The sequence below is a fragment of the Lactuca virosa genome, chromosome 9 (assembly GCF_052849685.1).
Source record: "Lactuca virosa cultivar CGN04683 chromosome 9, Lactuca_virosa_CGN04683_v6, whole genome shotgun sequence".
NCBI classification, from domain to species: domain Eukaryota; kingdom Viridiplantae; phylum Streptophyta; class Magnoliopsida; order Asterales; family Asteraceae; genus Lactuca; species Lactuca virosa.
In genome coordinates this window covers 182,101,668-182,173,756 of record NC_136434.1, presented here as the reverse complement: position 1 = coordinate 182,173,756, position 72,089 = coordinate 182,101,668, and the positions used below count along the sequence as shown (strand labels likewise).

At 40.7% G+C, this 72,089-nt stretch overlaps 1 protein-coding gene across 2 annotated transcripts; it reads right to left on the bottom strand.

Moving 5' to 3' along the window:
• Positions 1-19,648: 19,648 nt before the first annotated feature.
• On the bottom strand, positions 19,649-22,215 carry LOC145136138 (F-box/kelch-repeat protein At3g23880-like). 2 transcript variants are annotated; one of them, XM_079070330.1, is made up of 2 exons: positions 21,783-22,215; positions 19,649-20,944 (listed from the first exon to the last, which is right to left on the bottom strand). In XM_079070330.1, exon 2 carries the CDS (start codon positions 20,902-20,904, stop codon positions 19,870-19,872), a length of 1,035 nt encoding a protein of 344 aa, XP_078926456.1. In that variant the 5' UTR covers positions 20,905-20,944; positions 21,783-22,215; the 3' UTR covers positions 19,649-19,869. The 2 variants fall into 2 exon arrangements, with proteins under 2 accessions (XP_078926456.1, XP_078926455.1); XM_079070329.1 differs by lacking the exon at positions 21,783-22,215 and adding an exon at positions 21,259-21,735 and having other exon boundaries at positions 19,650-20,944.
• Between the last annotated feature and the right edge of the window lie 49,874 nt (positions 22,216-72,089).

Genomic DNA, 72,089 nt, shown 5'->3' with positions numbered 1-72,089 from the left:
GTAGACGTTTTTCTCAGCGGCTATTTGGAGACTAGACATGAATGTCTGAGTGTTAGAAATTAGTTTTTTGACTTTTACGATCTCTTCTTTGCAAGAGACAACAAAATCCTCTACAGCCTTATTGGCTTTCGCCAAACTCTCAGCATGTTCTTTGACTAAAGTGTCAAGCATAGCTTGGACAACAGCTTTGGAGTAGGCATCACTGGAAGAGGCTTTGGAGGAGTTGATCAATGAGTCCAACTTCTCATTAATTTCTTTGAGATGCCTTTGACTTACAGGGGCATCATCACCACTTTCTGCTTGAACGGAGAAAGGACTGTAATGAAAGGTTTCGAAGTTGAAGCCATCACCACCAAAAATTGTCTCCGAATCGCCCTGTCGGATAGGAGAGATAGGAGGGGTAGAGTAACTGGTTGCAAAACCTGAAGCCCCTGCCCCTGCATCAGATGCGTTGACAGTGACAGGAGGTTCATTGGTGGTGGTCGTTGTAGTGGTAGTGAAGTCGGTAAATATCGGGATGGATTGAGCAACACTGCCCTGTGGTTGAGAATCTACGGGAGGTGGGCAATGTGCAATGGTGATTGGGGTAGTGGTGTTTTTAGGTGACCGTGGAGGAGTTTGGAAGGAATCATTATATGTAAGAGTGAATTCAGGTATAGAAAAGGTTACCTCAAGATTCGTAGAAGTGGGCTGCGAAACTTTAGGTTGGGAAGTGGCCGCAGTGTCATCGAAGTGTTTCTGCTCATCGTCTTGAGTCCGAACGACAGAGTGGGTGTCAGTCTGCGAACCCTCACTGTCACTGGAAGTGGGAGTCTTCGGCCTGCGGGCTGGTTTCTTAACCCTTCGCCTCTTTGGAGCAGATGTGCCAGCTTGGCCTTTTCGTTTCTTTGGAGTTTGAGCCTGATCAGACGGACCCTATTGAGATCCTTGTTTCTTTCATCTTTTCTGTCCCCCTTTCTGACCTCCTTTCTTTGGTTTGTCAGCTTCATCGACAATTGATTGCATCTCAGGAGTTAAATGACGAAAGCCTGAAACTGGAAGTTTCCTGTAGGCCTCAAGAATCTTGCTTGCAGCTGGCACATCTCGAAACATGGCTTCAGGAATTGAGCCAACAAATGAGAACTTGGAGTTGCCAGCAAGAATGATGTTTGTTGTGTGAAAAGTTGAAATGACAGACATCAAAGAGTCTTGCATCACCGGAATTTGGAGCTTGTGGATCGCCCTCTGAACAATAATAGTCCAGAAGCGTGCACAAGAAATTTTGCTGTGGCGAGTGATAGAATGAGTACTTTGAATCACTTGAGCCCAAAGAACAGCGCCAAAGTCGATGTTGAGCCCGATGTAAATCCCATAGATGATGGTTAAGAAAACCTTACTGGCATTGTCCGACCCCGTTACCCGTTCAGAAAAGGCTTTGAACAACAGGGTAAACAACTCATTCCATTAAGGCGGCAAATTAGGTTTCCTGAACTTTGAAATGGCAGTTAGGGTTTCCTTATACCCCATCTGATAAAACATTTCCAGAAGGGCTGAGTTAGGAACAGATTCAGGATTAATCATGTCGTCGTTGTGAGTGAGCCCTAACAGAGAGAAAAAACGAGATTGGTAATGGAGGTTTGTCTGTTGTGAACTTCAAAAGTGATTCTCTGTTCCTCCTTGATATAGCTGGCAGAAGAGTAAGCTTTTGACAGAAGAGACATCGGAAAACTCTCTGATTTAGTCAAGGCATTCACCAATGGAGAATACTTCAAGAATTCAACAATGGGAAGAAGATAACTATCATACTTGAGAGGATCAAGGTCGATCATCAAGTTTTGATTTGGCTTGATGGCGAGAAGCGATGACTGTGTTGTTTGTTCTTGAACAGAGGGGGTTTCTGAAGAGCCTGCCATGATCACCTTAGGATGTTTGAAATCTTTTGACAATGTTAAGGAATAATTAATCGTCGAAAATCTTTTATACCATTAACCATGAGAGAAAAAAATGGGTGACGGTTGTGATTTGATTGCTGAAATGTCGCCTAAAAAGGCGTAATATGACAACTGTTTCGCCATAAAAAGGTGTCAAGCGGCGTGAAATCAAGTATCAATTCAAATTCCACGCGCCTATTTGAAATCTTATCCATTAGGATTGCCGCGCCATTTTAGTCTTTTCAATTACCGCCTTTCTCAAAAAAAGCTGAGTAGCCCTTTTGCACATGTAGTATCATCACATGTTCTAAACTGAATACAATCATAAGGAACACGAACTAGACTTTTGGAAAATCATAAGGATCTTCGTGCGAAAGTGTGCCAAGATAAAGAAATAAATCAACAATATTCTAAGGGATTCTAGTGATGTCTAATATGACATGAAACCGTTGGATCCCAGGCATAGATCTCATCCTTCGAAGTCAAGAGAGACTAGGAAGTGTCTGTGTGGTTTCGTGTTGAAATACGACCAGCTGTTTATTAAGAAACAGAGAGAGGCATCTTTTATGAAGCTTTAAGGGTGGTTTTGTCTCCAAAGAAACTACGAAACTTGATATAAGTATGAAAGTTTGAGTGAAGTACTTGTTTGACCGGTGTAGTCATTTGAACAAGTAGGGTTCGGATATATGTTAAGTAATTGGAATAAGATATGAAATCTCAGAGAAAAATAAAAAATAAAAACTGGATCTATTGGGTAGAAACGTCTTGGGTCTTAGAACGATTTATCAAGATCACACAAAAAATAAAAAGAGATTTCTTGGTACCAAGCACAAAAGTGGAGTTTCGTAAATTCCTTGGTGAATATTCTAGAACATTTAATTGTTCACCGTTAATTCGTAAAAGTATGTTGTATTTTGGGTTTCACTCAGTTCGTGGTTGCAACAAAACTAAGATCATAAACACAGATGTTGTGTAACCATAAACCTCAATGGTGAATTCTGAGAGTCTCAAGGGTTACGTTCATGAATGCGAAAGAGATGGAGAATAGGTTACACAAAACCCTCCATCTATCAATCCAAAAACCCTCTGAGTCGAGCACACCCTCGACCGAATACTCGAACTAAACTCAATTCATGACTAGAACTCCAACTTGGTTCCCAAATTCTGCTATCAAGCACCAAGAAGACATGTTTCTTATGCTGAGGAGTTTTACCGAACTCCCAACCAACACAACCCTCAAACCAAGCAGCCAATGGGGCCTCCATTCTCCCTGTCGGGTTGTGTAACTTACCCCGTTTCAAAACCTCTCCCGCTTCTGCATCTCAGGGTAACTCTCCCCCACTTAGATTCGACTAAGCGTTCACAATACATGAAAATTGGAGGATTCCCGATCCTTCTTACTTCCAAACGATCGATATGATGACAACCAACTCTTTCTAACTGGCGCTCCATTACTAGCCCATCCCAATTGATCACACACTTCTAAGAACCAGATGAACACTTGCTGAATCCTAGTGAAACCGACAATCACTAATGCTTGAATGATCCCACGCTCAAATCCTGCAGACCAAAAGACAGATACTCCATCTAATACCTCAGCAACGAGCTACTTCCTTTGGCGCCTTCATCCGCCAATCAATAACAGTTACTAAAACCACTGATTCCTGACAATGCTGAATAACCATCCTGTGGAACCCTGTCCACAAACCTCCCACATAATACCCCTTTTCTAAAGGTGCTCCAAACAAGTCTCCCGCTCTCGGGCTCTAGAAATCATTCCATTCAGGGTTCGCACCTGGACTCACTCACCCGCTCAAACGTCCATAGCTAAACTGTAGTAACTAAAACAATCTCTACCCTAAACCGGGCTATAACTACTCCCGAAACATAGTCTATAATCCCAAAAGTATGATAGGCCGCACAATCAATCCTTACCGCCTGATACAGGAGATCCAAGGCAAACCGGACCTCAGAAAATACTTATGCCACATCGACCCACCGGCGCTCACCGGCGTTGAAATAATATCGTCGATCCCTGCAACCAACTGACCCCGAGCTGGAATACAGCCTGGTCCTGGGGTCACAAGCCTGCTCACTCCTTCGAGCTCGAAAAAAAACTGAAAGGGCACAACCCTTGCCATAGATGATAAAATTCTAATCAACCACTCTACTTCCCATCCTCTAATGAATCCCTGAACTCTAATCACCTACAATCATTTGATAATAAATTTCTCCTGACACCTCCAATAGCCCAACAACTCATGAAATTCCGCAACACATAGATCAGACAGAACATGCAACTAACCCGAAATTACTGCTTATCCATACTCAACAATATTCCAGCACAAAATAAATACCGATCACGGACAATACCGACCTATCCTGGCCACTTGCTCCCGATCCTGATCCAGATCCCGCCTCAAATCGATTCGCCATCACCATATTGAACATATACCAGGAAGATATCAGATAATCCGCATACACGACGGGGAACCTACTCCCAACCAAACCCTAGGGGTTGTGACTTCCTTGATATGCATATGGGTCCTGTGCTTTCAGTAGTACGGGCCCATACTACCTTCCACACATACCCATATTTGTCTCAAGTATCACCACAACACCCTACAATATACATATACATAGCGAGCGCTAAATCCTCACTCCTAGAGGAATACTAAATATCTCATAACTGGCCTCCCGGCCTCTTACTACCCACCCATCCACCAATTGCCATACGACCCCCCATTGGTGCCAGTTAACTATTGCATGAATACAATCACATACCGCACGGCTTAAACAATCTTAGACTAAAAGATTTAATCCCACAACGGTTGGACTCAGACAAGAGCTGCGCAGCAGGACCAAATCCCTTACCCTAAGACCATTTAACCCATGTAGCATGTGACTTAGAGTATTCAACCAATAGTTAGTTCACACGCGAAAGTGTCACAAACAATCAATGAGGTACTCTACATAAGATAAGGCATCAACGATCAACAATTCTATCATACGATTCCTGAGGATCCCTATCTTATTACTAGCATGTTGTTCTAACATATCACATAATATCAAAAACTTGTATGGTATTTTGGGGTCTATTTACTGGCTCCGGCTAATCGTACACTTGCATCCTCCTTTATTATTTTGAAAACCATTTGAAAATTATTTTGAAAACATTTTCCTCAGTTTGATACTGGATTCACACGGGTGTTCCTCCAATTCACTCAAACCAAGGCTCTGATACCAACTTGTAACATCCATAAAATTCGAGCCAATTTAAAACTTTTTAAATCATTTAACAACCATTTAGTTATTACAATTTGTTTTCAAAATAGTTTAAACATCAGAGTTCCCAGGAATCATAATCATAAATCGAGGAAGTGTACGGTCACGCCTTCGCCTTCCCGCGGCCATCCGCTGAACCTGAAACAATAAACTGAAACTGTAAGCTCGAAGGCTTAGTGAGTTACCCCCAAAATACCCATACATACAACAATACACATACAATAACAAACAACATACTATGGGTCCAATCATCCATCGGGATAGAATACCCCAGGCCCTCAACCATCGGGTTGGAATACCCACATACTACAAGTCCAATCATCCTCAGGATGGAATACTCTCGGCCCACAACCATCGGGTTGGAATGCCCACACACAATACATATATAACAAATACTATGGGTCCAATCATCCATCGGGATGGAATACCCCAGGCCCTCAACCATCGGGTTGGAATGCCAACATACTATGGGTCCAATCAACCATCGGGTTGGAATACCCCAGGCCCTCAACCATCGGGTTGGAATGCCCACTTACTACAAGTCCAATCATCCTCGGGATGGTATACTCTCGGCCTACAACCATGGGGTTGGAATGCCCACACAACCAATCAAACATGTGAACCTATATCAGATAATCATATAACAGTCTATAAAGACAACATACTAGGGTCCTATCATCCTCGGGATGGAATACCCTCAACTATCAATCAACCATGTGCACATATAACAGGTAATCTCCTACCAGCATACAGACAGTCAGACCACACTATAGGTCACTAAGCATAACCACATCCAATCTACCAGGATACTGATCTAACAGATCATACTAGCATATAACCATCCTATCTATCAGGACACTGAGCTAACATATCACAACAGTAATAATCCCAAATAACAAATCAAAGGGCCGGCCTTGGTGCCTTAGACCCTTGAGTACAGTGAGGATAACTCACCTCGCAAGTAGTGCCGAAGTACCGGAAACCTCTGATCGTTGTCTCACCGGAAATCCCGAACTATCACATAATAAATACCAAGTCATCACACCACATAACAATCTTGACTAAGGGGCCCACACAATTCATCATGTCCATTCTCTTATTGGGCCAAGGCCCAATGCCAAGTCCATAACTATAACGACGAGAATTTCCAAAACAATTTTTCATTTTTAAAAACATAATTTCATTCATAAGAAATAATAAAATCCAATATAACCCATGTCATCCAAATGAAACAATCCCAAGATCCCAAATACATAAAAACTCCATCAGTGTGTACAGATCATGCCGGCGCCTTCCCGTGATCCTCGCTGGTACCTGAAACACATATCACATAACACGGTAAGCATAAATGCTTAGTGAGTTCCCCAAATACCACATACAACACATACGCCACTCAAGGCCATAGCTCTATGGGACCTTCCGGTACATGTGTTTCAGGGGACTTCCGTCCCAACCCTGGTAGACCTTCCGGTTCTACCCGTAATGACCTTCCGGTCCTCATCATCTTGACCTTCCGGTCCATACACTGTTGACCATCCGGTCCATATCATAATGACCTTCCGGTCCATACCATACTACTCATAACAGAACATAGCACATACATATCACATATATCACATATTCTGCATATCATATAAGACCTTCCGGTCACACATAATTACCACTCTAGGTAAAGCATAATGAGAAGACTCACCTCGCATGAAGTCGGATAAACTCTCGTGCTCGAATATCCCGACCTAGCCTCCTCCTATCAACATGATAACATCTCTAATCAAAATCCTCCCCTGTTCTCATCTCTAATAATGGGTAGAAGACCATTCTACCCCTCCCTGACCTCTCTTGAATCAGCTTGGCCAAAACCCCAAGGTCAACTAAAGTCAACTCTAGTCAACGGTCAAACTTTGACCATACTCGTCGAGTGCACATGGGTGACTCGGCGAGTCCAAGCGTGTCTTCTGAATCCTTCTAAGGTCTCACTCGACTCGTCGAGTAACCCTGACTCAACTCGTCGAGTTCCCTTATGGACTCGGCGAGTTCCTTCCATGGCAACACTCAAATGACCTTCTGAGGTCAGATCTGTTTCTCTAACCTATAGATCTGACCCTACCATACTCAATAATCATGTAAAGGTCCGACCTTTACACTCAAACAACGTCCATAATGCTTCTTTTGGTGAAATAGCCTCTAAAATGGCAACCTAGGTTCATATCTCTAATGTAATAGCATAAAGCAGGATAGATAGGACTCTCTGGACCTCTTAAGGTCCAGATCTAAGAAAAACTCCACCTTGGGACCTCATATACTTCGAATCCAAGCTAAGGAAGGCATAAGAAAACCCTAGATTCAAGTAGATCACCAAATACACGAGATTGAACACAGATTTATACCTCTAGCAGCCTCTTCTGATCAATTGGTGGTAGATCTGAGCTCCTCAATCTTCCTTGCTTGCCCTCCTTCATTACAAGAGTTTGAACTGAGTTTATCGCCGTAGATTACAAGAGTTTCATCCGAGGAAAGATTGAGGCGGATAGCTTTTTTGTAACAAAGGATATCAGCATGATTGGGGCTCAACCAATCCATGCCAATGATGACATCAAAGCTTTTTATAGAGACTGGCATAAGATCGATGGGAAATGAATGGTCGTTCAGAGTAAGGGTACAACCCACGAATATGTCATTAGTGCTTTCTTTCTCACCGTTAGCCATTTCGACGGTAAACGTTCCGGTTAAAGGTCGGGATTTATGTTTAAGAAAATGCTTGAATGCATGACTAACAAAACTTCTTTCAGCTCCAGAATAAAAAAGAATGCATGCATAAGAGTTATCGAGGAGGAACGTAACCGAAATAAATTGTGGGATCAGTGACTGCCTCCTCTTGCCCTATCGTTAGCACTCTCCCTGTGCCACCTGCTGTTGTTGCCTTGGGGCAGTTTCTCTTATAGTGCCCGATTTCTCCACAACCATAACAGGCTTGACCGACGCCTGCCCCAGATGCCTGATTGGCTGGTTGTACTGGTGTTTTGCAAACTCGAGCCAGGTGGCCCTTCTTACCACAGTTGTTGCAGAGCATCTCACGACATGGACCAGGGATGCGGTGATGATAACTGCACTTATTGCACCAAGGGAGGGTACCAGTATACCTACTGGTAGGTGCTTGAGTTGCAGGAGCAGCGACAGGGGTAGTAGCAGCGTGAACTACTACCCTGTGTTGCTTCTTTGAGGGCTCATGCGAAGATTGACCCTTTTTCTGCTTCCATAATTTTCTTTTCTCACCACTCCCTTTAGTCGGTTCGGGAGTAGCTGCCACTTCATCGAGATCGATTCCATGATCGATTAGAGTCTGCGCCAGGCACTTGACACTATCGAATGTAGCTGGCCGAGCAGCCAAGACATTTCCTTTGGTCGGCTGGGTCATCCCCCAAATGTATCTTTCAACCTTGTTAGCTTCGGAACAAGAGCAGATTTCGAAGATGGACTCAATCTTTTCGATCCATCGAGTCAGGGCGATAACACCTCCAGTGCCGTCGAAGGATGTGGGTTTTGCGTTCATGAAGTCCTTATAAGAGCACTCCTTCTGGTGTCCTTGACCACCTTCCTGATTTTGGGGATGAGTACCACTTCCTTGCCCACTAGATCCGCCAGAATTTATTTGTGACATTGCGGCAGCCACAGCAGCAGTAACGGCTGCCTGGAACACATCGGGATCAAACTGAGGGGGCGGTGGTGGTGGTGGAGTGTCATCGTTTCTTCTGATGGGTCTTTTTCGGGGAGGCATCTTGTTCTAGAAACAATCAGGAAGAAGAGGATGGTAAGTCCTCGAGATATATGAAACAAAATATATCTCATCCTGATAATAAAGTGTTCTACCAAGCCATAAGCAAAGGAAAGTTACTAGTACAAGTAAGTTATCGCTAAGAAACGAATAGGTAGCAACACTAGGAATGAATTTCTACAATGTATTCGGCTCTGGCTAAAATACTCCTACAGTATTTTAAGTTGCATGTTTTGTTCTTTTGATACTTTGTTGTATAGATACTAGGTAAGTTTTAGGCCTGTTGCAACAACACAGTCACTCCCAGGCACATGTTGGTCATGTCTCGAATGAATATAGTTGATCAGGCTATATTGACCCTAGACATGATTACATAACTGCCCAGGTTTAACCGCGATGCCCAACATCTAAATACTTTTATTTTGTTCTACTTATGACACGGATTCTGGTACTCGGGTATACTTGTATACTTTGTTATAAAAATACTTATATTTTTGAAAGTATACTTTTAGTTTAGAGCACTTAGGCCCCTTAATGTTTATAGTTGTATACCATGTAAGGTTCGGTATACTTAGTTCACTATAAACAATAGCTCTGATACCAATCTGTCACACCCCGAAACCGATGGCGGAAACGTTCCGGGGCGGAGGACGTCATGCGTAGTATCACAACAGTTGTATCATAGTAAGCGAAGTAAACATAACCATTACATTATAATACAAATATTTACATTGTTCAAAAGCATGATTTGTACATAACAGTATATAGCAAAAGTAAAAGACGTGACTTCAGAATGTTCCGTCTTCTCCAAAAGTTGGCAAGAGTACCTGTCTATTGATGCCCTGAGAATACAAGCAGTTTTAAAAATATATCAGCATAAAGCTGGTGAGTTCATAAGCGTTTAATACTGGTGAAAGAAATGTTTCTTTGATTCTTTGAAAAGTTGTTACCCAAGAAAATCCTATATTTTCTTATGAAAGAGATTTGATTATCCATTAGTTATATGTTAAACAACCTGTTTATGAAAGGTTAGGTTATCCCAGGAAAATCCTATATTTTGTTGATAGTTGATCTTCGATTCTGATACGAGGTGTACAAGTATCTACCATACTTGTATCGATAGATGTAGTTTCCTTGAAAAACCCTGGTTACTCGCTGTGAGATGTATTAGCCTTATTACATAAATAAAACTAATAAAATAGGTAGTGAACTAGATCCTAAGGGCGTTACTGATGCCCTCTAGTAATCAAATCAGTTATTACTTTGAGGTTAGTTCACTGGTTTCATTATTACATAAGTAAATTTTCGTTACCTAAGTTGTGAGTGCCATAACCGTACTTAGACTGGATAAGGCACGAAACGGGGGCCAGTATCTTTTATGACTTTGTCACCCCTGAACCTAACGGTTCCGCTGTAGCTAGCAGCGAGGGTGCGGGATAGTCAGTCCCATATAGATCTATACACAATAGTCACGTTCTCCCTCCAAGAGATTCTGGTTATAAGTCGTAGTCCTCCACTCACGAATCCGATGGAGTGTTACCAAGGATATGTCTCAAACTTAGCCTAACAAATTTACAAGTAATAGTATGAAAATCCTGCTTATGATTTACATGAATCCTTTATAAGATAATCCATATTATAACATGATTCACAAGTTTCTTGCTTTAGATTTGAAAACTGTTTCTACGAGTTGATTTCTTAATTGATTGGTAAAACGGTTTTCTGAGTTAAAAGCATACTGAACATAAAATCATTCTATGCAAAATGAGATAATTTGAGCACAAGTTTCCTTGTACTTTTGCTTGTATTCCCCCCCTGAAAACATGAAAAACTCGGAAAAAGCGTAGGGGGTATGAACTCACCGTTTGACGTAGGATCTGGGTGTATGATCGGTTACGAATGCTGAGTGTCAACCGATGTTTCGTACGCAAGTGGATCCTATTAACATGTGATAACACATATGTGTGTTAGAATTAGGGTGTTTCATGGCTAAACATGACGGGAAACCACCCTAAAGACTTGGAAATGCTTGTCGGGACCCTATACGATCAAATAAGGGAGGTGTACGACCATTTGAGCGAGTGTGCGGCCAAGGTGTGCGGCCAGGCTGTGTGTGCGGTTGCACACAGGAGTGTGCGGCCGTACAGAGGGTGTGTGAGGCCGTACACAGGAGTGTGCGGCCTTACACTCCTCATTTGTGCCCTAAATGTCGATTTTTAGGTGCTCTTGTGCTAATACCAAGTCCTACTAGTGAATGAAGGCCAAACTCTTCACTTTGGAGAGTTTTAAGGTGTGTGCGGCCACCTTATGAAGGTGTGCGGCCGTACACCTTCAAAGGATGAAGAACACGAAGAACACTATGAGTTTTAGGCTTAGATTCAGGTGTCTTACCACTATAACAAGTTGAATGATGGAGTGGTTCACGTTTTTGTGGCCTTTTGAGTGTCCTTGGATGAAGTTTTTAGAGAGAGAAAGTAGTAAGAGAAAGTAGAGTGCAGCCAAAGGAAGGAAATGAGTGAAGGGGATCTCCTTATATATATAAGGGGGAGTGTGCGGCTGGAGGGTGGGTGTGCGGCCGCACACCCATGTGTGCGGCCGTACACACCTCTCAGGAGAGTGTATGGCCCGGTTTTGTCTCTTTACATCTTGCTGACTCATTTCTAATCTCATTCCCGACTGTACTCAAGCTTAGAACACTTAAACTAACCCTTAAACGGTGTTAAAAGATGATAAAATCGAGTTTAATATTGATATACAGATCAATTGCACATGATAAAAGTTTCGGGTTGTCACACATAAACAGCCCAAAACCCGAAGCCCAAACGCCAAAGGCCCAACAGAGGACGTACGCGGGGCGTAATCGTCCTGATGTTGACCACCATCGGGGTGGTTGACCCAGTACGCTGGGCGTACTGGATTTACGCTAGGCGTACGCGGGGTTTCACCAAAACCCTAATAAGTGCTTAATGGCTTAAGCACTTAAGCCTAAACTCCAGATCCATCGACTAAATGTGCCATAGGACTATAAAGTCTCGAACTTTATCACTTTGGACGTCCAGAAAGCTCTTAATACAAGGTCTTAATCCATTAAGAACCTTCTACTACATGCATGGGACATCTTAAGCCATTGGGACCTCATTTTTATCACCTAAGACCTCTTCAAGGTCCAGAAAGGACAGCTTATCTCGTCCAAAATGCATCATGCACCATATTGGGGTTTTTGGGACAAGAAATGGTTCCATAATGCTAGAAAGGCTAGATCTATGACCTACAAGCATAAAGTTTGAAGCTTTTTACCTTTTGGAGCTTCTAGGGCACAACACAACTTCAGATCTACAAGCCAATCTCCTTCTTCAATTATTTTTTGCAATGGCTTCACCTTTAAGAGCTCAAAATACCCACCAAATCACTCTCACACACAAGAACTAGGGTTTGGGGACATTTCTAGAAGATGGAGGCTGAGAAGGAGGAGAGAAAATGAGCCATAAGGATGTTTATATAGCCCCCAACCTGAGATATTAGAGTTTCCTTCTGTTATGAGTACGCCCAACGTACACAAGTGTACGCCCAGCGTACTAGGGCGCGCCCTAGTACGCTCAGCGTACCCTTATGTATGCGCAACATACTCCTCCTGGTCCCAAAATTACAATTTAGCCCTTAGACTTCATGGCTTCATTCCTTCTATCCCCAAGGACCATAAATGACAATATTGGGATGTTACAAGCATAACCATATTTACTGAACCATTAGTAAATCATGACGAATAGACTTATCGTCCTTTGTGGTGGATCTAAATAGTCCACATCAATGTGTAATAGATCCTTTAGTCCTTCACTTGACTCACATAAACTTGTGATTAATGAATTAGTCATAATCTTCCAAAGATCAAGATTTTCATACATCACACAATTCGAATTGTATGACTCCAAGTTTCTATCCAACTGAAACTTGGGTGATGAGAATTCCTTTTTTTCATTTGGTTAATCATGACATTTCCACAAACGATATAATTAAGAATCAATCCACATTTAACATTGATAATAAAAGAAATGTAACCACCAATTTTCATAAATGTCATTGTAAGGAAACATAAAGTAAATCAGATAAAAACAAAAATTTACTATATTGATAATGAGCGGAAAATGTTTGTCCTTACAATGCAAATATATGAAAACTATGTTTCTACATATTTCCTAAGCAATCTATTAAACTATCATAACTCCTAAGCAACAGCTTCCAAAATCTGATCATCTAACCATGCAACCGAAATCCATCTCTCACGATCAGATTCAACTTATTGTTCTTAAGCTTCCTTCTTTCTATTAGATCCTGCAAAACATCAAAATGTGACTATCACATCATGTAATAAGCATCTACAAATAGGAAATTAATAAAATAGAGTTAGATAGTGGATGTACCTGAAGTAGAGTCATACAACTTGACTTCACTATCTCTGTGATCTTTCAGGTAGCCAGGGCAGCTTCACATCCAATGTCCCTTCAATTGGCAATAGAAACATATGGACTCTTCAGGAATGACACATGGAGCTATCTCAGAACTAGCCATTCTCTTTACCATATGGTCAAACGGTTTGACCTTGGCCGATCCCTTTCCATTGGGAAGAGAAACCTTTTCTGGACTATCAATGATGTCATTGTCAATGTCCATGGAAGCTTGGGAGGCAGATCTTTCAACCATATTTTCTAGACTAGTGCTCTTAAGCATTTCTGCTTCAGCAGCAATCAGCATATATGTCAGATCTATTAGGGTCACATTGTGGTCCCTCTCATAGAAGTCTTTAATGAACTGACTATATGTGTCAGGAAGAGAAAGTAGAAGGCCACCATGGTTTGGCATAGTGAGTCACCATCAACCCAGTTCCATGGTTCGACATAACAAAGCCACCATGGTTCATCACCATGGTTCGACATCATTTAGTGTCACCATCGGTTGATTCCACGGTTCGACCTAAAAAGCCACCATGGCTCATTAACATGGTTTGGCATAACGAGTCACCATCAGCTTAGTGCTGCAGTTCGACATAATAAAATTACCATGGTACTCACACCATGGTCTGGCACGACAAATCCATCATGTTTTTCCCATCATGATTCGGCTAAATATAGGTCGTCATGGTTATTACACAATGGTTCGACCAAACACAAGCCACCATAGTTTTCACACCATGGTTTTGTATGCTATTTTTTTCTATAATTAAACATATTATAAGTTCGAAGCAAGACCAGACGTTGACTCATTCCTACTTCAGACTAGGGGGACTTAATGGGCAGTTCCATTCTCAAGGAGATGCGATCAATGATTAGATTTTCAACACAACTGGTTATATTCGAAACATTTGATAGTTTCGAACTTTATGATCACACAAAGTCATAAACAGAGTATATCATAACTCTATCTTGCTCATGTGCACCTGAAGACATTTGATTGTGTATGCGTACTAGCATAAGTCGAAAGTAGGACTAGACATCGAGTCACTCCTACTTCAGACTTGGGGGACTTGATGATATATATCCTTAATCAGACCCTTTTCCGGATTCAGGTGAATACGGTTCGGCCTTTCAGGTTCGGCCTCGGCCAATCAGGTTCAAACTCAACCTTTTAGGTTAGGCCTTAGACAAAGAGATTTGACCTCGTCTAAAGAGGTTCGGCCTCGGCTAATCAGGTTCAGCCTCGACTAGTCAGATTGCTCCATCCCAAGACAAGAGGTACAACTTTGTGCTCCTTCCTAATAAACAACTCTCAAACGTATGCTCCATCTCAAGAAAAGAAAAACCTTAACTCATACCTTCTTCTCCAATGTAAAGAGACTCTCGACTATATATACATCTCATAAACATACACCTCGAGGTAAGTTAGTTCTCTCTCTATCTCTCTCTCTCATAAAAATCAAACTTGAATTAATGACCATCGACTAATTTAACCATCAGAGGGTTCTCCCGGTACCCGTTCCCGGAGAACTCCTGGTTGTGTTGTATTTTAGATACGCGGTTTCAAATCTCCTTAGCATCGTCGAATTCGAGACTTAGAATGTCTCAGATTCAATATATATATATATATATATATATATATATATATATATATATATATATATATATATATATATATATACTTAGAAGTAAATTATTAGATAAAGGTTACATTGAGTTCCTTAATGGCATGACTAGAAAAGATGTAACATCCTATTTCGAGAAGTTTCTTATTTCAGGATTGTGGACAGTAAATGGATCAAGTAAAGGCCTTGGGCTTCAAAGGAATGGGGTTTAGACCTTATTGGATGATTATAATGTTGGATAAGTGATTAAAGCCTTGGTTTGTGCCTTGGAGTCAAAGGGTAAAAATGGGAAAAGTGATGTTTCAGACTTCTTTCACGAATTATGGTTTTTAGTTCGACATGTTTTAAGACAAAATTAACTAGATAAAAGTTTGGGGATCGTCAATACCTTTCCGTGGATATAAATATCGCTGAAAACGGACTTGAAACGAAGAAGTTATGATTGTTTGAAGTTGGAGTGAAATTGGGTGAAAACCCGTTCTCACGAGGTGAGAAGTAATTCTCACGACTTGAGAGTGCTCACGAGGTGAGAATATATTCTCACGACATAAGAACTGTGCAACCCAAAGCCCATTCATTTTTTAGGGTTTTCAAGGTATTTAAAGGCAAGGATTCATGTTTTAGGGTATTTTCTTAGCCTCCATCAAATCTAGAACCTCTTGGGAGAAACCCTAGCCTCCATTTTCAAGATTTGAGCCTCCCTTCTCCTCTCTCATCCATTTTTAGAGTTTTTGGTGGTTTTGGAGCAATGTTTTCATGAAAGATTGGTCTTGGAAGCTTGGCAATTGAAGATCTCAACTTTCATTTACCTTCTTGACCCTTGTAAGTTATAAAGTTCCAAGCTTTATTGCACATTCATCTTGGATCTAAGTGTATTTGGTGTTTTGGTCCATTTTAATGAGTTTTTAATGAGATTTGGGGATAAAGTTTGCAACTTTATTACTCTCCATGGTCCCAAGAGCATTGTATGTTTCAGATCTAGACTCCAACACCCTTTTGATTAGTTTAGAATGTTTTCTTAGACCTCTTGGACTAGGAAAGTTTTGATCATTTCCCTTCCCTTTTAGCCATGCAAGTTATCTTGGTCATTTAGGTTATTTTGGGCTAATAAAGTTTAGATATTGAAATTTTAAGACAATATTATGAATAAAGTTGGAAACTTTATCCAGCTAAACATCATGTTGATTCAAATCTAAAGGTTGGAGTCTTGGACTTAATGGATTTAGTTGAGAAAGATGCATTCTTGGTCCCTTTGAGACTTAAAGAATAGATCTTGGTTGTTTGGACCATCCTAATGGATAAAGTTGGAAAGTTTATCCATTATGAAGCTATTTAGGATCTAGGTATGAGATTATGGGCCTTGTTCCGAAGAGATTAAGCACTTAATGAAGATTTTGGCCTTCAAACAAGAAGTCACGACGTGACATAGGATGTGTCATGACGTGACAGTGCCCAGAGTTGTGATTGTTTTGTCGTTTTATTCTCACGAAGTGACCAAGACTTTGACGCTGACTTTTTGATCAGTTTGACTTTTGGTCAAACTTGGGTAGAATTGAGTATTTGTCTAAGGATTGGTCTCGGTTTGGTTATAGGAAGTTTGGATTGGCTGTTCTGATGCTGAGGTAGCTGTTGGGGTTCTATCGAGTGGTTCATGTGAGTTTTCCTCACTGTACTTGTGGATCGAAGGCTCCGGCCGGCCCACTAGGTTATATATCTTGGTATATAGGATGATGTCATGCTAGTTATATGATAGATTAGTAGATCTATATGATTACCTGTGTTTTGTTGGATATGTGTTTATGTTTATCTGTTGTATATGTTGACATATTGTGGAGGGGTTGAGGCGGTCCTGCTTTATGCTGAAAGCCAAGATACATAGGACGGTCTGGATAGGTTGTAGGCGCTACGAGGCAGTCCAGTCATGCCGAAGGCTCGAAGAGCGGTTCAGATAGGTTGTAGGCCCTGTGAGGCGGTCCAGTCAGGCTGAAAGCTCATATTTGTATGTTGTTTATTATATTGTGTGATGGTACTTTGAGGGGACTCACTTACGGTTTCAGTTTATTGTTTCAGGTACTTCAAAGGATCGTGGGAAAGCGAATGTGTGATTGTACACATCTTCCTGTTTTTATGGCATTGGATCTTGGGATACTCTGATTTTGAATAATACTTCTAAAACATTGGTTTTGTAAACACTTTACGGATGAAATTAGTTGTTTTTTTTTGAAAAGTTAATTTATTTTGATATTTAGGATGTTACAAAAGATAAACTTTTATTAAGTCTTCAAACTTCAATGGTTTAATTGCATATTCATTTCACCCACATTTTGATATTAATAAGAATTTCAACCAATAAGATAAAATCAATTATGTTTGTATAATAAGTACACAAATAAATATGATAATAAAAACAAAAAGAATGATTATATTAATAGATAAAATAAGAAAAATAAGAAAAAATAATAAATAAATAAAAACAAAAAAAGTTATATATTAATAAAATTAATAGAAATGATTAGTTGGAAATTATAAGATAATGATTGTATAATAACAACACTTTTAAGCGAAAATCAACTACCAAAATTATTTTTGCAGATTATCATGTCATACTACGAAAATCCAGGTTTTACCCTTAAAAGTTGGTCAAAAGAATGACCGCACAAGCTCTTTCGCTTTAGATGATGACACCCTCCAAGGTCCCAAGAGCATTGTATGTTTCAGATCTGGACTCCAACACACTTTTGATCAATTTAGAATGTTTTCTTAGACCTTTTGGACTAGAAAAGTTTTGATCTTTTGGCTTCCCTTTCAGCCATGCAAGTTATCTTGGTCATTTAGGTTATTTTGGGGAAATAAAGTTTAGATCTTGAAAGTTTGAGACAATATTATGGATAAAGTTGGGAACTTTATCCATCTAAACATCATGTTGATTCAGATCTAAAGGTTGGAGTCTTGGACTTATTGAATTTAGTTGAGAAATATGCATTCTTGGTCCCTTTGAGATTTAAAGACTGGATCTTGGTTGTTTGGACCATCCTAATGGATAAAGTTGGAAACTTTATCCATTATGCAACAATTTAGGATCTAGGTAAAAAATTATGGCCTTGTTCCGAAGAGATTAAGCACTTAGTGAAGATTTTGGCCTTCAAACTAGAAGTCATGACGTAACATAGGATATGTCATGACGTGACAGTGCCCAGAGTCGCGATTGTTTTGTCGTTTCATTCTCACGACATGACCAAGGAATGGTCACGACGTGACGTTGACTTTGACTATTGACTTTTTGACCGGTATGACTTTTGGTCAAACTTGGGTAGAATTCAATATTTGACTAAGGATTGGTCTCGGTTTAGTTTTAGGAAGTTTGGATTGGCTGTTCTGATGTGGTAGTTGTTGGGCTTCTGTCGAGTGGTTCAAGTGAGTTTTCCTCACTGTACTTGTGGTTCGAAGGCACCAATGTCGGCCCACTAGCTTATGTATCCTGGTATATAGGATGATATTATGCTAGTTATATGATAGATTAATAGATCTGTATGATTACCTGTATTTTGCTGGATATGTGTTTATGTTTATCTGTTGTATATGTCGACAATATATTGTGGAGGGGTTGAGGCAGTCCTGCTTTGTGATGAAGGCCAAGATACATAGGGCGATCCGGATAGGCTGTAGGCCCTGCGAGGCGGTCCAGTCATGCCGAAGGCTCGGAGAGCGGTCCAGATAGGCTGTAGATCCTACGAGGCGGTCCAGTCAGACTGAAGGCTCATATTTGTATGTTGTTGTTTGTTATGTTGTGTGATGGTACTTTGGAGGAACTCATTAAGCTTTGGCTTACGGTTTCAGTTTATTGTTTCAGGTACTTCAAAGGATCGTGGGAAAACGAATGCGTGATTGTACACATCTTCCTGACATTGGATCTTGGGATACTCTGATTTTGAATAATACTTTGAAACTTTGGTTTTGTAAACACTTTATGGATGAAATGGGTTGTTTTTTTGAAACATTAAAATTTATTGTGATGTTTGGGATGTTACAAGTTGGTACCAAAGCTTTGGTTTGAGAGAACTGGATGAACATTCGTGTGAATCCATACTCAAACTAAGGAACTGCAACATTTTTAAAATGATTTTTAAAATTGTTTTCAAAAGTAACCACGAAAGGATGTGATGCTGCCGAAGCAAGAAAGTATACCCCAAGTTACACTGTTATTTGATATGATTTTTATGGTAGAACAGCATGCTAGTTGTAGGGTAGGGATTTTCAGGAATTGCATCATAGAATTGCATGTCTTATTCTTATAGAATTTTCTTGCTTATTTCTTTTGTAGGAACTGCATGACAGTTTTTTGTAGGAACTGCATGACAGAATTGCCTGATTCGTATAGAGTTTTCTTGCTTATTTTTTTTGTAGTTGCTTATTTTTTTTGTAGGACTCTTTTGGTGTGAACCAACTACCAAAATTATTTTTGCAGATTATCATGTCATACTACGAAAATCAAGGTTTTACCCTTGAAAGTTGGTCAAAAGAATGACCACACAAGCTCTTTCGCTTTGGATGATGCGAGGAATCAATCTTACACCCTTTAGTTTTCAACTATGAATTTGGCATTAATATTTTTTTATTAATTATATATTCCGGTGAACTAAAAATCATTGTTGTGTGAACTGTACATGTTATAGTCATATGGATGTAGGTGAAACCTGCGAGTTAGGACTTTAAGATGAAACAATTACTTTTACAAACCTAGAGGAAATCACTAAATAAAAGTTTACAAGACAATACACTCGAAACAACTGTTTGATACAAAAACGACCATGGCCATTCTTTGTGGAGGTTTAAAGCAAATGCACTCTCTCGTTTTCAAAGTTGTGTAGTCTAAGAAAGCTAGGACGATAAGCCAATCCGTCGATGAAGCCGCCAAATATTTCAGTGTCTACAATTGTTTTCCTCCGAGGACAGTAAATGAACATAGCGCCAAGAGAAATTCCCATCAAAATAGTTCCATCTTTAAAACCCTCAATTAGATATATGGTTTGGTCCCACAGCATATTAAGAACAGGGCTGATAATTTTCTCAATCACCAACTCTTTATGCCAAGAGTTATTGATCCCATATTCCTTCATCACCCAAACTATCAATTTAGACTCGTAGGTATCACATTGACATAAACAACCATTTATGACTCCCAAACTTGGGAAATAGTCCCCACTTTCGGAAGGAGGAGACGGGAACAACTCAAATGTCTCCTTATCAAAATCAAAAGCATAAATCTTATTAGGGGAATCCTGGAAAAGAACAGTCCAATGAGCATGGCCATTAAAAAATGACCCATCGAATCGATTGTCCAAGTATGGTACATGGCCTAGACTTCTCCATTGGCCAGTGCCAAGGGTGTAGACCTCAGCTTCTAATAGGCTTGGCCGAGATGTTGAGGTAGGATCATGAGGTATATTCCTTTGGAAAATCCGTATCACTTTGTATTCCTGTGTAAGTGAGCCAACACCAAAAAAATAAACAATCTCTGCAATACCTTCTCTATGGTTAAGGTCAAGGCTCGTGATAGGGTTATGTAGTAAATGGTGATGATCGAGTTCATCTTCAACTTCCATCAACCTCAAAATGCCTGTGACTGTGTCAATTGCCTTTTCTTCTCTGGAATAATGATGGATTATGAAGCCTGCGGGTGATCTGGCAGAGAGGTGAAGATTGGCAAAGTAAGAGTCTGAAACGAGATCCAACCACTTCTTGCATACACATTTGCAATGGATGATGGTCTTCACAGGAAGTCTGGAGAGAATATCGACAATCACATGTCCCGGTAGGTCTTCCATGGATGGATCCAATAATTTTCTAGATTTTGATGGTGGCATTGCAAGATCCAAACCAATATTCAACCGGATCACAATATAACTGACATAATATAAACAAAATAAAAATTAACTAAAAGACAATTTATAATAAAATTATGAATTAACTACCAACAAACCCTAACAAAAATATTTCCTTAATCCTAAAAAACATATTGTTGCATAACCAACGATAACTAAAACTTAACACAATTACTACTAACGAAAGCTTTACCACTAGCAATTACGAGTTACCAACCCCTTAACGTCTAATAATTAACAACTAGCAGATCTGAGTTATCAAAACCTGACAAAATTCACTAGTAATATATAATAACTATCAACTAAAAAGAGTAGTAATTATTGATAACTTTGTACCTAACGAGAGAGATCAGTAGGCAAGACACGACAGCAACCTACAAAGAGGGACGAAGTCTGCAGTCTGCATTTGTTTTTTAAAGTCTGTAGGCTACAAAAAAAAAAGACTGCATAAAAACAATACCGATGATTTGAACAAAACAAGAATTTTCCGCATACAAAAAAAAGGGCTGCATAAAAACAAGGATTTTCAGTTGTACAAAACCCTAAAAGCAAATCATTTAACAATCTTTGTATTGAATTGGAAGCAAATATTGGCTCTTCTTGATGAACTTGGGATGTGATGATGTAAATATGTAATAATTTTGTATTAAAGGAAGCTCCTCATGCCAATAATAAAAAAAAAGAAGCCAATATCATATCATTGTTGAGCTTTTGGCAATGAATTAGAAAAATAAAATCAACAGCAATAATCACCTAAGGAGCCAAGACAAAACAAGTTTTCAATCAAATATCTAATGTATGTCAGTCAGTCTCCAAACTATGTTTTCTATCCTAATATGTGGGTAAAGCTTCTGAATGACCTGATTGAGAAGCAACAAGGGCTGAGCACTCTTCAATCAGTCATGTGTGTTGAAATCAACATGTTCTGCAAATATGATAACTTCTGACGAGCTTAGAAGACTGTTCTCAAATGGGGCTACTAGATACACACGAATGGCTTCTTTTCGATTCAAAAGTCACACATGGGGAATTTGCAACAGGAAATGCATCTGAGTTTGACTGTACAGTGGCGATTCAGAGATGATCCTTCTAATTGTGCACCATCTGACCAGATTCGATTTCAAGAACCCTAGCCGATTTCAGAGAAAGAAAAGAGAAACCCGATTTCAAGAACCCTTACCTATGGTGCGGCGTCAGCAATGAAAGTAACAACGACGGCGAGAAGAGGGACGGGACGATGAGGATGGAGGTAGTAGAGGTGTGGTGTTTACCACACTTTTTCCCACAAACGTGGTTTCTTTTTCACACGTAGTGCGGATACCTTTGTGACACGTAATGTGGATACCATGACACGTAGTACGGATATTTTTATAAGACAATTCAATTTTAATAAAAAAATATAAATTTCATTACTTTTTAACAAAAAAAATTATTATTTAAAAAGTAAAAACATAACATTAAAAAAAATTCTGAACACTTATAATATAAAAATAACTAGAAATTTTAAACCTGCAAACCTCAAAAAAACACAAGCGATTAAAAAAGCTAATTATTATAACGTTTTTAACGCCGACTTTTATCGCCAAAGCAATTTCAAGCTCCTCCCTGGTCATGCGACTTCTGTCTAGTACACAAAAGCAATTAAAAAAGCTAACTAGTATAACGTTTTTTTAACGCCGACTTTTATCGTCAAAGCAATTTAAAGCTCCTCCCTGGTCATGCGACTTCTGTCTAGTGTTAGTACTTTCATGTCACTATCCTTTTGTTTACTACGCTCTCTTTCGGAAGCAATTTGCAAAAATTTGTCCATTCTTTCATTTATACCCTTCACCTCGTGCTTCGTCTCTTTAAAGTCACCCGAATCTACGGCTTTGCCTTTGTCTTTTCATTATGCTTTGTCCCTTCCTGTCGGTCGGAAAGGTGATGTAAATTGAACGGATTCATCATCGTTGAGGTCGATCCAAACACGAGCATCTAATGTAGTGTAGTCGGATTCAGATGTTCTTGAGCATTTTGAAACACTATTGATATGCTCGTAGGATATTTTGTTATTTTTTCATTTTTGGTTATCTTTCACAACATTCCAAAACTCAATAAAGTCTTCATGTTCTCTTGATGGTACAATTTTAGAGCTTTCTTCAAAATCATTTCACCACTTTCTCAAATTTTCCGTTGACATTTCATGTTGTTATATAAATCATTAAACAGCATGACTTCTTTGTTTGTCTTCCTGTATTTGGAATACACTTGGTCTTTTGAATGACAATCTGCTAGCTTTGTTCCTTTGTGGAACCTTTTTGTAACTCGCCTCAAAAAATGGTCATGTTTTTGATCTTTTCCTATCTTCACATCTTCAGAAACATCGATCCATGCTTATTCTGCTGCTAACACTTCTTCGTATTCCCATGCTTTGGCAGCCACCTTCTCTTTTCTTTTATTTGGTACTTTGGTGGGTTAGGTTTCTCGAATGATTTCGGGTTCGGAATCAGAAATTGGTTCTTGAGTTTCTTGAACAAATTCGGGTTGAGACAAAATATCAAAGAAATTAAAGTGATTGTCGGGAACGGTTTGTGGTTTGGGAGTTGTTGTGGGAATTGGTATGAATAATATGGTATCATACTACCATAGTGATGAACCCAGGGGGGGGGGGGGAATAAATTTGTTGATCATAACAAGGTATTGGGTGTTTCTATTTGGTGTTTTTTGGTTGTTCGGGTTGTTGGAAGAAGACATCTTTAGATTTTTGAGAAAAATATATTGAAAGATAGAAGAATTGAATTTAGGTGTGGTAAATTAAAGGTTGTAATATTTTATTTATGGGTGAAAAAAATGAATATAGAATTTTTGACCGTTCAAACATTGGAAGAGTGGAAAGGAAGATATATATATATATATATATATATATATATATATATATATATATATATATATATATATATATATATATATAGAGAGAGAGAGAGAGAGATAAAGAGAGGGAGGGAGAGAGAGAGAGAGAGAGGGTGCAACCAATTCTTACTGTATACGGCCAAACCACATTAAAGACCGTGGGATGGGGGTTGTGTTCCTACGGTCTACCGTCACAGACCGCAGGGCAAACTGTGCCCCCGAGCCTAAGAAGCGTTTTTTTTTTTTTTTTTTTTTTTTTGTTATGACAACGTTTTCTTATATGATGAAAACGACCTAAAAGGGTAATATAATTTTTATTTTGTATATATTTGGTCCTTATTGTTTTTTTCTTGTACAATAAGTCTTTAAAATTCTTGTTTGGTACACATTCAGTCCTTATGAACAACTACTCTATGTTAGGACCGACTACTCTAGGTTAAGTGTAACGTCCGGGATTTATCAGGTATTGTATTGCTTTTATTCAAGTTATAATGATTAGATATTGGAATTTTTGTGTGGAGCGTACGTTGGGCGTACAGGATGTACGTACGGCGTACATGCACGAGGCTTGGATCGAGGAGCCCCCATGCGTACGTCGGGCGTACCCATGCGTATGCTGGGCGTAGGGTGACCAGATACAAACCCTAAATTTTAGGGTTTGCCCACTATTTAAACAACTTATAACCTTCAAAACCCTTATCCTCTCAGGCTCCTTTGTCCTCTCAGTGCCCAACTCGAACCCTAACCCCATTGAATGTATCTTGAGCTCACTTTGAACATTTTGGTGGTTTTGAAGAAGAAGGAGCTTGAAAAAGGAGCAAGAGCTTGGAGAAGGCTTGTAGATCCAGAAGTTTGGCATCATTCCTGACCCATTAGAGGTATAAAGCTCTAAACTTGATCATTGCATGCTTAGATCTAGTTTTGGGGTGTTTTAGGTCATATTTTGGTCCCATACTTGAGGTCCTTTGAGTTTTAGAAGATTATGTCCAAATGAGCTGTCCTTTTTGGCTCTTGAAGGTGTTTAGAACAATAAAAATCAGATCTTGATGGTTAAGGCACAGCCATGCAAGTGTTAGATGGTCACAAAGTATGTTTAAGGACTTAAATCATGTATTAACCCCCATCCATGCATGCAAAGACATAAAGTTTATAACTTTATGGTTTAGGACGTCTTAAAAGACATGGATCTATGTTTTGGACATTAAGACTTAATGGATTAAGTCACAAAGGAAGTCCTAAGGAACTGACCAGTACGCTGTACGTACTGGGTCAACCTCCCCGAAGCGGTCAAGACCAGCGTACGATGGGCGTACATTTCAGGTACGCCGCGCGTACGCATACAAAATGGTTACATGAGTTTTTGGGCCTTAGGTAATTGGGTCTGGGTTTGTTAGGCCTCATGGCCCACTGTGGAGTAAGGCCTTTGGGCCTAGGACTGGGATTTATGATGTTGGGCCTCTTGGGCCTTACTGGGCCATAAAGTTTAAAGTAATGGACTCGGGCCTTAAACTTATTATGGATTGGGCCTTAAGGGGGGGGGGGAGGCCCATTAGGGCAAGGACTACGGAACCTTGCCTTAGGGCATGAATTAGAAGTTGGGCCATAACGGAGTCGTACTTGGGCCCAATAACTAATTAAGAGACTTGCCATGTTTTAGGGAGAGGAGTCCCGAGCCATCCGAGGAGTACGATTTTGACACACAGTTGAGGTGAGTAACCTTCCTGTAGAAGTGGGTCGAAGGCACCAATGCTGGCCCACTAGTAGCTGATTATAGTTGAGATGATTGTCTTTGTGATAATTGTCTGGTATGTCACTATTTGTTATGCTTTATGTGCTAGCATCCTATGATATTATGTGATAGTGGTAGGAGGGGTGAAATAGTCCCTGTAACCGGTCGAAAGGACCGAAGTGGTAGGCCAGCACCCAGATATGCTAGGCAGTATGTGATTTATGTGTATATGCTAGGATGTTATGTGGTAGTGGTAGGGGTGAAATAGTCCCCGTAACCGGCTGAAAGAGACCGAAGGGGTAGGCCAACACCCAGATATGCGAGGCGGTTACCGGTTGAAAGAGACCGAAGTGGGAGGCTAGCACTCTGATATGCTAGGCGATTACCGGTTGAAAGAGACCGAAGGGGTAGGCCAACACCTGGATATGCTAGGCAGTATGTGTATTGTATGGTCTGTGGTATGATGGGGGAACTCACTAAGCTTCGTGCTTACGGTTTTTAGTTTTGGTTTCAGGTACCTCTTCTTCGAAAGGAAAGGAGCCGACATGATCGCGACGCATCACACTATGATTCTCCGCACATGAGATCTTTGGGAGTTGTACTCTGATGATTGTTTCCTTATGACATGTTTTGATTATCGAGACATTGGTTTTTGCTTATGATATGGGATGACACTATTGATGTTTTCTGACTACTGTTTTTATAATTACGCAATTAAAAATGAAATTTTTGGTCTTAAATTTTGGGATGTTACAATTTGGTATCAGATCCTTGGTTTGAGGGATTCGGGCACACTCTCGGGTGTGTCTGAACTCAAATCGAGGGTTTGAAAGGTTCTTACAAGAAAAAAATAGATTTTCCAAAATTTAAAATTAAGGGTTTTTGAGAAAGAACAAGGGGTGTGATGCGTGCAATCGGCTGAGCTCAAGTAAGCTTTCGCACAAGATACCCATACATGTTATATTATGATATGACGTGTAAATATGTGAACTACATGCTAGATTAGGGTTAAGGATCTAGGAAGGATGTCTTGTATGCCTACTGTATATGTGCTGATTGAACTGCATGTTAGATTAGGGCTAAGGATCTAGGAAGGATACCTTGTATGCCTACTGTATGTGCTTATTGAACTGCATGATAGTACCGATTAGTCAGTAATATGATGGCTTGTTTAGGATATGCCTGGTTTTGGTTACTCAATTCTCGAATACTGCTTGCTTTGTGCTTATAGGAGTTCTAGTTATCTTTAATTAACTAGTGAACGAATACGTTAAGTTACATATTACAAGGACTAAATAATTTCAGAAGGTTAGGTCTAGCCTTATTTCGTAGCTATTGTCTGAGTCCAACCGTTGTAGAAAATGAGTTCAATACCTTCACCACTACTCTCGGTGAATCAGTTACCTCGGCTTCCAATAGGTACCGAATCGTCCTCAACAACATGACAGCTCATGGGATTGTCCGAACTCCGCTAGAATACAATCTCAAGTTCATAAACAGTCTCAGTAAAGGATGGGGAAACATATAATCATGCCTTCAGAGTAATGGATCTCTGAAGAAGCTGATGCTTTACTAGATTTTTGATGAACTACAAGGACATGAATCAAATGTTGCACAAACATTGAGAGAACTCTCAGGAGGTCCTCTAGCTCTTGTTAGCTCTTTCGATCCTCAAGTCTCGAGCCCCTCTGTTTCAAACCCTTTCAAAGTTGTCACTCCACCTATTTTATATGTTCAACCAACTCTACCAGCTTTACCTGTTTCTACTAAATCCAACTATCAATTTGACGGAAACCTCGATTCGGAAGCCCTAAACTCTGAACTTCTCTTTAAAAAAGAGTTTGATTTGTTGTCCATGAAATACAAGTGTCCATGGACTCCCACTCACCAACCATATCATAACCGTTTCCAAGCTCCTCACCAAAATAATCCTCAACCATTTCCTAAACCTTCAGAGAACCCACGTGCTTACAAACCCAACATCTCGTAATCAAGTCATCCCTATGAATCCCACGATAATCCGAAGTCAGACAAACCTAAGGTAGTTTGTCACATGTGTGGTCATGTTAATCACTTTGCCAAAGATTGTATGGTTGAAAGCACACACAAACCAAAGATCAAGGATTCTACATACTATACCCACAGAGCCCAAAAGATGGCTGCAAGTAAAAAAACATTTGTCACCACTGTGTCAAGAGATGTTGCAGGGTATTGGTCATCTGGGGAGGAGGATGTTGTGAACACTAGAAGAAACATGTGTCTTGTGGCAAGACAAATGATTGAATGTGATGAAGGCCACTTTCATCAGGTTCAGAAGGAGATAATGAAGATGCTGAACAAAAATTTGCTTCATGGCAACTGTAACATCCCTAGATCAGGTATACCTTATCGACCCTTGTTCTTTTGGTAATTGTCAAGTTTGGCCCTTTATTAGAGAAAAGGTGGTAAGTGAGTACGCGGGGCATACGCGTGTGTACGCTCAGCGTACTCATATGCGTGTTTTTGACGCAGAAGCCACCTAGTACGATGGGTGTACCAGAGGGTACGCTGGGCGTACTAGGCCCAGAGTGAAAACCCTAATTAAGGGTGTGTCCCTATTTAAAGGACATGATGGCCTCATTTCAGGCCACCATTCCCAGACCTCAACCCTCTCAAACCCTACTTTCTCGTCCCTTGAGCTTGTGTGTCTATTTGTGAGCTATTAAGTGTTCTTGTGGTTTCTTTGGAGTGAAGAAGAAGCTTTGAAAAGGAAGGAGTGGGAGTCCAGGCTTTGGATCTAGCTTATCTGTGGTTGGAGCTTCAGATAGAGGTATAAACATAAAAGCTTTCTCATCCTTTTTGATTTGTGTTTTATGTGGTCCATTTTAGGGTTTTTGGTCCCAAAGCTTGAAACTTTATAAGTTGTTGAAACTCCGGTGATTTGAGTTCGAGGTTATCCGATTTCTTACAAGGTGAGTCTTCTCACTATACTTACCTAGAGTGGTAATCTTTGTGTGACCGGAGGGTCTTATGTGTTTATATTGAGTATTGTGATATTCCGCATTATGTCTTTGTGATTTTTATTGTGTATTATTTTGAGCTTACTAGGTTAGGACCAGAGGGTCCACCCGAGTTGTGGGACCGGAGGGTTCCACTGAGACACATTGACCGGAGGGTCTTATTTGAGTATAGCCATGAGAGGCTAATGAGTTATGTGTGGTATTTTGGGGACCTCACTAAGCTTCGTGATTACCGTGTTATGTGTTATGTGTTATGTGTTTCAGGTACTTCTCAGGATCACGGGAAGGCACCGGCTTGATTGTACACTCACGAGTTGGAGATATGTTTTGGAGGATCCTGGATTGTGTTTTAAACAATTAATGACCATGTGTTTTCGATAACTCGATATTTGGGGATTTTTATGGTTGTGTTAATGAAATTAATGTGATTTGTAAATGAAAAATTTGTTTGGAAATTTACGGTGTTACAAGTTGGTATCAGAGCCTTGGTTTGAGGGATTCGGATATACCTTCGGGTGTGTCTAGACTCAAACTGAGGATTTGAGAAAAAAATGTTACAACGTGACTTTCCAACACAATTTTTTTCATTTTTAAAACATAATTTCATTCATAATAATTATCAAAATCCAATGTAACACATGTCCTCCAAATAAAACAATCCCAAGATCTCAAATACATAAAACTCCATCAATGTGTACAGATCATGCCGGCGCCTTCCCGCGATCCTCGCTGGTACCTGAAACACATATCACATAAAGAGTAAGCATAAATGCTTAGTGAGTTCCCCAAATACCACGTACGCACATACGCCACTCAAGGCTATAGCTCCACAAGACCTTCCGATCCATGTGTCTCAGGGGACTTCCGTCCCATAATCCTGATAGACCTTCCAGTCCCACTTCTCTGACCTTCCGGTCCATACACCGTTGACCTTCCGGTCCATATCATAATACTCATAACATAACATAGCACATACATATAATATAACGACATACATCACAAACTCATCATAGCACATAAGACTTTCCGATCACACATAGTTACCACTCTAGGTAAAGTATAGTGAGAAGACTCACCTCACATGATGTCTAGTAAACCATCTGGCTTGATAACCTCGATCGAGCCCCCGCCTAACACATAAGGCAAACATTTATAATTAATACTTCCTCTTGTCCTCATCTCTAATGAATGGGTAGAAGACCATTCTACCCCTTCCTGACCTCTCTTGATTCAGCATGACCAAAACCCCAAGGTCAACTGAAGTCAACCCTGGTCAATGGTCAAACTTTGACCAGACTCGTCGAGTGCACTCGCATGACTCGGCGAGTCCATGCATGTCCTCTGAATCCTCATAAAGCCTCACTCAACTCGCCGAGTTAACCTTTCACTCGACGGGTTACCACTGGACACAAATCGGGGCAACCCGACTCGACTCGTCGAGTCCCCTTATGGACTCGGCGAGTTCCTTCATGGCAATATTCATATGACCTTCTGAGGTCAGATCTATTTCTCTAACCTATAGATCTGACTTCCCAATGCTCAATAATCACGAAAAGGTCCAATCTTTACACTCATGCAACACACATAAAGCTTCTTTTGGTGAAATAGCTTCTAACATGGCAACCTAGGCTCATAACTCCAAAGGAACAACATAAAGCAAAATGGTTGGGACTCTTTGGACCTCTTAAGGTCCAGATCTAAGACTTTTCCACATTGGGACCTCATATGCATCATATACTATCCAAGAAAGGGTAAAGAAAACACTAGATTCAAGGATTCTACACAAAACAGAAGGAAGGGGCGAAATACTACCTCAGAATGGAGATCCTTGCTTGGATGTCTCAGAATAACAACCTCCTTTGGTCCTTCTAGCTGAATCCCTTCACTTCCTTTGCAAAATCACACCAAAATTACTTGATTTCATCACAAGAACTCTCCCATGGCTCCAATGGCGATTTAGGGTTTCTCACAGGGGATATGAGGCGAATCCAAGGTCATAAGTTCCTTTAAATAGGCTCCAACCCCGGAACTTAGGGTTTTCTCTGCCCAGTACCTACTCGGCGAGTCCATACTTGGACTCGTCGAGTCCGCTCATTAAATCCACGTGATCAATTTGACGTGACTCGGCGAGTCAGACCTACGACTCGTCGAGTCCCTCCTAAATCCTCAAAATTGAAACACGAACTATCATACCCGAAATTCCGGATGTTACAAATCTACCCCACTTAATTTGATTTCGCCGTCGAAATCGCTTCTCAAACCATATATATAGAAACCAAACACCCGAAAAGCACCACTGAAAGGATCTCACACCAAAACGATATCTTCCTCTATGTATACCTGAACCCGACTAGGAACTCCTGAATTCGAAACAAAACCAGCCCCTCTGCCACTAAGATATCCCTTCTGACTTCCAAATATAAACCCAACAATCGGTTACCGATCACCCATGCCATACGTACCCAACAATCTCGAATACACTTCCATAGACGAAAAGAGCACATTATACCAGAGAATCGTCTCTTGCCTTCAGATATAAGAAAGTGATCATGCTCCCTCACAATGTCTTCTAACATCTATAATCATAAACCCCCAACTTACTCCCAAAGATCCCTACTCCACACTGGGTACTAGGTCATCTCTCAACCAGCCATTACTTCCAAAGGTTACTCATAACATATTCCAAGTGTCTCACTAACTTCCTTCTCACATCAACTATCTCGGCCCAGTAACACATAAGTCACGAAGTTCTCTTTACCCCAACGAATACTATACTCCCAACTGAAATCGTCTCATCCTCGACCTCAGCCGAAATAATAATCATTTGCCTCATGCACCTCATGGTATCTCCCGTACTAACGAACTGACCTCACTCGGGTCTAAGATATCGGGTGACAACAATACCCCTCAACCAATAATCCACCTCAGAATCCAAAATCTTCTCTCGCCTACCCAACGTACTACCAAAGCCAAACTCAAACTTGAGAGTCTGGTCCGAACCAACGTTGGAACCACTTGTCCCAATGAAACAATCATCTCATGACTCAACCTGCAATCCGCGCGAATACCACTTTTTTCCAATTCCCTCATGATGCGACAACCACCACTCAACTCAAAAGTTAACGATTCCCGACAAATATGGGGACCCCAGTCTCTTTCCTGGTTCGACCTCCAGGCTCCCAAAAACTCAACTATTAGGGCTACCCTCGCCCAAAACTCTTCTGCTTCGTGCTTTGGTTAAAGAGTACTTCCTCATAACCACCTCTTGCTGACTCAAGAGTATTACAGCTCCCCGTGGCATCGCAACAACCTCCCTCTGACTAGTGAGTACTACGGCTCCCCGTAGCAATCACGACAACCTCTGACTAGTGAGTACTACAGCTCCCCGTAGCATCACAACAACCTCTGACTAGTGAGTACTACGGCTTCCCGTAGCATCACAACAACCTCTGACTAGTGAGTACTACGGCTTCCCGTAGCATCACAACAACCTACGACTAGTGAGTACTACGGCTTCCCGTAGCATCACAACAACCTACGACTAGTGAGTACTACGGCTTCCCGTAGCATCACAACAACCTCTGACTAGTGAGTACTACGGCTTCTCGTAGCATCACAACAACCTCTGACTAGTGAGTACTACGGCTTCCCGTAGCATCACAACAACCTCTTTCCACTGAAATCCTCATTCTTAAATAATCCCTCCTGATGTCAATACCCAAGGGCTCCCACTGGTACCGCAGATACACAATACGCCACTTGCAGTCTCAACCCAAGACTAAAAACTAATCCGAACTTCAGGTCATCATACTCGGATATCTCGGAAAATTACCACAGAACCTCATGATGTACTGCCTCAACCCCTGATCTCCTTCATCATTCACAGATACACCCACGCATTCCCTTAAAATCTCACAACAAATTTTCCTTTCATCTCACGCCACTATGGAGTATCCCAACTCTCAATTGAAACATGAAGGAATCGCCAATGACCCAGAACATGTTGACGACAATCCGAAACTTCCTTCTATATAGCTCAAAACTCATGCAAGAATACTCATAATGACCTCGAAGTTGTTGTTTAATCAGTTCTTGCCCTTCCCGAACCGCATAACAACCCATACAATGAACCATAATTCTCTCCACTGCCGGACAAATCTTACGAGCCAACCATCTCGAGTTCACCATAGTAATCTCGCAGAATTTCCTAACCACCTCAAGGTCTCCGACCAACGGCTACTTGCCGTGGGGACACTCATCCGTTCTCAACATGCACTACATGCATTATCTCGCTCTACGTCTCGCCTCGACCACCATCACCCATGATCTCATGAACCTGAACCACAAATCTCTATATCCAGATCTCTAACCGCTTTTGAACAAATCTCAGATCTCCTCAATAAAGTACCCGGTTCTCCCCCACTCAGGGTTCGGACCATCACCAATTGGCGCACTAACAATCTATCTCACAGACCGTTTCCGCCGGAAACATCACACTTACTCTTGGAAGGTTCTGTGCGATAATCTCCCCGATGGAGATTAAGCAACTCCAATATCCCGGATTTCTGATGAAATCCTCAGAAACTTCTCATCATGACTGCCTTTAATCATTCCGAATCTCATACCAATCCATTTCCAGACATCTCGACTGTCCAGTAAAAATCCTGACTCTTAGTTCAGGAATAATGAATCATCATACTCCTAATCCTCGACTCCCAAACCATCGTTCCATCCCATATGCTACAAACCCTTTACAGCCCTGCTGTAAACTCTGTCTCGCTCTGGCAGCCAAGCAAAATGCTGACCCACATCGGGTACCCTCGCCATATACTGTCAGTACTCCCCCACTAGGGTCTCGTATCGTCACCATCTGACGCTCGCAATCTATAACAGCTCCAAATCGGCTCAACCAATCCATGCCCACAATGACACAAACGTCCCCCATCGCAATCGGGACCAGATCTATCGGGAACTCAGCACCGAAGATCTCAAGTACACATCCTCGAATCACCTCAGTAGCATACACCGCTCGCTCGTCGGCTATAGAAACTCGTAGAGGTCGACTCATCGCTTCTCATCGGATACTGATGTGCTGGCTAAATGCTAATGACACGAAAGATCGACTCGCACCCGAGTCTAATAACACCAAAGCAGGTACGGAATTTACAAGAAAAGTACCAGCCACAACATTAGGTGCTGTGCGGACCTCCTCCGCTGTCATCTGGAAGGCTCTCCCTTGTGCCTTCGGTGCGTCGTCCTTCGTTGGCCGACCCTCAGTAGCTCGTGTAGCAGCAGGGGCAGATCCCTGTAACAGCTGCGGACACTCGGCCCTCCAATGGCCAGTCTGGTTGCAATGAAAGCAAACCATGAATCCCTTGGGGCAATCCTTGGCTATATGCCCCTCCTTGCCACATTTGTAGCAAGCACCTGCTCGACAAACTCCATCATGTCCCTTACCACACTTCCCACAAGTGCGGCCCTTCTGGCCTCCAGATCTTGTATCAGCAGGCTTAGCCCGCTTGGCTGCCGGCTGTACCTGTACCGATCGCCTGTCCCTCCTCTGAGACTCGGCCTCCTCCCTGGCCTGAGTCTCTAGCTCAATCTCCCTCTTCCGGGTATTTGCCTGGAGCTCAGCAAATGTCCGGTAAGTCGAGTTCGCCACGAACTCCCGAATGTCCCTCCTCAGAATGCTCAAATACCGACTCATGCGTGCCTGCTCAGACGACACGTGCTCAGGGCAAAACAACGCCCTCTCGTGGAACATCCGTGTAATCACAGTCACGGACTCCGTCCCCTGCTTGAGGGACAAGAACTCCTGTGTCAACCGTTCCCTCTCCATCGGGGGAACATATTCGTCTCTGAACATGGTGGTGAACCTCTCCCAGGTCACCTCTGAGATCTCTGCAAGAGTGAAGTTTGTCGTCACAAACTTCCACCAATCCTTCGCTCCCAAGCGGAGCTGGTTCAGCGCGAACCGTACCCTCAGATGCTCCAGACACGAACAGGTGTAGAAGCATCCCTTAATATCAGAAATCCATCTCATCGCAGCAATCGGGTCCTGAGTCCCATCAAACTCTGGTGGCTTCGTGTTGCTGAACTCCCGGAACAGCAACGAGTCACCTCCCTGAGGTCTAGCAGTAGCAACTGCCGTAGCTGTAGCGGCTACAGCCTCAGTAACCGCGGCGTATCGCTCATCGAATGTCTCAATCCACGTGGTCTTAATAGACCCAAACATCTCTGGTATCTCTGCTCGGATAGCCGCAGCTACCTCATCATGAATCATCCTGCGAATCTCGTCATTGTTGACTCTGCTGCTCTCTGGTGTGTGACGTGTACCCACCATGATGTCTCACAACATAAACGAAAACAGAGACTCGTTAGAGTATACTCGTACTCGATCACCCAATCCTACTTGTTCCTGGGAATCCTAAGGATTCTTACTTGGACTGTGCATTGATCCGGTGTTTTCAGTAGTACGGGCCCTATACTACCTTCCACACTGCATCAGCATTCATTCCAAGTCCTCCTCCTAGGATCCCAGATCACAAGTACTCTACATCTCGCTAAGCATAGGCTACCCTTCGGTAGACTTCTCATAAGCTCCTCACTGCTACCTACTCACTCTCGAAGCATCTCATAACAGTAGTAATCTCCTAGGCTAAGGCATCACAAATCAGGCCACTCTAGTCCTAATAGGAATACCTAGCCTACTCTAGCACGCATAACATATCATATCATATCTCATAACACATAATGTAAGGGTATTTTGGGAAATCACCGTTCGGGCGCTGGCTGATCGTACACACTGCTTCTTTCCGCTTTCCTCACATTCCTTTACTTTTTAGAAAAAAAATTGTTTCCCTTATAAAAAACTTTCTCAAATCCTCAGTTTGAGTTCAAATACACCCAAAGGTGCATCCGAATCCCTCAAACCAAGGCTCTGATACCAAATTGTTACAACGTGATTTCCAACACAATTTTTTTCATTTTTAAAACATAATTTCATTCATAATAATTATCAAAATCCAATGGAACACATGTCCTCCAAATAAAACAATCCCAAGATCTCAAATACATAAAACTCCATCAATGTGTACCGATCATGTCGGCGCCTTCCCGCAATCCTCGCTGGTACCTGAAACACATATCACATAAACAGTAAGCATAAATGCTTAGTGAGTTCCCCAAATACCACATACGCACATACACCACTCAAGGCATAGCTCCACAAGACCTTCCGATCCATATGTCTCAGGGGACTTCCGTCCCATAATCCTGATAGACCTTCCGGTCCCACTTCTCTGACCTTCCGGTCCGTATCATCTTGACCTTCCGGTCCATACACCGTTGACCTTCCGGTCCATATCATAATACTCAATACATTACATAGCACATACATATCATATAACGACATACATCACAAACTCATCATAGCACATAAGACCTTCCGATCACATATAGTTACCACTCTAGGTAAAGTATAGTGAGAAGACTCACCCCACATGATGTCTAGTAAACCTTCTGGCTTAATAACCTCGATCGAGCCCCCGCCTAACACATAAGGCAAACATTTCTAATTAATACTTCCTCTTGTCCTCATTTCTAATGAATGGGTAGAAGACCATTCTACCCCTTCCTGACCTCTCTTGATTCAACATGACCAAAACCCTAAGGTCAACTGAAGTCAACCCTGGTCAATGGTCAAACTTTGACCAGACTCGTCGAGTGCACTCGTGTGACTCGGCGAGTCCATGCGTGTCCTCTGAATCCTCATAAAGCCTCACTCAACTCGCCGAGTTAACCTTTCACTCGACGGGTTACCACTGGACACGAATCGGGGCAACTCGACTCGACTCGTCGAGTCCCCTTATGGACTCGGCGAGTTCCTTCGATGGCAATATTCATATGACCTTCTGAGGTCAGATCTGTTTCTCTAACCTATAGATCTGACTTCCCAATGCTCAATAATCATGAAAAGGTCCAATCTTTACACTCATGCAACACACATAAAGCTTCTTTTGGTGAAATAGCTTCTAACATGGCAACCTAGGCTCATATCTCCAAAGGAACAGCATAAAGCAGAATGGTTGGGACTCTTTGGACCTCTTAAGGTCCAGATCTAAGACTTTTCCACATTGGGACCTCATATGCATCATATACTATCCAAGAAAGGGTAAAGAAAACCCTGGATTCAAGGATTCTACACAAAACAGAAGGAAGGGGCGAAATACTACCTCAGAATGGAGATCCTTGCTTGGATGTCTCAGAATAACAACCTCCTTTGGTCCTTCTAGCTGAATCCCTTCACTTCCTTTGCAAAATCACACCAAAATTACTTGATTTCATCACAAGAACTCTCCCATGGCTCCAATGGCGATTTAGGGTTTCTCACAGGGGATATGAGGCGAATCCAAGGTCATAAGTTCCTTTAAATAGGCTCCAACCCCGGAACTTAGGGTTTTCTCTGCCCAGTACCTACTCGGCGAGTCCATACTTGGACTCGTCGAGTCCGCTCATTAAATCCACGTGATCAATTCGACGTGACTCGGCGAGTCAGACCTACGACTCGTCGAGTCCCTCCTAGATCCTCAAAATTGAAACACGAACTATCATACCTGAAATTCCGGATGTTACCAATAAATTTCAAAAGAAATGATTTTTCTAAAAACAAGCAAGAGTTTTAAGAGAAAAACGAGTTGGAGCATTGTGTGCAATCAGCCAGAGCCCGAACGGTGATTTCCCAAAATACCCTTACTTATTTGTGTTATGAGATATTTTTGAGATGTTAGGAATGCATGCTAGAGGATAGGCTAGGTATTTCATATTTAGGGCTAGAGTTACCTGATTTGTGATGCCTTAGCCTAGGAATTGCTGCTATCTGTTGTTGCCTTGAGTATGTGCTGAGTAGGAGTATCTAGCAGGAATCACTTAAAAAGAGTTCTGAGTCGAGGGTTAATCTAGGAGAGATATCTAGATAAGTATAGGAGGAGTCTACTGAGAGAGTAGCCTAATATCCGTGAGATATAGAGTACTTGTGAATTGGAATCCTAGGAGGAGGACTTGGGGTGACTACAGGTTGGTGTGGAAGGTAGTATATGGCCCGTACTACTGAAAGCATCGCATTTGTATGCAGCCAAAGTAAGAATCCTTAGGGTACTAAGGATCATGTAGTGGCGGGAATTGAGTGTGAGTATGCTCGAGCGAGTCTCTGATGATTTTTGTGTTGTGTCTCAAAGACATCATGGTGGGTGCACGCCACAAACTCGAGAGCAGTAGTGCTGGTGACGAGGAGATCCGCATGATCATCCATGAGGAGGTGGCCGCAGCTATACGAGAGGCGATACCAGAGATGTTTGGGTTTATTAAGACCACCCTGATCGAGACATTTGATGAACGGTACACCGTTGTTACCGAGGTCGCTGCTGCTGCAGCTACTGCACCTGTTGCCGCTGCTAGACCATAGGGAGGTGACTCGTTGTTGTTATGGGTGTTCAACAACACGAAGCCACCAGAGTTTGATGGGACACATGATCCAATTGCTGCTATGAGATAGATCTCCGACATCGAGGGATGTTTTTACACGTGTTCATGCCCAGAGCATTTGAGAGTTCGGTTTGCGCTGAAACAACTTCTCTTGGGAGCGAAGGACTGGTGGAAGTTTTTGACAGCCAGCTTTACGCCTGCAGATCATGTTGCAGTGACATGGGAGAGGTTTACGCAGTTGTTCCAAGACGAGTATGTTCCCCAGGTGGAGTGGGAACGATTAGCCCAGGAGTTTCTGTCTCTCAAGAAGAAGACAAAATCTGTGACTGAGATTTCGAGGATGCTCCATGAGAGGGCGCTGCTTTGCCCTGAGAACGTGTCTACCAAGCAGGCACGTGTGAGCCGATATTTGAGCATACTGAGGAGGGATATACGGGAGTTCGTGGCGAACTCGTCATACCGGACATTGGCTGAGCTTCAGACCAATGCCAGGCGGAGGGAGATCGAGCTTGAGTTGCAGGCCAGGGAGGACGGAGAGTCCCAGGGGAGAGACCGTAGACCAGTACAGTCGCAGCCGGCGATGAAGCGAGGAAAACCCGCTGATGCGAGAGCTGGGGGCCAGAAGGGCCGCACTTGTGGAAAGTGCGGCAAGAGTCACGAGGGATCTTGTCGGGCGGGGATTTGCTACAAATGTGGCACAGAGGGGCACATGGCGAAGGATTGCCCCAAGGGGTTTGCAGTTTGCTTTTACTGCAACCAGGCCGGCCATCGGAAGGCTGAGTGCCCTCAGCTTGTTCAGGGATCAGCCTAGGGTTCCACTCCTGCTGCTTTGCGTGCTACTGACAGTCGGACGGTGAAGGCCGAGGCTCCGAGGGCTCGTGGGAGAGCTTTTTAGCCGACGAGCATGCAGTTCTTTCCACTGATGTATTCCGAGGATGTGTGTTAGAGATTTTTGGTGTCGAGTTCCCGATAGATCTGGTGCCGATAGCGATGGGTGATGTATGTGTCAACGTGGGCATGGATTGGTTGAGCCGTTTTGGAGCTGTGATCGACTGCGAGCGTCGGTTGGTGACTATACGAGACCCTAGTGGGGGAGTTCTTACAGTGTATGGCGAGGGTACCAGATCTGGATCAGCTTTCTGCTCTGCTGCCAGGGTGAGGCAGAGTTTACAGCCGAGTTGTATGGGCTTATTGGCATATGTGATGGATACGCGGGTCGTTTCAGAGAGGCCGAGTTCTATCTCCGAGGCACCGATTGTGTGCGAGTTCCCGGATTTTTTTCCCGAGGAGTTGCCAGGTGTGCCTCCCGAGAGGCAGGTGGAGTTCTGGATTGATTTGGTTCCGAGCGCAGCGCCTATTGCCAAGGCACCTTATCACCTTGCGCCACCAGAGATGCAGGAGTTATCCTCACAGCCCCAGTAGCTGCTGGGGAAGGGTTTCATCGGACCGAGTAGCTCGCCGTGGGGAGCACCTATCCTTTTTGTTAAGAAGAAGGATGGTTCACACCGGATGTGCATCGATTACCGAGAGTTGAACAAGCTGACGGTGAAGAACCTTTATCCGCTACCAAGGATCGACAATTTGTTCGATCAGTTGCAGGGGGCATCTTGGTTTTACAAGATTGATTTGAGGTCTGGATATCATCAGATGAGAGTTTGCGAGGAGGATATCCAGAAGACGGCCTTCAAAACTCGTTATGGGCATTACGAGTTTGTGGTGATGCCTTTCGGACTCACCAATGCATCGAAAACGTTCCTGGATCGCATGAACCGGGTGTGCAGGCCCATGTTGGATCGGTCGGTGATCGTGTTCATCGACAACATTTTGGTGTACTCGAGGTCCAGAGAGCAGCATGAGGAGCATCTGCGAGAGATTCTTGGAGTATTGAGGGTTGCGAGGCTTTATGCCAAATTCTCCAAGTGTGATTTCTGGTTACAAGAGGTCCTGTTCCTGGGGCATCTCGTTAATCAGAATGGGATATTGGTCGACCCGGACAAGATTGAGGCGGTTATGAGATGGGAGGTGCCGAGATCCCTGTTTGAGATCAGGAGTTTTCTGGTTCTGGCCGGCTACTATCGGAAATCTATCAGAGATTTCTCCAAGATCGTTGTTTTCTTCTCACCAGATTAACCCGGAAGGGTGTTACTTTAGCCTGGGGGCCCGAGCAGCAGGCCTCATTTAAGACTCTTCGCCAGAGATTGTGAGATGCTCCAGTGTTATCCCTTCCCGAGGGAGTGGAGGACTTTATAGTTTATTGTGATGCATCTATATCACGATTGGGTGCGGTGTTGATACAGAGAGGGCATGTGATAGCTTATGCATCGAGGCAGTTGAAGTCTCATGAGACGAGGTATCCCACCCACGATTTGGAGTTAGGGGCTGTGGTGTTCGCCTTCCAGATCTGGCACCATTACCTCTATGGAGTCCGGTGCACCATATACACTGACCACAAGAGTCTGAAATACCTCATGGATCAGCCCACCCTGAATATGAGACAGAGGAGGTGGTCGGATGTAGTGAAAGACTACGACTGCGAGATCTTATATCACCCCGGGAAGGCTAATGTGGTAGTCGATGCCTTGAGCCGCAGAGCAGAGAGTGCTCCGATCCGAGATGTGTGTATGAGGATAACGGTGATGACTCTAGTCCTAGATACCATCCGAGGGGATCAGGTGGAGGCTGTGAGGCCCGAGAACCTCAAGGAAGAGCAAGTGATCGGACAGGTTTCCGAGTTTGAGATGGATAGTCGGGGGCTTATGACTTTCTGTGGGCGGATTTGGGTGCCTTATATAGGTGGAGCTCGGCGTATACTGATGGAGGAGGCACATAGGTCAAGATTCTCGATCGATCTAGGAGCCACTAAGATGTATTTGGATCTGAAGAGAGATTACTGGTGACCCTGTATGAAGAGGGATGTAGCATGGGTAGTTGAGAGGTGCTTGACCTGTCGTCGGGTTAAGGCAGAGCACCAACGTCCACATGGCCCATTACTGCCTCTAGAGATTCCCCAGTGGAAGTGGGAACAGATTTCCATGGATTTTATCACCAAATTTCCGAGAATCGTGCGAGGTGTCGACGTGATATGGGTGATTGTGGACCGGCTGACGAAGAGCGCTCACTTCCTTGCTATCAGTGAGAGCTCTTCTGTAGAGAGATTGGCCGAGATCTATGTGAGAGAGGTGGTGGCACGACATGGGGTGCCAATTTTGATAGTGTCAGATCGGGATGTGCATTTTATTTCCAGGTTCTGGAAGAGGTTTCATGAGGAGTTGGGTACTCGATTACACTTTAATACCACATACCACCCACAGACTGACGGGCAGAGTGAGCGGACGATTCAGACACTGGAGGACATGCAGTGTGCATGTGTTATGTGTTGGGTTTTGAGCATTCTAATACTTCCTAAGTGTACATGCAACCCTATTAAACCTTGGATCTATGTTTGTCTAAGATACATGCAAAATATTATTTTCCAAGGTTTATAATCTATCTAGCATGGCATGGGGTACTTTTAACCATAAAAGAACTAGATGAATTACATACCTTTTGTTAATTGTTGATTCCTTGGAGTTTGAGAGCCAAGCACCAATAATGTGAATGCCTCAAATGGAAATCACAAATCACCACAAACTTGGAAAATGTATGAGAAAGTATACTAACTCTTGATTTTGGCCACCACACTTACACACACATTAGTGTCTTTTTCATGCAACATAAGCTTGTTTATATAGTGTTCATGGTTAGGGTGAAACCCTAATAACCCATGTCTTTTCCTCTTCCAAGGATCCATGGGTAAAAGCTCCATGGATCATCCATGGACTTCCATATAAGCTTAGCCCATTCCCAAATGAGTGTTAGCCCACACCATATAAATATAATAGCCCATGATTTAATTAGTCTTCCTTTTAATCACTAAATTAATTCATAATTAATTCAAGATTAAAACTAATTAAGTAACATGACTTTATATTAATATATTATAACTTATAATATATTAATAAATCGTAAGTATACAACTCTCATAAAATTATCCATAACTAGTTTGGGTGAAGTGCAACCCAAATGGACCATGCCGGGTCGGGTCAAGTATATACCAAATAAGTTATGGACTTAGACATCTTATCCAACAGACTCCCACTTGGATAAGTCTAATAACTGTATTTGCCTATATTACTTCAGGAACCAACCGGCAATCGTAGCTCTCGAAAACTCTTGTGAACTATGAAGCGCCATTTTAGATAAGTGATCATATAATCATCTGCTCTCATGATATCAGCCGGACAAATACATGGAACAATGTCTTACTTATTGTCTAGCAGTTGTTTCTCGATTTCCGATTTGTTTGACAAAGAACTTAACTGAACACATCAATTTAGTTCTGACCGGGCCCGGTACATGAGTCAACACAAAATCATCGAGGGGCCCAGATATCACTTCTATTTCTAGAAGGAACAGATAAACTTCGACTCATATGCTTGTTCTACTACTTATTGAATTGCACACAAAGGCACGTTTTATAACATCAAGTTACTGATGCGTTTACGTGCAATCAATGCACAACCAACTCATAGGTAACAACTCATATCTCTAGGTTTGAAGACTTATATGATATTACCGTCTCACGATCACTCGAGATAAATTCCATGAAGTGATACAAGTGAGCGTGGGTTTATTCCAATACTCATAACTTATGAGTACTCATGAATGTTGTAGCAACCATTGCTATGGCTAAACACCTTTAGTCATCTACAATCCCAATTCATGACAGTCTTGATTCATACCTACTTCCGACATATGACCGACTGTGGAGAGTTTGAATAAATTAATTATTCTGGAAGTCAAAACATGCAAAACTGAAACAATAGTAAATAATTGACAATGATAGCAACACTTTACTCATAAATAAATCACAAATTTTATTCATCATCAAACGTCAATTACATTTTACAAGTTTTAGAAAAGGCTATCTAATCTGTAAACCTAATATTGTCCCTCAGCCCGATGCGCCTCGCATGCTGCAAATGCTTCACCCTCGGCAGTCCCTTCGTAAGGGGATCCGCAGGGTTCTCATCTGACGATACCCTCTTTGCCACGAGGAGTCCCTCTTCTATCTTGTGTCTTATGAAGTGATATTTTCTGTCAATGTGTCGGGATCTGCCATGATCTCTTGGTTCCTTGGCTAAGGCAACCGCACTATTGCTGTCACATAAAATCTCCATAGGCTCCTTAATAGTTGGTACAACTCCAAGGTCTCCGATGAAGTTCCTCAGCCATATCGCCTCCTTTGCCACTTCACTCGCTGCTATGTACTCTGATTCACAAGTCGAATCAGCTACAGTCTCCTGTTTGGAACTCTTCCAAGTGATTGCCCCTCCATTTAAGGTAAAGACCCAGCCCGACTGAGAGCGGAAGTTATCCCTATCAGTCTGAAAGCTAGCATCACTATACCCTACTACTCTCAAGTCATCACTCCCACCAAGGGTAAGGATCCAATCCTTAGTCCTCCACAGGTACTTGAGAATATTCTTTACCGCAGTCCAATGAGCCTTGCCAGGGTCCCCCTGATATCTGCTGACCTTGCTCAAAGCGAAGGCCACATCAGGACGGGTACAAGTCATAGCATACATGATCGAACCAACAGCGGAAGCATAAGGTAATCGACTCATCTCAGCTATCTCATCTTCTGTACTCGGGCTCTGAGCCTTGCTCAGTTTGGCATTGCTTTGGATCGGTAATTCTCCTTTCTTGGAATTCTGCATGTTGAACCTTTTCAACACCTTATCCAAGTAGATACTCTGACTAAGTCCAATTAGTCTTTTACTCCTTTCTCTTAATATCCTTATCCCTAGGATATAGGTAGCTTCTCCAAGGTCCTTCATAGCAAAGCACTTCCCAAGCCAGGACTTAACCTCCTGCAAGGTTGGGATGTCATTTCCTATGAGTAGTATGTCATCCACATACAGTACCAAAAAACTAACTATACTCCCACTAGCTCTGACATACACGCAGGACTCATCTTCACTTCTTGAGAAACCAAACTCTTTGACCTTCTCATCGAAACAAAGATTCCAACTTCGAGATGCTTGTTTCAATCCATAAATGGATTTCTCAAGCTTGCACACTCTATTGGGGTACTCTGCACTGACAAAACCTTCTGGCTGATTCATGTAAACATCCTCAGCCAACTTTCCGTGAAGGAAAGCGGTTTTGACATCCATTTGCCATATTTCATAATCATGAAATGCAGCAATGGCTAGCATAACCCTAATAGACTTAATCTTTGCTACTGGTGAAAAGGTTTCATCATAATCAATTCCCTGAGTCTGAGTAAACCCCTTCGCAACCAGTCGAGCCTTATAAGTGTGCACCTTCCCATCCATGTCGGTCTTCTTCTTGAAGATCCATTTGCACCGGACTGTCTTACGGCCTGGTACATTGTCAACCAAGTTCCAAACTTGATTGTCATACATGGACTGTATCTCGTTGTCCATAGCCTCCTTCCATTTAGCAGACTCTGGGCCTGCCATGGCTTCCTTAACACTGTTAGGTTAATCCAGATTTACCAGTGTACTGTCACTGATAAATGTATCACCTTCCGTAGTAATATGAAATCCATAATAAAACTCAGGTGTGTTCCTAACCCTTGTGGAACGCCTCAGAAGTATAGACTCGTCAGCTGGATCAACAGGAATTTCCTCCTCAAGTTGATTGCTAGTGTCTGAGGTTCCTTCACCAATTGAGTCTTGAATTTCTTCAAGGTCAATTTGCCTCCCACTGTCTCCTTGGCTTATAAATTCTCTCTCTCGAAAGACTCCTCTCCTAGACACAAAGACCACATTCTCACTGGGTCTGTAGAAGAGGTAACCAAAGGATTTTTGTGGGTAGCCGATGAAAATACACCTTTCACTTCGAGGTTCGAGCTTGTCATGAGTTTCGCGCCTCACGAAAGCCTCGCAACCCCAAACCTTGATGTGGTGCAAATTGGGAACTTTCGCAGTCCAGATCTCATGAGGTGTTTTGGCAACCTTCTTTGTAGGGACTAGATTAAGGATGTGGGTGGTAGTCTCTAAGGCATACCCCCAAAAAGAGATTGGTAGCGAAGCTCGACTCATCATAGAGCGAACCATGTCTAACAAAGTACGATTGCGCCTCTCAGCTTCACCATTCAGCTGTGGTGTCCTGGGAGGTGTCAATTGTGAGACAATCCCACACTCCTTAAGATAGTCGAGGAACTCAGTACTAAGATACTCACCACCTCGATCGGATCGAAGCATCTTAATGTTCCTGCCCAATTGATTTTCTACTTCCTGTTTAAACTCTTTAAACCTTTCAAAAGTTTCTGACTTATGTTTGATTAAGTAGACATAACCATATCTACTAAAATCATCAATAAAAGTCACATAATAGCGATTAGCATCCCTTGTGGCGGTTTTGAATGGTCCACATACATCAGTATGTATAAGGTCCAACAAACCCTCACCCCTTGCACAAGTACCAGTGAAGGGTGATTTTGTCATTTTTCCAAGTAGACAAGACTCACAACTATCATCCGACTTGAGGTCGAATGACTCCAAGACTCCATCCTTTTGGAGCTGGCCTATGCGTTTCTTGCTTACATGTCCAAGACGACAATGCCACATAGATGCTTTATCCAAGCTAGTAGAAGAATCAATATATAATACATTATTTCCTAAATTATCTACAACCGATACAGCTTCATACATACCATCACAAGGTAATGCTTTAAAATAAAGAACATTATTAAAGAAAGCATTAATACTACCAACTTCATTATCAAAAGAAAAGGTAAAACCTTGTTTGTACAAAGCATGAAAGGAAATAATATTCCTCGCCATTTCAGACGAGTACACACATTTATTCAAATCTAACTTTAACCCACTATCTAGCAAGAAAGTATAAACTCCAATCTTGGTAACAGGTGCAACCTTCTTGTTCCCCATGATTAAGTTTATCTTTCGGTGCTCCACATCCTCACTTCTTCTTAGGCCCTGCAAGTCACAACAGATGTGAATACCACAACCTGTATCAAGAACCCAAGAATTAGAATATGGTGAGTTATTAGACAATATAGTGTAAATACCTGCATGGGATGGTTTTACTTTCCCATCCTTGACATCCTGCAAGTACTTTGGGCAGTTTCGCTTCCAGTGCCCCTTATTTTGACAGTAGAAGCATTCAGCATCCTTAGGGATGGCAGAAGGAGTGATAGAACCACCTTTGGTTCCAGATGAGGAGCCTTCAAGGGACTTTCCCTTGGTACCCTTCGAAGGGTGCTTCCTCTTCTTCCCTTTGCCTTGCCCGATAGCCAAAACAGGGGTAGTAGTAGGAGTAGGAGTAGCAACCGACTTACTTTTAAGACCACTTTCGGCAGTCTTCAGAAGTCCTTGAAGCTTACTGAGTGTGACTTCCTCCTTGTTCATGTGGTATGTCATACGAAATTGATCATAACACGAGGGCAAGGAGTGCAAAATGATATTAATTGCCAACTCCTCAGGGAAGTTCACATTCAGTTTCATTAGACGGTCCACATACCTTTGCATTTTCTGCATGTGGCTCGTGATTGGTTCGCTATCCTTCATACGGGTAGTGATCATGGAGGAGATTATTTCATACCGCTCTTGACGAGCACTCTGATGGTACCTTTCCATCAGATCCTGATGCATCTCAAAAGGGTAATAGTCCTCATAGGACTTTTGGAGTTTAGCTGTCATGGTGGCCATCATGATGCATGCCACCTTGGTGGCATCTCTTTCATGTGCCTGATACTCAGCGACCTCCTCAGGAGTAGCAGTGGACTCATCAAGCTCCTTTAGCTCCTTATCGAGGACATATTCCTTGTCCTCGTAACGAGTAACCATCCTGATGTTCCGGATCCAATCCATGAAGTTGGAACCATCAAAGATGACCCTCCCACAAAGGTTCATGAGGGAAAAGGAGCCAGTAGGGTTAGAGCCCGAAGCTTTGTTGTTGGAAGACATCTGAAAAGAAGAAAACAAGTTTAGATTAGATATATCGAATCCTTAATAATACACCCAAATGTAATATTAAGGCTAGGATCCAACACAATATATTATAACTTAGAAGAGGGATGCCGTAATCCAAGCTATAATATATTTGAAGGTAGGTGAATGACGATTCACCAATTTCCACCATGAAAACGAAATGAATTATTAGGTTTAATTGGTTTTGAAATTCCTAGATTCCTTTGAGATTCATTGAACTTTTCAATGGCATGTTTCAATCTCGATTGTGCCCTTCAAGTTTTGTGACTGGGATGCCGAGGATCACAAAACAAGGTGTGAATAACCATGCAAATTCACTTGGTACCCTTAATATTATCACCTAATCAATGTGCCGGTTAACCACACACGCTCCACCGATCTATGATAAACATTAAGTCACCCTTCGTGATCCTTACTAGTCCAAGTTAGTGTGTCGGTTAACCACACACGCTCCACCAACGACTTGGTAAGGTACAAAGTGTGAATTTCATGGGTTAGCACCATATTCACATTTTCCTAAAGTAACTAAGATTGGGAATTTATAAAAGGTTTAGTTACTTTATAATATTCATCATACTTTTAATGAGAATTTATAAGTCCTTGTCCTACCCGTTTGGCTAACGACCCTCCACCAGTCAAGCAAGCGGTGGGTGAGAGTGGACACCCATTAAGTTGCCATTTTATAGGCAACAACCTTATACCCACCTTATAGACTGGCTTCGTGAATGAGGCGTACTAGCGGTAAGACGACTTTAATCTTATACATATATATAATAATTAACCATTAATGTTATAAATAGTATAAGGGTCGAATTTTAACTTTTAAAACTCTAAGGGTTTGGAATTAAAGTATATTAAAGTGTGTGTAACTTTACAAATTCCAAAACTTGAGGACAAGTTTTGAAACTATTCAAAACTTTTCATTTCATAACTTATGAATTAAAGGTTCATAAAAATGAAGACTCTTCATTTCCATGTAACTTATGTGTTTTAAGTGTGTGTTTAAAAGAAGTGACCTTTGGATATCCATAACTTGAGGACAAATTATGGACTCCATTAAAACACATAAATGATCAAGAATTAATCCTAAATAATTCAGCAAATAATTCCTATCATCTTCTAAATTCATAAGAACATGAACATGATCATCAAAGTTTCAAGAATTATATGAACACATACAAAACATGAAATTTTGATATAAGCTATTGTAAATGGATTAGAACAACCATTACACCAACTAAAACAAGTTTTAAAACACCAAAACAGTTTAGGGTAATGTTTCTAGTCCATTTCCAGCAGCAAAAGTCGAAAATCTGCATTCTGAGGCTCCTACTCGCCGAGTGCACGAACCTACTCGCCGAGTAGGATGAGTTTACACATGAACTCGGCGAGTCCCCCCATGGACTCGGCGAGTTCATCAGTCAGACAGCAAAAATTCAACTTTTAATCACTATTTTGCATCAAGTATCAAACAAACAAGCCTAGGTTCTGATACCACTGTTGGGTTTTGAGCATTCTAACACTTCCTAAGTGTACATGCAACCCTATTAAACCTTGGATCTATGTTTGTCTAAGATACATGCAAAATATTATTTTCCAAGGTTTATAACCTATCTAGCATGGCATGGGGTACTTTTAACCATAAAAGAACTAGATGAATTACATACCTTTTGTTGATTGTTGATTCCTTGGAGTTTGAGAGCCAAGCACCAATAATGTGAATGCCTCAAATGGAAATCACAAATCACCACAAACTTGGAAAATGTATGAGAGAGTATACCAACTCTTGATTTTGGCCACCACACTTACACACACATTAGTGTCTTTTTCATGCAACATAAGCTTGTTTATATAGTGTTCATGGTTAGGGTGAAACCCTAATAACCCATGTCTTTTCCTCTTCCAAGGATCCATGGGTAAAAGCTCCATGGATAATCCATGGACTTCCATATAAGCTTAGCCCATTCCCAAATGAGTGTTAGCCCACACCATATAAATATAAGAGCCCATGATTTAATTAGTCTTCCTTTTAATCACAAAATTAATTCATAATTAATTCAAGATTAAAACTAATTAAGTAACATGACTTTATATTAATATATTATAACTTATAATATATTAATAAATCGTAAGTATACAACTCTCATAAAATTATCCATAACTAGTTTGGGTGAAGTGCAACCCAAATGGACCATGCCGGGTCGGGTCAAGTATATACCAAATAAGTTATGGACTTAGACATCTTATCCAAGATTATGGACTTCGGAGGAAGTTGGGATACTTATTTTCCTTTGGCTGAGTTTTTGTATAACAACAGCCATCATTCCAGTATTGGCATGCCTCCTTTTGAGCTCTTATATGGGAGGAGGTGTCGGACTCCCATCTGTTGGGGAGAGGTAGGGCAGAGAGTGATGGGTGGCACAGAGATAGTGCTCAAGACGACTGAGCAGATTCAGCAGGTCAGAAAGAGGTTACTAACAGCTCAGAGTCACCAGAAGAGTTACGCAGACCGGCGACGATCCGAGCTTGAGTTCCAGGTGAGAGATTTTGTCCTCCTGAAGGTATCCCCATGGAAAGGAGTGATCCGATTCAGGAAGCGGGGAACGTTGGGTCCCAGATATATCGGACCTTTCAGGGTGATTGCCAGAGTTGGGAAGGTAGCTTATCGGTTGGAGCTACCTGCAGAGTTGAGCCAGATACATAACACCTTCCACGTGTCTCAATTAAGGAAGTGTGTAGCCGACGAGACGGCAGTGGTACCATTAGAGGACATTCAGATTGATGTGAGTCTAAATTACATCGAGAGGCCGATAGCGATCTTAGATAGGAAGGTGAAAGTCTTGAGGAATAAAGGGGTGCCCTTGGTTCAGGTACAGTGGCAACATCAGAAGGGATCCGAGTGGACTTGGGAGCCGGAGTCCGAGATGCGCGAGCAGTACCCCGAGTTATTTCCAGAAGATGACTTCGAGGGCGAAGTCTGATTCTAGTGGGGGAGAATTGTAGCATCCCTATATCAGGTATACCTCATCAACCCTTGTTCTTTTGGTAATTTTCAAGTTTGGCCCTTTATTAGAGAAAAGGTGGTAAGTGAGTACGTGGGGCGTACGCGTGTGTACGCTAAGCGTACTCATTAGCGTGTTTTTGACGCGGAAGCCACCTAGTACGCTGGGCGTACCAGAGGGTATGATGGGTGTATTAGGCCCAGAGTGAAAACCCTTATTAAGGGTGTGTCTCTATCTAAAGGACATGATGGCCTCATTTCTGGCCACCATTCCCAGACCTCAACCCTTTTAAACCCTAATTTCTCGTCCCTTGAGCTTGTGTCTCCATTTGTGAGCTATTAAGTGTTCTTTTGGTTTCTTTGGAGTGAAAAGGGAGCTTTGAAGAGGAAGGAGTGGGAGTCCAGGCTTTGGATCTGATCTTATCTGTGGTTGGAGCTTCAGATAGAGGTATAAAGCTCAAAGCTTTCTCATCTTTTTTGATTTGTGCTTTATGTTGTCCATTTTAGGGTTTTTGGTCCCAAAGCTTGAAGCTTTATGAGTTGTTGAAACTCCAGAGCCTAATATATGTCCCTTTGAGTGTTTTAGTGGAGTGGTTTCATAAAAATGGAGTCTTGGACGTCAAAACCACCCCATGCATGAGATATGAGCAATCTTGAGAATAGAGAGTGAGAGTTTTGGTGTTTGTGACTTTTTCAGCCATGCAAAGGCTTAAAGTCACAAACTTTATGGAGTATGAGCCTTTAGGGAGTCCAGATCTGAGATTTGAGCTAAGGTCTTAACGGATTAAGACCAAATGAGTAGGAAGAGCAAAACTGGGGCGTACGCTGAGAGTAATCCCAGTACGCGCAGTGTAGGGTCGAGAATCCCCGATGCATGCATGGCGAAGGAGTACGCCCAGCGTAGATGGCTTGTGCGCTGACGTTGACTTTTAGGGTTTGGTCAATTTGTGGACTATTAAGGCCATGGAAGGGTAAAATGGTATTTTATCCTTCTGTGAGTTTGTAGAAGGGTTTAGTCTATCTTCTATGAGAGCCTTTATTAATTAGATATAATTATCGTATGTGTTAGGTGGAGGCTAGACCGGTGATTTGAGTTCGAGGTTATTCGATTTCTTACGAGGTGAGTCTTCTCACTATACTTACCTAGAGTGGTAATCTTTGTGTGACCGGAGGGTCTTATGTGTTTATATTGAGTATTGTGATATCCTGCATTATGTATTTGTGATTTATGTGGTGTATTATTCTGAGCTTACTGAGTTTGGACCGGAGGGTCCACCCGAGCTGTGGGACCGGAGGGTTCCACTGAGACACATTGACCGTAGGGTCTTATTTGAGTATAGCCATGAGAGGCTAATGAGCTATGTGTTATGTGTTTCAGGTACTTCTCAGGATCACGGGAAGGCACCGACTTGATTGTACACACATGAGTTGGAGATATGTTTTGAAGGATCCTGGATTGTGTTTTAAACAATTAATGAACATGTGTTTTCGATAACTCGATATTTGGGGATTCTTATGGTTGTGTTAATGAAATTAATGTGATTTTTAAATGAAAATGTTGTTTGGAAATTTACGGTGTTACAGCAACCAATGATCCACCAGGCAGAAGCATCGTTCAACAGGTAAAATCTATGATTACTGATAATAATTTTGATTTATTTCTTTGTGAAGCATATATAACCCAGATCCAATTAGATATGACCATCATCCATAAAGCCTATGAGTCTGTCATAGAAGTGAGTAAGAAGGTGGAAAGTGAACTGATTTGTCTTAGATTTCGTTTCGAGGATAGGAAGCTTAAGATAGAATCGTTAGAACGTGAACTTGTAATGTCTCAAGATGTATGTATTATTCTAAAAGATAAATGTGAAATCACTTATTCTGAAAGGAATGTTTTAATTTCTGATAACAAACGTCCGAATGCCAAAATTGATGTTTTACATCATGCCATAGATATTCTTGAAGCAACTGAACGGATGTCTCATAATTTTCCTCATCCTTAGTTCAAAGCACATGGTCTCGGAAGCGAGTTTCCGAAGCCTATTGCTCGTCCCTTGAAGGAGTTACAAAATCTAACTTTTATGGGAGACATTCCAAGCCACAAACATTCGGATATCCCTGTCTTGCCAATGTCACCCATTCCTGAGACCTCGGACCAGTTCAAATCCATGATTCCTAATTGTCACACCCCCAAACCGGAACGGCGGAAACGTTCGGGGATGGATGACGTCATGTACAGTATCACAACAAATGTATAATAGTAATCCAAGTAACAACAACCATTGTATTGATAACATAGTATTTACATTGTGTTCAAAACATTGCTTGTTTAACATTAAAACTATAGCAAAAGATAAGACGTGATGCTACTATGCTCCGTCTTCGTAACACCTGTGAGGGTACCTGTCTACTAATTTCCTGAGAATACAAGTGGTTTGAAAAAGTGTCAACATTAAAGTTGGTGAGTTCATAAGCATTTTTGTTATAAAAAGTATATTCTTTGTTCTTTGAAAATGTCTGTGTGTTCCTCCAGAAAATCCTATATTTTCTTAATAAGAAATGTGACCATACTAGTTCCATCTATGATCACTTAGTTTATACTAGCTATATATACACTAATATCGAACGGACAGTTGAATGTGTGGATCTGCCCTAGGCCCACAACCAAACAAGGAACAGGAAGTAAGGTGGAAATCACACATTCCACTGCCTATCGGATATTATTTATATATAACTCTGATGTATAAGCTAAGGAGCCATAGAATTAACAGTTAAGGGTCCTTTATATTTTACTAGTTTGTAAATAAGTGTTGAACATTTTGTAAATATGTTCCTAGTTCCACCCGCTCTACTGTAAAGTATTGTTTTCGATAAGTAATTGTATTTGTTTCCAGAAAGTTGAATAATAAACTGTTTGCTTGTAAAATAATGATGTTTATCCTGGAAAATACTATATTTTTTATAAAACCGAATTGTAGTCTTAAACGTTCCAAGACCGAAAAGTACAAGTATAATTGTCATACTTAATTTAATGATACATAGTTGTATTCATAAGTAAAACTAGCTGAAGATGTGTTTGCCCTGTAAACTAGATGTGATGTTAATACCCTCCTATGATCACTTAGTAGATACGAGCTGTATATAATTGAGATCGAACAGACAGTCGAATGGGTGATTCTGCTCTAAGCCCACAACCAAACAAGGAACAGGAAGTAAGGCGGAAATCACACATTCCACTGCCTATCAGATATTAATTGTATATAACCCTGATGTATATGCTAAGTAATCAAAGAGATTTAATACCCCTTAAGACTGTTTAAAAAGTATATTACTACGTAAATGTGTCGTTGTTTTCTCCATGTGAGTTCTTATAACCATATTGTAACCTAAGATGGTCTGATTGCGACGTTCTTCGGGCGTCGGAATGTTAACAACATTTGTCACCCCAGGCCTGCCGGCGTAACTGTAGCTAACAGTTTAGGTGCGGGATTGTCAGTCCCATGTAGATGTATACAGAAATATCCCGCTTTCCCTACAAGAGACTCTGGTTATAAGTCAGACTTGGTTGGTACTTAGGTAAGTACGCGAAGACGTCTCACAAATTGCTTCAACGAGTTTACTTGTAATAAAGTGAAAAACCTTTTAGTAAATAACATGTAACTTTGTAAAATAGTACCTATGTTCCATAAACTATACCTATTATAGTTTATAAGTTCGTTTCCGTATTGTAACCTGAACTTTTCAAAATAGTACGTTTGTTCCATAAACTATACCTATTATAGTTTATAAGTTTGTTTCCGTTGATGTGAAAAACCATTGTGTCTTAACATGTTTTGTAATTGTTGGTAAATATAATAGTAACGATGTTTTACGTATTTAATAAATTTCACGTTTAAATGCATATTAACGGTAAGAAAATATAATAAGCAATTTATATTTTTAAACACAAGATTTCTTGTGTTTTACTTGTATTCCCCCCTAAAACAATTTAAAAATCGTGAAAACGTAGGGGTATGAACTCACCTCGAGTGCGTGTGCTTGTTTGGATACGAAGTGGTTGTGAATGGTCCTCGGATAGAATATGTGATTATAGCTGTATCCTAATCATATTTATACACGATATCATATTTAATTTAGATACCCGTAATTTAAAGTGTTAATTAAACACTAGAAGGTAATAGGAACTTACCAAATTAATTCCTAAGAATTAATTTAAGTGATGTTTTCCTGGGAAATTTGGTTAAATGTATGAAGTGTTCTTGATGTTCTTGAGGTAAATAAGAAGATGTGAAGATAATCTGGGTAAAACTTAAGAATATATGGAGGTTACAGATGGGTTTTTAGAGCAAAGTTGATAAATTTTCGTAGGGAATTTGTTAGAAATGAAGTGGTTTTCGGCTGAAATGTATAAATAGGGGTGAAAAGGTGATGGGATGTTTACGTTGGAATGTGTAATCTATCATCTTGAAGTGTGTGCCAAAGGATAAAGTTGAGGTTTTCGGTCTAATATTCTCAACGGAAACCATGTTTTCGGTCTAATGTTCAACCAAAATCACCTTAATTTCGGTCAAGGTTTTCGGTCCAAATGAGGTTTGCGGTCAAGACCCACCGAAATCTCTTGATTTCGGTCCAATATTTAGGTCCGAAGTGGGTGGGCCATGTGAGGGTTCTCGGTGGTGTTTTTGGTTCGCATAAATTCATTTTTAGGGTTTTCGGTCTAAGTGATTTTAATCACAAATATTTAAAACACTTATATAATAAAAATAATAAAGTAATTTCCATTTATTAAATCAAATAATTTTAATTATTTGACTTTTGTTTGACGTAATTGACTTGTTTGACTTTGGCTTGACTTTTCTTGACATTTATTGACTCGAAATAACGGGTTGTTACACCTGAGTTTCATGCTATAGTTGTCAAATGTCCTAATTTCACGCCTCTTCCGCCTCTGATACACCTGGACCTGAGTCAGACCTCAGAATCATTCCCTAGCATCACCCAGACTGGAGTTCAACTTCAGTCCTCCTAACAATTGTGTTGTTGAGGAATTAATTCCAGAGACAATGGACCTAACTCTGATAGATCTGATTTCATTTGGGCATCTTTAGATAGTGACGTTGAAGAAGAAACTTTAAGTGATAATTCATTTGACTCGTGTGTTTCTAATTCTCAAGTAGTTTCAAGAACTACCCTAGTGCCAATCAAGCCTAAGTTTGACAATCCATCAGCTGGCTAAACTTCCAAGTCATCATCTGACTCTCGGAAGAAACCCTCATTAAACAGAAAAGATGTCATTGATCATAAGATTGAAGCCAAAAATTCCATCAAAAAGGAAATTAGGTCAAGACAGGATTCTAGATTCATTGAGAATTCCAAGAAGAAAGTATCTCAGACTGTTAACCCATCCACTAGGAACCATAACACATTTGTGCCTGTTAAGATCCTTAAAAGGCCATCCAATCCTCCTAGTTTGGTAACTCAAAACAAAGTTGGCAGTCCCGACCTTTGGACTGTACTCATGCAGCTCATTCTTCGAGGTCTCTTCGGCAAACATGGCGTCACTGATACAACGAGTAAAGATTGACTCTATGTGGTTTACAACATTTACTCAGGGAGGACCAACGCCGTCGATCTGACTGAGGTCCTGTGGCGAGAATTTTGGAAGTTTACAGTAAAGAGGAAACCTCAAGAAATTTCTAGTCCGAGATTCTAGGCTCTTACATTTCAGCAACTCTACCGAGAGAGAAAAGAGCCAATTCTGATCAAAACATAACCGAAAGAGGTATATGTCTCTTTTAAAGCTATAAAGACTTATAGACTTCCGAACCAATCATCTTTCGGACCCACACGTAGATTGCCTCAAAATATGTTTGCCATTCTTCCATCCGAATCTCCTTTTTTGAAATATCACATAGAGTCTTTGACTGTGTATGACCCAACATAGCCTACCCCAGTCTCTATTGAACAACCCTCGGATGTGGTCAAGCCAGTCTCGACTGGTTGTAAGAAAAAGAAGGCAGCTAAACGCAAATCATCCCCTACAAAAGTTAAAACCAAAAATAGAGCCAAAGTCAGCGGTTCCTCCCAAAAGGAATCACATGATGACATTCCGACTGACTCTGGTCATCAGATTACTCCACCAGGTGTGACATCCCCAATTTCACGGCCTGAAAATACCGATTTGTTTATGCTTTATTTAAAAATCAGAGTATATTTTTAAAGAAATATATTGCGGAATTTGTTCCCAGAAAAACATGATAAATATATTATCAAAGCATTTTCGAAGAAATTTATTTTGTTAATATTAAAACTTTGGGATGTTATCGTCAATACTGAAACATAAGCATAAGCAGACCTTACATTTATTTACACTAGTGATCTACATCTTCTTTAATCTCTCAGTGTAAAGTAGCTTCGTATCGATACCTGTGATACAAATAAATTGAGTGAGTCAGGTTGGGAAACCTGGTGAGTACATAGGGTTTTCAACCCACAATTAACATAATTATTATGTTTAATCATCAAAAAATCAACCCAATTACCCAACCCCATTATCTTCTTTATTATTAATGATCTACCCTAAGAATCAGCTATTCTTCATTCATTCATTCCTAAGATTCTTCCTAAGGAATAGGCACGAAGTCCATCGCTGCCAGGGTTTGTTTAACAGACACTAAGTCCATAGCTGCCGATGTTATCTATAAGGCACACCTGCCAATATTATCATTTAGGCACAACTACTAGGATTATGACATTCTCTATTAGGTGCAGCTGCCAATATTATCCTTTAGGCGCAACTGCCAGGATATTTAGAGTACATCTGGTAAACACGTAGTTCAAAAATACCTGCTGAACACTTAGTTCAAAAATACTTAATGAACATCTAGTTCAAAAACACCTAGTGAACACTTAGTTCAAAAATACCTAATGAACACTTGGTTCAAAAACACCTAGTGAACACTTAGTTCAAAAATACCCAATGAACACTTAGTTCAAAAACACCTAGTGAACACTTAGTTCAAAAATACCTAATGAACACTTAGTTCAAAAACACCTACGGGTTATGGCACAACTGCCAATATTCATCTATATCATCTTTCATCCCTCATTATTTATCTACCCATCTTCTACCCAACATATTCATAGATATAAAATACATATATAGTTTAAATCATTTAAAACATGTATAAATCATTCATCCAGCATAGATAGTAAGTATACAGATAATATGCACACGTAACATGTAATTTATATTAAATACTTCATATATATGTGTAAGATGAAAGTAACTATGCACTCACCTTAGTAGCGTGATTGGATAGAATCTAACTAGAAACGGTTAGCGGTTCGTCGTTGTCAGGCTCGGAAAGGGAAACGGCCTTCGGAAAACGAGAGAGAATGAAAGTAGAAGGTGTGGGAAAGGCTGAGGTCGAACTTGCTATTTATAGCCTAATTTTTGGTCTCTCACGTTGTGAGAATTCATTGCTCACATCGTGGGCCATTGATGTATCACTTCGTAGCTTCGCCATCTGCGTTTTAGGCTTGAATAGTGTTCGTTTGACTCCTCACGTCGTGTCATGCTCATAGACAGCTGTGTAACACCCGCAGATTCGGGCTAGTCACTTTAGAGACAATAAGCGTCAAAAATGACTTTTAATAGGAGATTATTTAGAATGAATAATCTTAACCAAGTTATATTATATGTCACAAGGGTTTCGTACATATAAAGAACGTTGAAATCCGAGTTATAACAAAGAAGTTATGACCCGTCGAAGTTTTTTGGCAAAACCGGCACGACACCGGGAATCGTAAAAAGTGAATTTACGATAAAATACTTTCTAGCCTTAGCGATCTAAACGAAAGTAGTAGTATACGTTAAATCGAGAGTGTGCATAAAACGAATGTCAAAATCTGAATTCGTATGAGGAAGTTACGATTTTCTAAGATTTGGCATACCAATGCACAACCCGAAATTCGAATTTTAGATCGGACGATTTTTGGGGGACGCAACCTAAATGAGAATCGAAGATCTCGTTAATAGTAGCGCAACGGTAAAAAGACAGACGAAAACGGACGTCGGACGAAGAAGTTATGAATTTTTAACGGACTTCTCCTGTCCCGACCTATTAAAAATATAACTTTAAAAATAAAGTCAAAATTAGCCGACGGAGTCTAAACGAAAGTTGTAGGGTACGGTCCCGCCTACGCATGGATACAAAGAACGTCAAAAACGGAGTTCGTATGAATGAGTTATAAATTATAATAGCATATTTACGTATTAAAATAAAGTATAAATCATATATATATATATATATATATATATATATATATATATATATATATATATATATATATATATATATATATATATATACAAATGTATATATCATTAGAAAGGTATCGACGATGCGGTCATTATAAGACTATTGTTGAATACTTTCGACACTAGTTTAGTACAAATATCGTTAAATCTATTTAAAATAGTATTATGAAAGCGTGTTTAGTCGTTTATATAACTATAAGGTCATTAAGTAATTATGGAGGGTACTTTTTGTAAATTCAATTACTATAAATAAGAGCCTCTAGCTCTCATATTTCTTGCACCATTCTCTTGATTTAAGAGTCTTTCTCTTCTTATCCCCAAGCATTTCGGTCCCTCGTGATTCGACTTCTCTTTCTGTAGTTTTTAATATAGTAAGGTGAGCGCTAGAGCGCTGTAAGAATCTTTCTTAGAAAGATTCAACGACGAAGTTCTGCCCCTGCAGAGCCCGACTCCTAGCTAAAACCCCCTTGTAAGTAAGTTATGCTTACCCTATTTTAAATATAGTTTATATTTAAAATTAGTATTTTTATTATGAACTTATAATAAATATTTGGGCTATTATTATGACTTATATAAGTGTCGTTATAATATATTTTTAACTACCCGCGGTACGGGGAATCTGGTTTAAAGGGCCGCATAGGGTTGTTGGATTTCAGAAGTGCTATATGCCAAAATGGTCCTGCCCTCCGGTGATTTATTTATGGCCCTGTCTGTACATAGTGGTTGAAAAATATTGTTTAAACGTTTATATAATAATAATAATTCTAACACTAATAATTTGTCACGGTAAATATTAGACTAAAATCTAGTGGTAATAATACTAGGTTTCGTCGACAGAAATTATATTGTTAAGAAGCGAAGCGCTGTCCGAGTTTGGAATCATCACTTTAACAAGTGAGTGCATTGTTACTTTCATCTTACACATAAATATGAAGTATTTTATATAAATTACGTGCTATGTGTGCATATTATTTGAATACTTGCTTTCTATGCTAGATGAACGATTTTATACATGTTTTAAATGATTTAAACTGTATATGTATTTTATACCTACGGATATGTTGGGTAAAACATGGGTAGATGAACGATGAGAGATGAACGATGGTATGAGTAAACATTGGCAGCTATAGACTTAGTGCCTAATAAATAACATCGGCATCTATGGACTTAGTGCCTATTAGATAAACATTGGTAGCTATGGACTTAGTACATGTTAGAGAAACGCTGGTAGCTATGGACTTAGTACATGTTAGACAAACGCTGGTAGCTATGGACTTAGTACCTTTTTGAGAAATGCTGGTAGCTATGGACTTAGTACCTGCTAGAGAAATGCTGGTAGCTATGGACTTAGTACCTGTTAGAGAAATGTCGGTAGCTATGGACTTAGTACCTGTTAGATAAATGCTGGTAGCTATGGACTTAGTGCCCGATAAATGAAGATTAGCAGCTATGGATTTAGTGCTTTACGAACGAGCATTGGCAGCTATGGACTTAGTGCCTGTCATATGAACCCTGGAAGCGATGGACTTCGGAATGAATGAATGCAGGATAGATGATTCTTAGGGTAGACCCTTAAGAATGACGAAGATAGTGGCGATGAGTAATTGGGTTAATTATTTGATGATTAAACATAATAATTATAGTATTGTGGGTTTTGTACTCACCAGATTTCCCAACCTGACCCACTCAATTTACTTGTATCACAGGTGACGATATGAAGTTACATTATACTGAGAAATTAAGGAGATACAAAATCACTAGTGATAATGATTGTAAGTTCTATTTATGCTTATGTTTCTGTATTGACGATGACATCCCAATGTTTTAAAATGAATAAAATACATTTCTTCATAGATGCTTTGATAACGTATTTATCATGTTTTTCTGGGAACAAATTCCGCAACTCTTTTCTTTAAAAGGTTACTCTGATTTTCAAAATAAAGCATAAACAAATCGGTCTTTTCTGGCCGTGAAAATGGGGATGTCACAGTTGGTATCAGAGCATTAGTTTAAGCGAACTAGGAATAATGATTTATTTCTAGACTTAAATTAGAATGTTAAGCGATGATCGTGAGGAGTGTGTCTAATATATTTTAGGAAGTACGCCTGAATAGACACAAGCACTAGCTTAATTAGGGAAGATGCCTAAGATGCTTTTATGTGCTTAAAAATTTATGATGCTTTATGCTATCGTTTGATCAGATCTATGGTCTGTTGCCGACCGGATCTGGAAATTTTATGTGTTTAGATTTCTAAACGTTTAATTACGATATTAGAACTGGCATATAATTTTTGCGAGGTAATAAGGAGGAATACGCGTCTAAACCTTCCTCTATCTTTATTCTCATCTCGATACACCAAACGACTGCTTTGGTGTGCAGAACATCATGGTGAAAACTCGTAGTGAATTGAGTAAATGGAGGAAATGAGAAGGCTTACGATACTGAATGGTACCTATCGGAAGATACCGTAAGAGTGATATCTTGCCCTTAGAATGCGTCTAATAAATAATACGTCTAGTACGGGAGAAGTACACTTTCGATTAGCAGAAAGAAAGATTTTTGGTATAATCCATGAAGTTATCCCATTGTCTGACATTTCCATCACCATCCGAGTTGAAGAAGAATTGATGATCGAAGATACGCATGGAAGAAGTCCTAGTAGAGTCTAGAGAAAATTATATGATTGTTTGGACACATTTGTATGTGTTAAAATTGTTTTTGTGATAATAACTTGGAAAACTACGAGACAGTACTTGGGACGAGTATGAGTAGGTGTGAATGGTAGTAGAGGCCTATACTACCAGAAGCACATGACTCATGCTTGGATCAGGGATAGTCAAGAGGTTACCAAGGCACTAGTAATTGATTCTGTTTTGTTCATGTCTGTCGTTACCATCATTTCGGTAATGACTAAGAAGATGATTGTTAATCTGACCCTAGTGGTCATATCAAATCGATTCCGACTAAGATGAATATGTTACGTGGTTCAAAGTACCAAGATCGATGTAGCATCTGACTTAAGTCAGAAGATTGAAGTGAAAGATAATCGAAGGGTTCAATAGAAGTATTGCAACCATTGTTAAGGTAAGAAGCTTGTAGCTAGAAGTGCTACATGCTAGAATGTGATTATATCATGTTAGATCATGAAGGAAGGTATATTTCGTTCTGGAAATTGACTCTAAAAGACCTGAGTCTAAGCGTTACGATGATATCTCATTAGAACATGTCATATCGGTCTGTTATGGTAATCGAAGTAAAGAACTTATCTTAATTTAAGCTTGTTTAAGAAAGAGCAGGGGTCTCCAATAAGAACTGAGTTTGTAACTCGAAGGTTAAGATTGAAAGTCCAACATAGGATAAAGAGCGGGTGCAAGATGACGGGTTTTGCGCATTCTAACACTCCTAAGTGTACATGCAACCCTAAATACCTTGGATCTATGTTTTCTCTATTATACATGCAATTATGAACTTTCCAAGGTATTACCCTATCTAGCATACAATACTTGATACTTGGGTAATCAAATGGATAGAATACATACCTTTGTTTGATGTAGCTTGTCTCCATGAAGCTTGAGTGCCTAGTGCCCCAAGTGTGACACCTCAAATGGTTCACACAACACCAAATGCACATGGAATGACTTGAGAGAAATGGAACACTCCTTGAAATCGTCTAGCCCTCATATTCACACATTAGTGCATGATTTCTTGAGCCATGGGATTCTTTTATATGGTGGCTATTAGGGTTACACCATGTAACTCATAACTTTACCCATTCCTTATGCTCCATGGATTTTAACCTCCATGGAGTATCCATGGGTCACCCCATGGACTTAGTCCAACATAAGAATCTTGGATCACAAGCCCACATATATAAGAATGAATGATTTACACAATCAACCCATATATTTAATTAGTCTCCTTTTGATCACTTAATTAATTCCAAATTAATTCTTGATCAATACTAATTAAATAACCTTATTAATATATTAGAACTTATAATATATTAACCAACCTTAAGTGTTATTTCTCTCATTATAGTCTATCCAAATGCATGATGTCATGCAACCCAAATGGACCATGCCTGGTCGGGTCAAGTCTTACCAATTATAGTTATGGACTTAGACATTAATCCAACAGTCTCCCACTTGGATAAGTCTAAAACTATTATTGCGTATGACTTCAGGAACCGATCAGCAATCGTAGCTCTCAAAAGCTTCTGTTGAACTCTGACCTTGTCGATGAACTCTGGCCTTTGTCAATGACTTGTCCATTAGATAAGGGATCATATATTCCTCCATTCTAGATATCATATGGACTGAGACATGGATTATCAATCATTCTCTCTGTCCATTTGTTGTTTCTCGATTTCCGATTCATGATGACTGACTGATTAAACAAATCAAATCAGTCCTGGCTTGGCCAAGCACTCACATGTATCATCTTTAAATCATCGAGGGGCCCACAGATATCGCTTTTATCCCAAAGTTAAAAGGAATGGATAAACTTCGACTCATTTGGCTTGTTCTACTACTTGTTGAATCATACACAAAGGCACGTTTTATAACATCGAGTTACCAATGCGTTTTCGTGCAATCAATGTATAACCAACTCATAGTAACAACTCATATCTCTAGGTTTGAAGAATATAAGTGATGCAGCGCAAAAAACAACACAAAGATAACCAAGAATGAACCTGTTGATTCTAAAAGAATAGCCAGGACAATCTCTTCAAAACCACGTTGATTCTTCGAATACCGTGGGATTGGCTTCAAAATCTGGGTTAACACACAGAATTTGGGAGAAAATCGAAAGTTCATAAAATTGATGATCGACCATCCAAATTACATCAAAAACAGTTAAATAAGAAGCAGAAATTAAAATGAAACCCTAAAAGTCCATGGGCCAAATACAAACCCAAAAACAAAACCCAAAAATTAAGGAAAAATAACAAAATTGTTCATAACTCCATTTAGAAAGCGATTTTTGGACTAAAAAATGGGTAAGTCCCCTTTGGGTACTTATTTAGACGTGCTCCTTGCTCCAAGCTTCGATTTGACTAGTCGTAGGCCCGAAACGGAGATTCGTAGCCAAAGTTATGGCCATTTCTGTGAAGCCCCTTTAGTCACACGATCGTGGGCCTCTAGGAACGCAAGGGCCCGATCCTCCACACTAGGGCCCACATCATCCCCTCCTGGGTAGACAAAATTCGACATCGAATGTGCACTATGGTCATCATCAGAAGAATCCCCATAATAAGGAAACAAATGCTTTACATTGAAAACATCGGAACAACGAATGTGGCTTGGCAACTATAGACGGTAAGCATTGGAATTAATCTTCTCCACAATCTCCACCGGTCCAATCTTCTTAGGTGACAGCTTGTTGTACTCACCAACCGAAAAACGATCTTTAGTCAAAACAGCCCAAACAAAGTCACCTACTTCAAAATCAACTTGTCTGTGTTTTTTATCTGCATCTTGCTTGTACTTGGAGTTAGCTCGGACCAAGTTGTCATGAACAGCCTTATGAACATCATGCAGTCCTCCAACAAAATCCTGCACTTTCTTTGGAACAACCCTAGAAACAGGCAGTGACATCAAATCAAGTGGTCCCCGTGGCTGAACAGAATAGACCACCTGGAATGGACTATATCCAGTACTTCGGTTGATAGCATGATTATGAGCAAACTCAGCTTGACAAAGCTTCTGATCCCAGGTCTTCACATGATCACCCACTAAACACCGCAAAATATTACCAAGGGATCGATTGACAACCTCTGTTTGGCCATCCGTTTGAGGATGATATGCACTACTAAAATTGAGCTGAGTGTTCACCATTTTCCATAGGCTGCGCCAAAAATGACTCAAAAACCTAGTGTCTCGATCTGAAACAATAGAAGACGGCAATCCATGCAAACGGTAGACATCTCGAAAGAATAACTGGGCCACATTAACTGCATCCGTCGTCTTTTTGCAAGGAATAAAGTGCACCATCTTAGAAAAACGATCAACAACCACAAATATTGAATCATTTCCCCGTTGAGTACGTGGTAAACCCAACACAAAATCCATGCTGATGTCTACCCAAGGTTGTGATGGAACAGGCAAAGGCATATAGAGTCCTGCATTGGTAGATGTGCCCTTTGACACCTGACAGATTCGACACCGTTTAATATATCTATCCACCTCCTTGCGCATTATAGGCCAAAAATAAGATGATTGTACCAACTGTAAAGTGCGATCTCGGCCGACATGCCCTTCACCATGCAGCTCCCTAATGATTTGAAGGCGGAGACTAGAATCAGGGATGCACAATTGATTGCCTTTGAAAAGAAAACCTTCATGCAGTAGAAAATCAGACATCTGTCCAGATTGTATACCCTGCAGAACAACAGAAAAATAAGGATCAAACATTAGCTGCTCCATGAGGACATCCATCCCCGGCACACCAACCCTCATGGAAACTAGCAAATTACTCCTCCGACTCAATGCATCAGCCACCCGATTTGACATCCCAGACTTGTGTTTCACCACGAAAGTGAATTTTTCCAAGAACGACATCCACCTCCCATGTTTGTGTGACACCTTATCTTGACTGCGAATATGTCTTAATGAATCATGATCTGTGAACAAAACAAATTCCTTATGAAATAAATAATGGCGCCAATGCTTTACAGCTTGGACCACTACATAGAACTCAACATCATAAGTGCTATAATGCAGCTTTGGCCCCGTCAACTTCTCACTAAAATAGGCAACCGGTCGTCCTCCTTGACTTAGAACTGCTCCAATCCCAACCTTGGAAGCATCCGTGTGTAATTCAAACACTTGAGAAAAGTCTGGCAATACAAGGATCGGTTATGTAGTAAGCTTCTCTTTTACTAATTAATTGGAAAGCTGATTCTGCTGCTTCGGTCCAAGTAAAGGCCTTCCCTTTCATACAATCAGTCACCGGTGCCATAATAGAACTAAAGTTTGGAATAAACCTCCTATAGAATGAAGCAAGGCCATGAAAGCTTCGAACTTCAGTGATGGTAGTTGGACTTGGCCATTGTCTGACAGCTGCTACTTTAGACTCGTCCACCTGTATTCCTTCCCCAGAAACAACGTACCCCAAGAACAAGACTTTAGGAACCATAAACACACATTTCTTCATAGTTGCATACAAACTATCCCGTCGAAGTACGGTCAAAACCTGCCTCACATGGTTGACATGCTCACCAAAAGTAGCACTGTAAATAAGTATGTCATCAAAATAAACGACTACAAATTTACTAATAAAGGGCCTGAACAACTGGTTCATCACACGCATAAATGTACTAGGAGCATTTGATAAACCGAAAGGCATCACCAACCACTCATACAATCCTTCACGAGTCTTGAAGGCAGTCTTCCACTCATCCCCAGGCCTAAGTCGTATCTGATAGTACCCGCTCTTCAAGTCCAGTTTCGTAAAGATAGAGGCACCGCTAATCTGGTCAAGTAGGTCATCAAGTCGAGGAATTGGAAATCTGTACCTCACCGTGATCTTATTGATGGCGCGACTATCAACACACATACGCCAAGTACCATCCTTTTTAGGAGTCAACAAAGCAGGAACAACACACGGGCTCATGCTCTCCCGAACATGACCTTTTGAAATCAAGTCCTCCACCTGTCGTCGCAACTCCTCATGCTCTCCGGGACTCATTCTGTAATGTGGCCTATTAGGCAACTGAGCTCCTGGTTGTAAATCAATATGATGCTGGATGTCACGTAAAGGTGGCAAACCATCAGGTAATTCATTAGGGAAAACATCAGCGAATTCCTTAAGCAGAGGAACCATAGCCTCAGGAATTTCAACCTCCTTAGCGACTTCCTTCCCGAGCAATACAAAAATTTCACCTTCCGCCTCTAACTCGTCTTCAAACTGATTAAGGGTCAGTAGAGTACCCGAAGGTCTCGGAACTGGCTCCTTTGGCTTACTGGGAACCAATGTTATCTTCACACCACCAAACAAGAAACTGTAAGTATTAGTCCGCCCGTTATGATCTATGTTACGAGCATACTCCTAAGGTCTGCCCAACAACAAATGACAAGCATCCATAGCAACCACATCACACCACACATCATCTTTATACGTGGTACCAACAGAAAATTGAACAAGGGCTCGTTTAGATACAGTGACCTCGCCACCCTTCTTAAGCCACTGTAGCTTGTAAGGCTTAGGGCGATTTTCTGTTTTCAAAGCCAACTTTTGAACTGCTTCTTCAGATATAAGGTTATCACAACTTCCTGAATCAATAACAAAAGTACAAACCTTTCCCAAAATAGTACATGTCGACTGAAAGATGTTGTGTTTGAGCCAATCATCACCAATAACTTTTGGTGTAAAACAAGACCGCCTTACCACCAAATTTACCCCCACATCTCCAGTTACAACTTCCTCTTCGCATTGATGCTCTTCGTCATACACAGGGGGATCTTCGTAATTTTCACCGGCATCATCATTTTGCCAATCATCTTGCTCAGCAAACAAATGACGTTTTCGACCTTCTTGCACTCTGATTGTCGGTGACCTGTCTCCCCACAACTAAAACACTTCAAGCTGCTACTAACAGTTGTCCTAGGATTTGGTCCAACACTGTTAGATGTCGGTCTTTGTTGATTAGGCACAACACGGGGTACCATACCACCCGTCCCGGAACTTCCTCCAATATTAGCAGTTGAAGACGAACCGCCCACCCGACGACTTTGTTTCTCAAAAACCAACGCCCGTTGGTGCGCTTCAGAAATAGATACCGGGTCAAACATATTTACAGAGTCCATGATTTGGACCCGTAGACCCCCAATATATCGAGCAACGAGTTGTTCCTCTGTCTCCTGGATATCGTTTCGGGCAATCAATTGGTAGAACTCAGTTGTGTAATCGTCAACTGATTTGGCACCATGCTTCAGATTTTGCAACCGTTGGTACATCAACCTTTGAAAGTTATGGGGTAGGAAGTTGGATCGTAAACACTTCTTCATCTTCCTCCAAGTCACGAACTTTGACTTTCCGAGCCTGTCTCGTGTCAGTTTCAGTTGTTGCCACCATGCAGATGCCCTACCACGTAGCCTGGTAGCAATCAATGACACTCTTTTGTTTTCAGGGACTTCTTTGAACTCAAAAACTTCCTCAACAGTAGCCAACCATTCGATGAACCCCTCCGGATTCAAACTGACCCCATCGAATTCTGGGATATCAATTCTCATTCCGGCCTCCCAACGCCTATTGTCACCTCTATGATCACGCCTTGGCCGCCTTTCTAGATCGTCTTCAGAATATGAACCGTCACTGCCGCCGAACGGGTTCCCAAATTCACCATCTTCCACTTGAGAATGTGTTCGAGACCTTTTCCCTCCTCGATTCATCAGTTCGACCATCCTATCAGTCAGTTGGTCAACCATTTGATCCATCCTCTCCTCCATTCGTGCCATAATACGTTCTTCTAGTTCTTGCTCATGAACATTAGCGGGCGTCCTGTTTCTCCTTGGAGGCATTTTGAACCAGGAATTCGGCTCTGATACCAACTGATGCAGCGCAAAAAAACAACACAAAGATAACCAAGAATGCACCTGTTGATTCTAAAAGAATAGCCAGGACAATCTCTTCAAAACCACGTTGATTCTACGAATACCGTGGGATTGGCTTCAAAATCTGGGTTAACACACATAATTTGGGAGAAAATCGAAAGTTCATAAAATTGATGATCGACCATCCAAATTACATCAAAAACAGTTAAATAAGAAGCAGAAATTAAAATGAAACCCTAAAAGTCCATGGGCCAAATACAAACCTAAAAAAAAACCCAAAAATTAAGGAAAAATAACAAAATTGTTCATAACTCCATTTAGAAAGCGATTTCTGGACTCAAAAATGGGTAAGTCCCCTTCGGGTACTTATTTAGACGTGCTCCTTGCTCCAAGATTCGATTTGACTGGTCGTAGGCCCGAAACGGAGATTCGTAGCCAAAGTTATGGTCATTTCCGTGAAGCCCCTTTAGTCACACGATCGTGGGCCTCTAGGAACGCAAGGGCCCGATCCTCCACACTAGGGCCCGCATCAATAAGATATTATCGTCTCATGATCACTCGTGATAAAATCCATGAAGTGATTCAAATGAGCGCGGGTTGAATCCAATACTCAAAACTTATGAGCACTCATGAGTGTTGTAGCACCACTTTGTCCACCAACTTGGACCTCTACAAACCAACCCATGACAGTCTTGATTCATATCTACTTCCAACATATGACCGACTGTGGATGGTTTGAATAACTTAATCATTCAGGAAGAGCGACTTAGTTATTCTGGAAGTCAAAACATGCAAAGTGAAACACAAGAATAAATGAATCAAATATGGTATCAAACCCTATGAATATAAATAAACACTTTTATTTATCACCATACTAATTACTCATTATTCATTGTTTCAGTTTTATCAACTTTATACTTGAATTAAAAACACTAGTTGTCCCATGCTCCAAGCATGTACACTATGTTTTTCTTAAACAATAGCTTTGCCATACACCAAGTATGCACTCTATGTTTGTCTATGATCCTTACTTTGTGAAATAAACCAATTGAACATAATTTCAATGATTCTAATTTCACACTCCCAAATCCTTATCGAAAAATGTGAGAATTTCAAATTCCTATCATTTATCGAAATCTGTTTAGATTTTAAACTTATATGCACTGACCCTCCTGTAATGAATATGTACAAAGTCACAAAGACTTGTCAACAGTCATTATAAGGTATTCCAATGGAGATCAACTCCATGGAAACTAAGTCTCATATTCAAAGTGCATTGCTTTGGACATGCTTCTTGCATTAAGTTTTCTAATCTTACACAGATAACTTCCACCTATGGAGTCGACTCCATATTCTCATTTTGACTATCACTTCTGAATAAGAGATGCCGCTTTTCAGAATATGTCAATATGGTCCTTCCAATATTAGCACTATACTTCCAACTGTCCCTGAGCAACCAATCTTTGGTAAACCTCAGATTGTCCTCGACAATTGCTTAATCATTTTAGTCATATCCAATTCTAGACCTTTTCCCTTCTTAATGCCTCTGGGCATTTGGAAAAATTTAGAAATGACAAATATTATAGCACATGCAATCGATCCTGTACCCAAAGCAAATGGTACACGATTCATGATGTCTCACATAAAGACATGATTCTAGACCAGTCTTTTGCTACAATATTTTTATTTGCCATGTTTTCAAAATTTGACTATGAAGAGGGATGCCGTAATCATAATCGAATTTTGAGAACGCAATATATAGAATTTCCTTAAGTTGAACCAATCCAACATGAAATTCATATATATATTCTTGACTAAGGATGATTAAGGTCTCAATCTAAGCCTTTAGAACTGAAATGAAGTATATCCTCTCCCTTAATTATAGCAAAACAACTTTTTCAATCCCTGCAGCCTGACGAATTGAAACTTTTGTTTTCTATAATTAACATTGCTAACTTGCAACACTAACAATAATTATCATGCTCCCACTAACATGATGATTATTAGCATAACACTTATGCTCCTACTAGCTTTGACATGTACTCAGAAATCAGCTGGACTTCTAGAAATCAATACTTTATTGACTTTCTTACCAAAGTTCAGATTTCTGATACGAGATGCTTTGATAAAACTTTATCAAAATCATACACCTTTCCTTAGATAGCATGCATGTGTGTCTAAACAATTTCAGAACTATGAAAAGGGATGCCGTAATCATAGTCTCAATTGTTTAGACCTTTTGCCATCTGCTTCAAATCTACTTGGTGGAAGTGTTTCCTCACCATCATTTTCATGAATCGGAGAGAAACCTTATGACCCTTAGATTTTATGGTGTATGTGTTCTTATCCATGTGAATCGTCAAAACCATAGTCACAAGACAAGGATAATGACAAATCCAAACTCATATGGACTGAACTTATGCAATCTTAACTTCTTGCCACCTGGCAGTACAGGGCCTGCCATTGCTTCCAAGTTGTTATGCAACCAATTGAGAACTTTCAGAACTCCTATGCAAAGCCAACTTTAACTGGTATGGGCATAGAATATGTCAACATGATAGGTTATAAACCTCAAGTCGTGTGCTAGTGAAGAACCTCAGGTTCTATTCTTGATTAGTTCTTGAAATTCTTTTTAGGATTTTTAAGACTCCCACTGTCCTCTTGACATATAAGACTATCTTGCCAAATATTCAAGAGATAGTGCGGATTATTTATCAAGACAAACACTTCACACAATTGGCCTTAGTTGATCTTTGTTTAATCCAAAACATCACAACTTACCAACTTCAAATGTACAAGAGTAGGACACTTTTACTCTTACATTTGACAAGTGTTATAAACCTTTCTTTAAGATATGCCACTCAACTTATAGTCTTGGAGTATGACTCTAAGACTTGTTTTGAAACGAAGTATGACTCATCTTCTTGATTTAACCATTTCAACAATTCATGACTCCTCTTCTTAGTCATAAGAATGCACTAAGATGTCCTTAGAAGACCAATTGTGATGTGGTTCTTAAATCATTAATATGATCACAAAACATGATACTAAAGTACTCTCCCATCTTTTCAGATTTGAGAAAACTTTTATCTTTCTGCCTAATTTGATTCTTCTTATTCGCTCTGCCATACATTGGAACCTTTTCCAATGTCTCAGAATTATACTTAAGCTTGTAAGTATAACCATATTTACTGAGCTATAGTAAATTATGACGAATAGTCTTATCGATCTTTTGTGGTGGACATGACCAGTGCACAAGAATGTGTATTCGATCCCTTTAGTCCTTCACTTGACTCACACATCCATGTGAACAAGTAATTAGTCTTGATTTTCCAATGCTTGAAAGTTCTCATTCATCATACTATTCAACTTGCATGATTCCAAGTTTTGGTCCAATTGAAACTTGAGCGATGAGGAACTTTCCTGATTTGAAAAATTTAGACACTACCACAAATGAAAGAATCAAATCCATTTTCCAATATTGCTGTCAGTGGAATCATATAAGCAACAATTTTCCATAAATGCCATTGTAAGGATACTTCAAATAATTAAACAATTTTCTTTTATTTTAAAACTTTGCGGAAAAAATTATCCTTACAATCCACATGGAAAATTGTTGTTATCTATTCCTTGCTCAAAATTCTGATGCGATCGAAATCCACCTTCGCGATCAGAATCAACATATACTTCCTTTAAGATTTCTCTCTATTCTTTGATTCTTAAAACATCAACATGTGACCCAGTCACATCATGTAATGAGGATCTCAAAATAGAACTTAACAGAGTTAGATAATGGGCTCTACCTGATGTAGAGTCAAACTTATTGACTTTAACATCCTTAGGTAAATTTGACAGCTTTGCAATCAACGCCCCTTCCTTTGGCAAAATAAACATATGGACCCATTGGTAATGGGACTATCTCAGACTTAGCCTTTCTCTTTACCATTTGGTCAACCGAGTTGACTATGGCCAATCCCTTTCCATTGGGAAGAGAATGCTTTTCCTGGATTTCCAGTGTCACCATTGTCACTGTCCATAAAGTTTTTGGGAAGTTGATCTTCTAATCAAATTTGCTTTACTATCGTTCCAAATCATTGCTGATTCAGCAGCACCAAGCAAATAGATATGATCATTAAGGTTCATGTCATAGTCTGTTTCATAGTA

Coding starts and splice junctions, on each gene's coding strand:
- LOC145136138 (XM_079070330.1), bottom strand. CDS start 20,904: ATGCCACCATCAAAATCTAGAAAATTATTGGATCCATCCATGGAAGAC.